General features: G+C 34.4%; 1 protein-coding gene, 2 long non-coding RNA genes and 1 pseudogene across 3 annotated transcripts in view; 3 read left to right on the top strand and 1 right to left on the bottom strand.

The window, feature by feature from the left end:
- The first annotated feature begins 7,061 nt into the window (after nucleotides 1-7,061).
- Nucleotides 7,062-9,431, top strand: LOC126891054 (uncharacterized). Its single transcript, XM_050660231.1, has 3 exons — nucleotides 7,062-7,648; nucleotides 8,611-9,072; nucleotides 9,198-9,431. Exons 1-3 carry the CDS (start codon nucleotides 7,199-7,201, stop codon nucleotides 9,429-9,431), a joined length of 1,146 nt encoding a protein of 381 aa, XP_050516188.1. The 5' UTR covers nucleotides 7,062-7,198.
- A 24,741-nt stretch (nucleotides 9,432-34,172) lies between these two features.
- On the bottom strand, nucleotides 34,173-38,381 carry LOC126891053 (putative nuclease HARBI1; annotated as a pseudogene).
- An 844-nt stretch (nucleotides 38,382-39,225) lies between these two features.
- On the top strand, nucleotides 39,226-41,211 carry LOC126892139 (uncharacterized). Its single transcript, XR_007700692.1, has 2 exons — nucleotides 39,226-39,528; nucleotides 40,186-41,211. It is a non-coding gene; the product is annotated as an uncharacterized LOC126892139 (long non-coding RNA).
- A 28,848-nt stretch (nucleotides 41,212-70,059) lies between these two features.
- Nucleotides 70,060-72,089, top strand: part of LOC126892137 (uncharacterized) — a 2,132-nt gene continuing 102 nt past the window's right edge. Inside the window, exons 1-2 of the long non-coding RNA XR_007700690.1 lie at nucleotides 70,060-70,508; nucleotides 71,166-72,089. The exon at nucleotides 71,166-72,089 is cut by the window's right edge and continues 102 nt beyond it. This is a non-coding gene — a long non-coding RNA (uncharacterized LOC126892137). The remainder of the gene's footprint in view (nucleotides 70,509-71,165) is intronic.

Below are 72,089 nucleotides of genomic sequence, written 5' to 3'. Positions count from 1 at the left end.
GGAGAGATTCTGCATTGAACTAAGGCAGGAGTTACTTGAGATTGAGGTATGGTCAGTTCTTGGTCCTAATATATTAAAACAATATCAACAGTGTAATTACAAGGTAGAGGACAATAATATTTTTATAAATATTATTGTTCTGAAGCTGTTTCTTTGTGGCATCTTATACAATTTACTATTTTATTGGGAAATACGAAACAATTTATTTTAAAAATGAAATTTATTGACGTTTCGACTTCCACCTTGGAAGTGGTTATGGAAATACAAAATATTAATAACATAAAAACAAATTTTGTTTATGTTGCTTAGTAAAAAAAATCTTCTAATAATTTAATTTAATCTGACTCATTCATATCCGCAATTCAGACATAATATATTACACATTTTAAAGTAAACTACTTAAACTCAATTTTATATGTATGTTATTTTAAAATATAAATAATATTAATAATACCTAAATATACAGGGTGTTTCATTGGGAAACGGAAATACTTTAATGGTGAATAGAGGTCACCAAGGCGGTTCTAGGTATACTAAATTTTTTGCCCTACCGACTTTTATATCCGAGTTACAGGGTGTTTTATCGATTTTGCTCATTTCTTTCCTAAGCCATAACTTTAGAACCACCCTGTATATTTTTTTGATATTTGGTACACAAGTGTCTCATCCAAAACCCAAACGACCGACATACTAATCACAAGAAAAATCTAGGTCCGTATTAACAAAACATTCTAAAATAATTGTGACCTTAAAGCAATACCCTGTATATTGAAATTTTAAAAATCTGTTTGCATATTTGAAAAGGGCACAAAAACTAAGTCTAATAGTTTGCCTCGATTTTTCGGCCAGACAATTTTTTGACTTTAATTTTGCAATTATATTGAATTTTTTTTAAGAACTCCACATTACAAAGCAGGTATTATTAACTTTTAATTAAAAATTATTAAATTTATTGAATAAATACTCATTTTAAAATGAAACCTTATTTATTTACCACATTGGAAAGACCCAAATATTAATCACAAGTAAAATCAAGGTCCGGATTAACAAAAAAACATAAAGTAATTGTGACCTTGAAACAACACCCTGTATATTGACATTTTCAAAAATTGTTTGCACATTTGAAAAGACCACAAAATCCGAGTTTATAGATTTACTTTGATTTTTTGTGAAAAAATTAATTAACTTTAATTTTGAAATTAAATATATTCAAATTATTAAGAACTCTGAAATTAATAAGCAGGTTTTTAAAGCGCTTTTATTAATAAATCATTCAAGTTAATGAATAAATACTAATTTTGAAAATAATCAGTTATTATTTACAGCATTAGAAGGACTTACTTACTAATCACAAGAAAAATTCAGGTCCGTATTAACAACAAAATACAAAGTAATTCTGACCTTGAAAAAACACCCGGTATATTGAAATTTTTAAAATACGTTTGCACACCTGAAGAGAATACGAAGAACTAAGTTTAATGTCCCTCTTTAATTTTTTGTGCAGATAATTTAATGACATTACTTTTGAAATTATATCGAACTTTTTATTATGAGTTCCCAGAGTTCTTAAAAATTTCGACATAATTTCACAATTAAATTCATTAAATTGTCTGGCCAACAAATTGAAGCTAACGATTAAACCTAGTTTTTTGTGCTCTTTTCATACCTTTGTGCAAACGGACTTTGAAAATTTCAATATACAGGGCGTTGTTTCAAGGTTACAATTACTTCATATTGTTTTGTTAATCCGGACCTGGATTTTTGTTGTGATTTGTAAGTGGGTCATTCGAATGTCGTAAATAAGTATTGATTATTTTTAAAATGGGTATTTATTTAATAACTTTAATAATTTATTGTTAAAAGTGCTTTAAAAATCTGCTTTTTAATTTCAGTGTTCTTAAAATTATTAATATATTTAATTTCAAAATTAAAGTCATTAGATTTCCTTCACGAAAAATTAAAGCAAACCGATAAACTCAGATTTTTGTGGTCTTTTCAAATGTGCAAACAAATTTTGAAAATTTCAATATACAGGGTGTTGTTTCAAGATCACAATTACTTTATTTTTTTTGTTAATCCGGCCCTGGATTTTTCTTGTGATTAATAATTGGGTCGTTCCAATGTGGTAAATAAGTATTGATTTATTTTAAAATAAGTATTTATTCAATAGCTTTAATAATTTATAAATAAAAGTTAATAATACCTTCTTTTTAATGTCAGAGTTCTTCAAAAATTCAATATAATTTTAAGATTAAAGTCATAAAATTGTCTGGCCGAAAAATTGAAGCGAACGACTAGACTTAGTTTTTTGTGATCTTTTCAAATATGCAAACAGATTTTCAGAATTTCAATATACAGGGTGTTGTTTTAAGGTCACAATTACTTTATAATTTTTTGTTAATCCGGACCTGGATTTTTAATGTGATTAGTATGTCAGTCGTTTGGGTTTTGGATGAGGTACATGTGTACCAAATATGAAAAAAATATACAGGGTGGTTCTAAAGTTATGGCTTAGGAAAGAAATTGGCAAAATCGATAAAACTCCCTGTAACTCGGTTATAAAAGTCGGTAGGGCAAAACATGTAGTATACCTAGAACCGCCTCGGTGACCTCTATTCACAATTAAAGTATTTCCGTTTCCCAGTGAAACACCCTGTCTAAAGATGTAATACTAAAATATAAATAATGATGTAACCTCGATATCTTATTGACTTACTAATCGTTGTATTTTCTTTCTATTCATTCTAGGAATGCGTGATGGAAATAGTCTGCTTATAGATGGAAATAGTTAATCAAATAATACAATGACAAAATAAACGTTTTTATTTTAAGATAAATTCCTGGTTATATTACAAAGTTCTTGTTGACATTGACACTTGTCACTTGTGTCACTCACAGGTGTTGCCAACACATAAAAGTCTACAATAGAGAATTGTAATACCAACACCCTTCTGCAATTCTATATTAATTATACAAAACTATAACTTTAAAACATAATTTTCTGTAGATTTCAAGTACCTCGAAACATTTTTAAAATTTTTCCAATGTTCTTCAGTATAATTATTCTGAAATTGGCTAAAATATGACATACAAAAACTTAAGTCTGGTCTAGAGCCTAACATTACATACATCAGACAACCAATCATCCTTATAAGGTAACTTAAGATTTCCTACCAAATCTTTATCTTTACAGATTGACACATTAAGTTTAGATTGCATTGGAATATCTGACATTTTACAATCTTCTTCTTCTTCAGTGCCTTATCCGGTCCGGATGTTGGCGATCATCAAGGCTATCATTGTTTTGTTGACTGCTCTGCGAAACAGCTCCGCGGAGGTTATCCCAAACCATTGTCGGAGGTTTTTCAACCACGAGATACGACGGCGTCCTGGTCCTCTCCTGCCAAATATTTTGCCCTGCATGACGAGTTGAAGAACTCGATATTTTTCTTCGTTCCGCATCACGTGGCCAAGGTACTCAAGCTTACGTTGTTTTACTAAATTAAGCACTTCTTTTTCTTTTGTCATGCGCTGTAGGACCTCAATGTTGGTGACATGGTCCACATAAGATATTTTTAATATCCTCCTGTAGATCCACATCTCAAAGGCTTCAATCCGCTTTTCAGTGGCTTGCGTCAGTGTCCAGGCTTCAACTCCATACAGTAGCACTGGAAGAACGTAGCACCTCACTATCCGCATCTTGCTTCCCAAACTGAGATCACCGCAGCACAGCAAGGATCTCAGCTTGATAAATGTAGACCGTGCCATTTCAATTCTGGATCTAATCTCTTGAGCGTGGTCCCATTGTGAGTTGAGGGTAGTTCCGAGGTAAGTGAATCTGTCGACTCTCTGGATCTCTTCGCTATCTGCCATTAGTGCCCTGGGATCTAAATTTACACGGCTGACAACCATGAATTTAGTTTTCTTAATATTAAGGTTCAGTCCGTATGTTACGCTTACAGTTCTCACACGGTCTAGTAAGGCCTGTAAGCTGGTTGCTAGTAATACAGTGTCATCGGCGTAGCGGATATTATTGATGTATTTACAATTACTCATATTAAATCTTTGCAAAATTTTCTTAATTAATTCTTTTTGTGAGATACAAATTTCATTTCCAATTTTACTTATATGTAAACCTAAAAATACTAATTTTTCATTATCAAACTCTTTTAATTTCAATTTTTTCTTTAATTCAGATTTTATAAAAATAATATTATCTTCAATTTTTGAAAATATTATCAAATCATCAACATATACATTGTGTCCGTAAAGTATGGAAAAAATTATTTTTCAGCTAAACAGAGCATTTTAAGAAATAATCCTAAAACACGTCGATTTTTGATTTTAATTTACCGTATTTTAAAATAATATTCTAATATACAGGGTGAATTACTTTCGAGTAATGACGTCACCGTCATTTTTTTTAATGGAACACCCCCATTTTGTCTCAATTTTCGGATTACTCTAGCTGAGCTGATTCCAAAAATGTATCACATGTTGATTCAAATTGGTACAGGGTGGACAAAAATACAATAGTTTTGTGTGTACTCATAATATTAAATTTTAATTAATTTTTGATATTAAATTAAAATATTACATTAAACAATATCAAAAATTAATTAAAATCAAAAATTAATTACAATATCAAAAATACAATAAGTATTTTTGATAATATTGTTAATTTAACTAACGCGTTACTTTATGAACACACACAAAGCTATTGTATTTTTGTCCGCCCTGTACCAATTTGAATCAACATGTGATACATTTTTTGGAATCAGCTCAGCTAGAGTAATCCGAAAATTGAGACAAAATGGGGGTGTTCCATTAAAAAAAATGACGGTGACCCGGTGAAAATTCACCCTGTGTATTAGAATATTATTTTAAAATACGGTAAATTAAAATCAAAAATCGACGTGTTTCAGGATTATTTCTTAAAATGCTCTGTTTAGCTAAAAAGAATTTGTTCCATGCTTTACGGACACAGTGTATAAGTAAAAATGTAAAATCCTTAAAATACAAACAAGGATCCTTCCTAGATCGTTGAAAACCAAGATCAGTTGGACATTCATGAACAAGTGTATTCCAACATTTAGGAGCTTCTTTTAAACCATACAATGATTTGCTTAACTTACAAATTAAATTTTTATCATATCCTTCAAGCCCTTTTGGTTGATACATATATACTGGTTCTTTCAATGTTCCATAAAGAAAAGCGGACTTAATATCTAGCTGTTTTACAAAAAGATCATATTCTACATACAATGACAATAATACGCTAATTGTAGCCATTCTTGCTACTGGCCCATACACATTTTCACTAATATTACTCTGTTGGAAGCCTCGAGCTACCAATCTAGCTTTCTTAACTACGTTTCCGTTCACTTTTTTTCACGAAAAACCCACTTTGAATCTATTACACTAGCATTTTGTGGTTGTTTCACTCAAGTCCACGTATTGTTTTCTTCCAATGACTGAAGTTCATTGCTGATTGCTTGTTTCCATTCCACGTCCTTGACTGCTTCAGAGAAGGTTTCAGGAACATTATCAAGAAATTGTCCTACTGACAAAGCTGCTATTTTTTTTTATAGTAGATTCATCTCTTTATTGTATTCACAATCATAATATTCAAGATATGTTGGTCTATTTTTGTTTCGTGTACTTCTTCTGTTTTCATTAATTCTTTCAACTACTTCTTCTTCTTCTTCCTGCATATTTTCTTTTTCAGTGATTCTTTCAGGAATATTTTCCACTCTCTTTTCGGTTCGAATTTGGGCAATTTGTTCATTCTCAGTAAATCTAATTTTATCATTTTCAATTGAATTTTCATCAAAAATTACATTCCGTGCATGGATTATTATTTTTCTTTCTTTTGGATTCCATAGTCTGTAACCGTTATCTGAATAGCCTACCATAACCAGCTTTTCACTACGAAGATCAAACTTTGATTTCCTATTTTCTTTAGGAATTAGATTATAAGCATTACAACCAAATAATTTTATCTTTTCCATATTTGGCTTTTCACCATACCAAATTTCAGCGGGTGTTTTGTTATCAGGTAAAGTTCGAGTTTCAGTTCTATTAATTAAGTATGCTGCTACTCTCACAGCTTCACCCCACATGCTTTTATCTAAATTTGAATCAAAAATTAAACATCTTGCTTTTTCCATAATGGTTCTGTTAAAACGTTCAGAAACACCATTTTGTTCTGGATTCCTAGGTACTGTATACTGAATTTTGATTCCATTATTTGAACATAATCTTTTAAAAGCTTTTGAGCAGTATTCACCTCCGTTATCGCATCTTATATGTTCAATTTTTACATTAAATTTAGCAGTAACCATATTAATATATTCTTTAAAGTTATCTATTACCTCTGATTTCCTCTCAATCAAATAACATATACAAAAATGTGAATAATGATCTATAAATGTTACAAAATAAGTTTTATTATCCTGAGTTATTGGATCTATAGGACCACACAAATCTGTTGATACAACTTCTAAAATTCTTTTTGCTTTTCTTTCAGCATCAATGCTATGAAACGGTAATAGTGATTGTTTGACTTTTAAACAGATTTCACATATACCAGATACAGGATACTTTGCAGAATGACCCATTTTCTTATGCATTAGCACATTACGTTTAACAGCTGTAATTTGTGCTTCTGGTGAAGGTCTACATCTTAATTTAACAATATATAAGTTATTTCTTAACTCATCTGTTATCACAGCATTATTTCCTTTCATTATGATGACCTTTTTATCTTTGAATACAATTTGAAGACCTGCTTGTTCCATTTTCTTCACCGACATTAAATTATATGAAAGTTCATTACATACCCATACATTTTTCATCTCAATTTGGTTACCATTTACTGCTTGTAGATTCAAATCACCTTGTTTTGTTGCCTCCAATGATTGACCCTTCTTTGCTACATTTATGTTATACATTACTTCCTGGATATTACCTAAAAACCTTTCAACATCCTTTGTAACTAGATGATTTGTAGCACCACTGTGTATTAAGGCGCGTATCCACTGAAAAGTTGGCAACTTTTGTGTTTGCAACTCTTCCGAAGTCACCAACTTTTGTTTTTTATCGTTGTCCACATCTAAACATAAAGTTGTCAACAATAATTTAGGAAACATGTTAGTTGGCAACTGGCAGTCTCCATCAAGACTATTGTGTTGACAAAATGGGGTCGATTGATGACGATATTATCTTAGCAGCTGCATCATTTATTATTTTGAGTAAAAAAAAGAAACGAAAACATAAATATTGGGTACGACCAAGCCTCATAGGAAGAAACACACATGGAGGAATTGAGTTAATAAATGCTTTGAGAAAAGATGATTTGTTAGCAGGACGTATTGAAGACGGACAAATAAGAAACTTTCTCCGTATGACTGATTCCGATTTTGAGTGGTTGCTCAATCTTGTTGGACCAAAAATTACAAAAAATGACACTAATTTTAGAAAAGCCATCACACCTACCGAACGCCTACTAATTACTTTAAGATTTTTGGCTACCGGAGATTCCTACACTTCATTAATGCATTTATTTAGGATTTCAAAGCAAGCGATTTCAAAAATTGTACCAGAAGTATGTATAGCAATATGTGAAGTTCTTGGCGATCAAATAAAAGTAAGTGTATTCTATTATTATAAATAATTTTGACGGTTTCTTTGGCAGAGCAAGTTTGGTAAAATATTCAATTTTTGTTCCCTGGGGTCAGGTTCGATTCGTTTCCAAAAATAACTAAAAACGCATTTAGAAAGTTTTTATTTAAGAAACTATTTTAATGCAAATCATATGAAACATCATGGGGTACACATTATTAGTCTAATATATTAGCAGTATTTATAGCTTCCAGCAGAATACTAGATGCAGCCAAACTTGTTTCCTGTTCTGTTTGTGAATATGTGAGTGGTATATCCTGTGTTTGTTGTGGGATGTATTGTGATGAAGATGGTAAGGCATATTGTGGCGAGCGTAGTTCAGGTACTGTTTGAGATTCTGTCACTTGTGGTATGTATTGTGGTGAAAGGGATGATACATATTGTGGTGATAGTAGTTGATTGTAGTGTGATGTGAGTGATGATGTGTCATCTGGTGATGAAAGAGGTGGATGTATGGGAAAATTGGAACTTGATGAATGTGTTGAAATTGGAGTCATTTGTCCAGAATGTCCAGTAGCAGGATAGTCATATTTTCCGATACTTGCTTGAAACAAAATATTTGATATTTCATGCTCCACCACATTTTGAGCATAACTTGAGTTTAAAGCTTCCATTTTCATTGCAACATGCTCTCCAAAGGCACTGTATTTATAGCGATTGTTCTTAGCTTGAAGTTCTTTAAATACGTTGTAAGCTTCCTCTTGCCTTTGGTCACCAGTTGAAACCTTCCTTTTTGAACATTTAGTTTTTTTCCCAATACAAGGCGCTGTCGACGGACCTGGTTGTGAATTCGGTGGTTCTGAATCTGATGATGGTGGGACTATTGTATTACTTGTATTTCCCTCATTTGGTAACAGATTTTGATTTTGGGAGATTTCTGCCTCAACTTCTTCCGACCCAGAATCCTAAAAATATATTTTTTTATAGATGCCTGGAACTGCTGAAGAGTGGAAAGTAGTGGCAACACAGTTTAATAATCTATGGAATTTTCCACAATGTACAGGAGTTATGGACGGAAAACATATTATGATTCAATCACCAGAACACAGTGGAAGCGATTACTTTAATTCTAAATCGTTTTTTAGCATTGTGCTTTTTATTGTTGCTAATGCAAATTACGAAGTGTTGTATATGAATGTTGGCTGCCAGGGACGCATATCGGATGGTGGTGTTTACGAAAATACCCAGTTCAAAAGAATGTTGTCCGAATGTAAACTTAATCTACTTAATAATGAAAAGCTTCCTGGTAGAGCCATGGCTGTTCCTTATGTTTTTCTGGGTGACGATGCTTTTCCATTGTCACCAAATTTGATGAAACCTTATCCAGGTACCCAAGAAAAAGGATCACAGGGAAGAATATTTAATTATAGACTATCAAGAGCGCGAAGGGTATCAGAGAATGTGTTCGGAATATTATCTGCACGATTTCGAGTTTTCAGAAAAATAATGTTACTTGAACCAACGAAAGCGGAGACAATTGTGACTGCTTGTATTTGTTTACATAATTATTTAAGAAAAAAAAATCAAGGACCACCTACACTCCACCTGGAACTTTCGATTCTGAAGACAAAGACAGTGGTAATATTATTTCTGGAGCTTGGAGGAACGAGATGCAAAACAATATGCCATTCCATAGTTTCGATAAGAGAGCTCGGAAATCAAGTAGTGCTGCGAAAGATGTGAGACAAGAATTTGCAGAGTTTTTTATGACCGAACAAGGGAACATTCCTTGGCAAAATGACTATTAACAAATTATATAAAGTAACGAAACAAACGGCAAGAAAATTAATTAATGCATTAATAATATTAATTTTATGAAGTTATTTTATTTTTTTTTAAGTTAGAAGTTAACTAACTTTCTACTAACTGCTAAATTACTAGAATATGATACGTTATGATCCTCTTTCAATCGTAGTTATTCATAGCTTATAAATCGTCAAATAAATACAATATTGTTGCATACTTACATGTTTTTCATTTAATCCCTTTTCAAGGCATAACTTAGGTTCATTTTTGTCTGATAAAAATAGAAGTCGTTGGTACGCAAACCACTTTGTGGTATCAGAAGTAGCTGAACCCGATTTATTTTCTTCTTTTAATTTCTTCTTCTCTCTGAAAAACTGTGCCGTCAAATTTTTTATTTTCCTTTGTATTTCAAGTTCGTGTAGCCCCATCACATCACTGATGGTTTTCCAGGCATCCTTTTTCTTATTTTTATTTTTATAATTTACGTCTTTTGGAGTCCATAGTACACTTTTTGTGTGATATAAATCAATTAAGGTATCAATAAGTTCATTTGTCCACGTTATTACTACAGACATGTTTCTGTTTACAACTTATGTTTCCAACTGAGCGACCGTCCCCACAAAGCCGTTAAAATGTCGACAACACGCGCATTCCTTTGATGTTACCGCCAAAAAGAGAAACAAGGTTCTCAACATTTGTTTGCAATTTTTGTTGGCAACATGAACATATTTCGGAAACTTTTGTCACCAACGCATGTTGACAACACGAAAGTTGCCAATTTTCCTTTGGTGAAGACCCGTCTTTATGAAACTTATTTCACCAGATTCTGAGTTGCAACTAAGGTGGTTTCATCTGCAGTCAAAAATGTTACCTTCTCATCGGTTTCTGCTGGGAATGCCCTATTTCCATTCTTATTTTTCCAACACTGATAGCGCTTGTGACCAATTTTTCCACACAAGTGACATTTGAATTGAAATGTTTGATTATTTCTTTCATTACCATTACTCGTTCCAGCTTTATTCTTCCATGGCTGTTTCTTTGCTACAAATGCAACATCAGGATTTGTTTTAGGATCAGTTTTATTGTGCCTTGCCTCTTCCATTAGTAGCTTGTTTTTAACAAAGTCTAATGTAACTTTAGTTTCATCTTGACAAAACATAATATCAATTGCTGTAGTAACTGCTTGATATGATTCAGGCATTGCTGATAGTAACTGTTATAACGCGCAAGACGGGTTAGCACGTAGATAAATACTAAAACAAACACCACAGCACTAATGCTACTCACCTTGCAGTTATATGTAGGCCGTTGTCGTTCTTCAACGGTACTGGCTCCGAACTAACTCACCGGTGGCGGGGTGGATTCAAATAGAACGAATAAATATACTTGGGCGCCAGCTTCCTTTTTTTTGCCAGCCAGTACAAACAGATAACTATAACTTATTCCCCAAATGAAGCAAAGGAATAATAATACGACACGAGTAACCCATATACAACTTTTATTGCCCTATGATGTAATACTAACATCGGTTACGAGGTTGTCTCTTACAAACAAACTAAACAAGTGATTAGGTGACATTAACTATCTGAAATATTCAAAGAGTTACTACAAGTATTTTTTTAGTGACACATTCATCTAAATAATGTAAAAAAAATAAAAGTGACAAAATTATCTTACCGCAATATAACTATTAAAATTTAAAATTCACTATTTTAAATATATATTTCCCCCGTACATTAAATTCAATTAAAAAAAAAATAACAACAAAGCTGGTAAAAAAGACTGGAAGATGTTCCTTCTTAACACGAACGAACTTCGGGTAACGCGGCGGTTAGCAATGGGCCCATAGCGTACGTAAGCGCAGAATGAAATCACACCGTAGGTAAATATTTAAAAAGTTTTAAACTATAAAGTTTCCAATAAAATCCCTGCCTTTGCCCCATTACAATTTTAACTGTGATGTAGGTATTTTAAAAACTTTGAATGTTGTTTACTTTAAATAAATAGTAGCAGTAAAAAAATAGAAAAATTAATAACTGGCTTTTACACCCTAAATTTATATCGCACCCCTAGATGAACACTGTGTATAAAAATGTAGGATGTAAAAGACGTAAGTAGCGATAAATACGTTTATTGATATAGACGAACACAAGGATATATTTCAATCCCGGGAGAACCGCCGAACACTGTAACTGATAAATGATACGCGATTAGCTGAAGACTGAATGAGAACTCTCTTTCTAGGCCCCAGAGCCTAGTTTTATAGAAGCTTAAATTGGGTCATAGGTGACGCTAGTCCCCCGTGATTTGTATATCTAATTAAGGTAAATAATTCTACTTTTGTCAGCAGTTTCGTGTGACATTTCCAAATTATATTGTTGATAATTGACCAATTTGTATCTAAACTAATTAATCTACGTGCGTGAATATAAAATAAATAAATTCGTGCGGTCTGCTGGGTGATAAAATAATTCTGTTCAATATCGAATATGAATTCTGAATATTTATTATTGGACATACTGCCCGCCGGAAGCTGTCCCAAGTATCAGTGTTCGAGGTTTACAAGTATAACATAAATATAAAATATAACAACCATATCTCCAATATGACAACATACATAATTTATTAATAAGTGGTTTAAGAATAATCAATATTTTCCAACTGTTAACTTAGCTTTCACCGTCCGACTCTATATTTAGATCAAAATTGGGACTACTAGATGAAAAAGTGTTGAGGGGAATGTCGGCTTTGAAAGTCGACGGGGAGGCGTCTTTCCGGTTACGAGCTAAAGAAGTTACCTCGTGGTCGGGTGTCTGCCTAAGTGCTTTGCCTGAGCGACATTTTCGTATACCAGGACAGTATCTCCACAATATGAGCAGACCAATCACCACAATCGAAGTAATGACCCCGGTGGCCGTTAAATAAGTCCAATGTGACTCATGTATCTTTCGCCAGGGCGTATGCGCTACTTCTTGCTCCAGACTTTCTTCGTCCAATAGTATAGTACGGAATTCATCGCCTTGTGTGTTAATGTGTGTGGGTTGAATCGTATTTAACAGATGTCTTGGCATCGTCAGCAACTGCGCTACAGGAGTGATCGGAGTCTTCAGGTAGCTGGTTATCGCTGTCTCCACCCCGCTGCTAGTGGGGAGTAATGTAATGTTTTTCGTTTGGGCGATGCATCGGGGCGAGAGTTTCAGAAATGAGACTCGCTCCAGAACTCTTTCGTTCCGATTTCCATCACAGATAATGGACAGGTGTATCGGAATCGGTGTGATTATTAACCAAAGGTTGGGTGTACCCATCTTACTCCACTGAGCTTGATGTATTGCCCGGGTAATCACTGGACATGTGCTATTCTTAGATCGCTCATAAATTTCTTCCAGTATACAGTTTGGTTTGGTATCCATGTTCATTACGGCCGTTGGAGAGCACGCTATCTGTGCCCGTGCCAGCTGTAAGCATCTTGCTTTATCTTCTGCGGTCAATTCGAAGTAGTGGAGAGTGTTATAATCTACAATCAGTAGATTTCTTGGGGCGACAAACGAATGCAACACTGACCCCTCGACCTTAAGTGGTATCGGGGTGATCTTGAGCATGCTGTAATTATTTCTCCCTGTCACTATGAAGTAGCCGATGACCTTTATATACTTGTCGTCATGGCTGACCTCTGTTTCTATAATGGGTTGTCGTCGTATTTCCACTCCTTGTGGTAGTATCTTCCCCGCTCTTTCTATTAACTTGGTTATTTGACCCGGCTTTATTATATCAACGAAATGGCCGTGGTTGTAGTGAAGGTTTAATATTCCCTCGTAAAATTGAATATATTCGTGTATGAACTCCTTAACTTGTAATGCTATGGTTTGTATTCGTAACGTGCTATATTCGGTTTCTAGTCTTAATGCTTTGTCTTCTACTTCATTGAGTCCTTTTGATATTTCTTGTAGGCCTGTGAATAGTGCTTTGTTAAACTTGTTCATCTGTTCATTTATCCTCATCTCCGTGTGGTTTATTGACGTTATTGTCTCTAACATTATCTTTGCCTGATGCTGTGACCCCTTTATTAATTCTCTCTGGTTTTTGTCTAGTGTCTCAATGTCACTGTAGGCTTCGTCGTTCACTCCAAATATGGAGGTTAATATTGTGCCTAATATTCCTCTTTTTTCTCTTCCTTTTATTTCTACTGTCAACGCTTCACTTATTGACTCCGCCTTCCTTTGTCCTTCCTCTAACTTCCCTATTATCTCCTTACAATTTACGATTTTTGTCTCTTGGCACAGATCCCGTATGCCTTGTATCATACTTCCTATCAGTTGATGCTCCTTTTGAACTCTTCCTTTTTCGATTAGCACTTTTATTCGGAATGTTCCTCGATCTATGTAAACCTCTCCAAGGTCTTCAGTAAATAACCCTGGTTCCGGATTATATATTTTATACAGTTCTGCATTCATGGGTTTCAATAGTGTTAAAAACATTATTGCGATTAATATTTTCTTCCATCTTGATCCTGATGAATTCTTTGGTTTTTCCTGTTTCTCTTCTTCTAATTTTATCAGCTTATGTATAGGTCTTTTTGTTATTTTCCCGTTTGCCTTTCTCACTGACACTACTCTGGTTAATCCCTCCGCTCCAGGGTGTGTTTCTATTACCCTTGCTAGTGGCCATCTACCTGGAGGTGTATCCTCTTCCTTAATTATGACTATTTCTTCTTTTTTTATGTTTGGGTGTGTTTTATGCCATTTATTCCTTTGTTGTAACTGTTGCAGGTACTCTTGCCTCCAAATCTTCCAGAAATCCCTTTTTATTTTTTCCAATATTCGCCACCTTGCTGGCATCTTCAAGTACGTCGTGAGCTCTTCTTCCCGATTCGGTGATACAATTTCTTTCCCTATAAGGAAGTGAGCTGGTGTGATTGCTATTTTTCCTTCTGGGTCTTCTGATGATTCACATAATGGTCTCGAATTCATACAGGCTTCTATTTGTGTTAGCACCGTACTCAGTTCTTCATATGTCAGTACTGTTTCCCCTATGATTCTTTTCAGATGATATTTCATTATTCGCACGGCGCTTTCCCACAATCCTCCGAAGTGTGGCGCATATGCAGGTATGACGTGCCACTGGGTGCCTAGTGCAATTAATCCTTGTTTTATCTCGCCCTCTAGGTTTTGATTTTCTTTTTTTTGTAAGTTTGCCGTTCCTACGAATGTGGTTCCGTTATCACTGTAAATGTTGACGCACTGTCCTCTGCGTGCCGTAAATCTTTTGAACGCCGCAATAAATGCATCTGTAGACATATCACTTACTACCTCAAGATGTACTGCCTTTGTTGACAGACACACAAATACTGCAATGTATCCTTTATAACTCCTTTGTCCTCTGCCTTTCGTAGTACTTATTTTTATCGGCCCGGCGTAATCTATCCCTGTATTCGTAAAAGGATGACTCGGGTTCACTCTGTCCTCCGGCAGGTCTCCCATTAACTGTTGTGCTACTTGTCCTTTATACCTCCTACACTTTATACATTTAGTTAACTGACTTTTCACGGTTCTTCTTCCGTTTATTATCCAATATTTCCTCTTTATGTATTGTAATGTCTGTTGTAGTCCGCTATGTAGATTTTTTGTATGACTGTCCGATATAATTAACTTTGTTAATGCGCTGTCCTTAGGTAAAATTATAGGATGTTTTTCCGCGTACTGTAGCTTCGTGTGCCTCAGCCTTCCGGTGACTCTTAGAATCCCTTGTTTATCCAGGAACGGTACCAATGATGCTAATTTGTTTTTCCTGTCTAGTTGCTGTTTCTTTTCCAGTTTATTTATTTCTAGCTTGAAGTTGTTAATTTGTGTGAGTTTTATCACTTTTAACAATGTTTCCTCTAATTCTCGGACTGTAAGTTGTCCTTGAGTTTTGTCCTTCTTTCTGCAGTTGTTTGCAAATCTCATACAATATGATACCACTCTTCTCATTTTTTCTAAATTCGAGAATCTCTCGCATATGTCTTCCTTTATCGTTACCATGTGCGTCGTTACTTTCGTTTTGACTTCCTCCTCATTTGTTTCAGGTATATCCTCTGCCGGTAACCTCAGTGCTTTTTTACTCGTTAGCCAAGTTGGTCCCTTCCACCATAACTCTGCTTCTAATAACTCTGAAGCGGTACTTCCACGTGAGAGGATGTCCGCTGGGTTTTCTTTCGTATCCACTTTATGCCAATTTTCTGGTGCTATAACTCCTTTTATCTCCTCTACTCTGTTGGCGACGAACATTTTCCATCTTTTTGATGATCCCTTTATCCAAGCCAGGGTTATTGTTGAGTCCGACCATGCATATATTGCCATGTTCTCCCTGTTCAATGCTTGTAGGGTTTTCTTCATTAAATTTGCTAATAGTACCGCGGCACACAATTCCAATCTTGGTAATGTCGTTTTCCCTTTCAATGGTGCGACTTTAGATTTTGCTATCAATAGATTTGTTTTAATTTCCGGGTCTAATACCCTTGAATAAATTACCGCTCCATATCCTTTCAGAGACGCATCTGCGAATCCATGTAGTTCTATTCTGTTTGTTTTATTTAAATTGTTCCACCTGGATAATGTTATTCTCTCAAGATTTATTAATTGTGCCTGATATGCTTTCCACCGGCTTTGTTGCGCGCTAGTTAATTATTTGTCCCAACTGGTCTTTTGCTCCCAAAGTTCTTGTATGAACATTTTCGCCTGAATTACTACTGGTGCTATCCATCCTAATGGGTCATATAGTTTTGCTACTTCTGACAGTATGTGTCTTTTCGTTATTTTCTTTGTCGTCGTTATTTCTATCTTGAATCTGATTGTATCTTCTTTGGGTGACCAATGTATTCCTAACGTCTTTCGTATTTCTTCTTGCTTGAATGCTTTTGAGTCTACATTCCTCATTTCTTCTGGTACGTTCTCCATTATTTTTTCTTCGTTGCTCAACCATTTTCTAAGTGTAAATCCACCTTTCTTAAAAATTTGTATTAGTTCCTTTTGGGCTGCTTCTGCCTCTTTTAACGTCTCCGCTCCTCCTAATATATCGTCTACATACATATTTTCTTTTATTATTTTCGCTGCTGTAGGGAAATTCCCTCCTTCATCCTCTTGTAACTGTTGTATTGTTCTTAATGCTAAAAATGGTGCTGCGGCCGTGCCGTATGTCACCGTCTTCAATTTATATTCTTGCACTGGATCCTTTGTGTTCTTTCTCCAGAGTATTTTTTGATACATTTGGTCTTCTTCTGCCATTCTGATCTGTCTAAACATTTTCTCCAGATCCGCTGAGTATGCTACCTTATGGGATCTCCATCTCAATAGTATATCTGTCAAATCCTGTTGTAATTTTGGCCCCGTGTGCATAATATCATTTAGGCTTACTGTTGATGAGCTTTTACTTGATGCATCAAACACGGCTCTTATTTTTGTTGTAGTGCTGTCCTCCTTTCTCACTGGATGATGAGGTAGGTAGTAACTTCCTCCCTGGACTTCCGCTATTGCCATATGACCTTGGTTTTCATAATCTTCCATGAATTGTCTGTAATTCGTTTCTAACTGTTTGTCTTTTGTGAACGTCCTTTCTAGTTGCATCAATCTGGCGAATGCCTGCTGCTTAGATTCTCCTAACTTTGTGACGTCTTCCTTAAACGGAATTCTCACTTCGTATCTACCTTCTTCATTTCTTTTTACTGTCTGACGATACATTTCTTCACATTCTTGCTCTCCTACTGATAAACTTGTTTCTTGATTCACTTCCTCTAATTCCCAGAATTTCTTTATTTGTATGTCCATTTCTTGTCTGGATATCATACAGCATACTTCTGCTTTTGTAGTCTCCCTTTCTTGCGCTATCCCCGAAATTATCCATCCTAGTTTGGTGTTTTGACTTAGTAGTCCATTACTTCTTCTGTGCATCCCTTCTGTCAATATGTAACTATATTCTTTTACTCCTAGCAATAAGTCTATTTTTCCTACCCTGTAGTATCTTGGGTCTGCCAGTAGCACATTCTTCTCGTTGTAATCCTGTAGGACTATGTCCTGTTCCGGTAAATCCCTTGTTATTTTCGGTAGTACCAGTGCCTCTATTTCCATCTCGAAGTCACTTTGGTAATGATTTCCGATCAATAGTTTCATACTTCAGTTGGCTGTCTTTTCCCCTGACGAGCCTATTCCGGATATGGTCGCCTGTATTGGCTGCCTTTTTGTTCCTAGCGCCGTCGCCGCTTGTTCCGTTATAAATGCACATTGTGACCCTTGGTCGATCAATGCTCTCATTATGTGAGGCTCTCCATTCGCATCCCTTACGCGTACCACTGCTGTGGCTAGTAATGCTTCACCTTCCTTATGGCTTGCACAGTTAACTGAGTTCTGTCCTCTTTGCTGTGTGTTGTTGTTTCTTTGCCCATTGTTCCCTTGCGTATTGTCTCTTCTTCCGTTATTTTGTTCTCTGGCGTTGTTGGAATAATTATTTCCTCCTCTGTACCTGTCCGATTGGTACCCGTTTCTTCTACTGTTTTATTCTCTTCCATTTCTTTCCTGTATTTGTTCTCCTCTTGTTTCATTTGTGTTTCTTCTGTTGCCTGTGTTTCCTGTTTCATAATGCAACGTTTGGTGGTGGTCTCCGCCACAGTGTTTGCACCTAACCTGTGAAAAGCATTGTTTCTCCTTCTTATGTGCTAGACAATTCGCACACCATTCTTTTTCTCGTATTATCCTGTTCCGGTCTTTTACCTTGAGTTCCAGAAAAAATTCTCTGCAGTATGGTACTCCGTGATCTCCGTTGCATATCACGCAACCCATTCTTGTTTTCTTACCCGCTCCTCCTTGTTTCTCTTGTCTCTTTTCTGACTCCAGCAGTTCCAGTGTTTGGAATCGTCGCTGTAGAAACGTTTGTGTTGACTTGAACGTTGGTATCTCTCTACTGTCTCCGCTGTGGTTTTCGTATAGTCTCCTTGTCTCATTGTCCCATTTTGTTATGCTAATTCTCGCTATCAATGGGCTCCACGCTTCCGTGTCTGTTCCCAACCCTCCTATGGCTTCCAGGCACTCATGGAAGGTGTCATGTAGTGATTTCAGTGCTCTAGCGGAAGAATCCTTTACTTCCTGTGCTAGTAACATCCTGTCTATTAGTTTAAACAGTATCATCCTCGGATTCTCATATCTTTCCTTTAACATGTTCCATGCCACTTCGTAGTTGGCTTCGGATATGTGCAAGTGTTGTATCATCCTGTGGGCTTCCCCTCTTACTTGTGTTTTGAGGTACTGCATCTTCTCTGCTCTCGACAACTGTTCGTTTTCATGTATTACCTTTGTAAACAGATCGTGGAAAGTTCTCCACGTTTCATATCTTCCTTCATACACAGGGATTTTTACCTGCGGTAATGTTACTCCCTCTCTTCTCTGTGTGCTGTCTGGTCGTTGCATTGCAGGCCGCATTTTCTTTATCGTTTCCCTGACCTTCCTCCTTAGCTGATCTATCCTCTCTACTTCGTCACTGTCTATAACGTCTAGCTCATCATTTACTGTTGCTTCTATGATGAGTGTGTTTATTTTCTCCATGTGTTCTTTCAATTCTGCTTGCAGTTCTTCATCGTACTGCAACTCCTGTTCATATTCTTGTAATAATTCCTCGATTTTTTGTTTTCTTATTTGTATCTCCTTTCCTTTTGTTGTCTTTCCTCTTTTCAATATTCTTCCATATTCTTCCAATAGGGTTTTTCCCTCAATATATGTCTTAAAAACCTGCTCGTAGTATTTTGTTTCGAAGTACTTGTCTTTCGTTACTCCGCTATCTAATAATTTCTCGTGGTTATGCCCAAACCTTGTCCAATACTCCTCTAATCTATCCTGACGCTCTTTAATGTATTGTTGATTCTTGCGAGATCCAGGGTCTCTCTTAAGAGACGACACCTGTTTAGAAATCTCTCCTCCAAGCTCAGCTTGCTTGTTCTGTAACGCTTCCATGTTTAAATCCACGTACTTTCTATTTTATCCAGTAATAAATGTTTTTACCGTATTTTTTCGTAACTATTTATATTTTCAATTTACTGTGATTCACCTTTTGCTGAATCGTAAATAGTAATTCTGTAGACCTTGCTGAGGTTTGCTTATTTATCTGTAGGTCAGTGTTATATGTGGGTTAATGTCAAGCAAAGTATTATGTTGCACAGTTATAAATAGAATAATAAGAATAGAACCTCTGTATTACGATGAGTATTTAAAATAATGCGATCTAAAATTATGTAAATGAAATACCAAGCACTATGAAATTATTAGGGTATAATGTTTTTTCTTTATCAACTTGTAACATAAAGAAATAGGTAAGTAGTAAATATTTGTAGGGCTGACCGTTTATTATTATTATATAGTCAAAGTATAGTTAATATATAAGGCAAATATAGTTAGAATCAATAAATAAATATAGGCAAATATAGTTAACAAAAATAAAAGAGTAAATAGTTAGTAAATATTTAAATTTATTTGAATGGCAACTATTGTATAGACTGCACTAAAATTTTTGTAAATATGTATAGGTCGAATAATTCGGTTTAAAATTGGAAAGAATATTGCGTTATACGATACGAAATAGTTGGAAAAATGTTAATTTGTTCAAAAACTTACGGTTTTTTTTTCTTTTTTATGTTTCTGGACTGGCTCTGCATGCGCACCTGGATATGCCCTCTGACCTGCAGTTTTCTTTCTGGATCTGCAGTAACTCTTCTGGGTACGGCTTCTGGCCTGTAGTTTTCTGGATACGGCTTCTGACCTGTATTTTTCTGGATACGGCTTCTGACCTGTATTTTTCTGGATACGGCTTCTGGCCTGTAGTTTTCTGGATACGGCTTCTGACCTGTATTTTTCTGGATACGGCTTCTGGCCTGTAGTTTTCTGGATACGGCTTCTGACCTGTATTTTTCTGGATACGGCTTCTGGCCTGTAGTTTTCTGGATACGGCTTCTGACCTGTATTTTTCTGGATACGGCTTCTGGCCTGTAGTTTTCTGGATACGGCTTCTGACCTGTATTTTTCTGGATACGGCTTCTGACCTGTAGTTTTCTGGATACGGCTTCTGACCTGTATTTTTCTGGTTACGGCTTCTCACCTGTATTTTTCTGGATACGGCTTCTGGCCTGTAGTTTTCTGGATACGGCTTCTGACCTGTATTTTTCTGGATACGGCTTCTGACCTGTAGTTTTCTGGATACGGCTTCTGACCTGTATTTTTCTGGTTACGGCTTCTGCTTCGCTCTGGTTCTGTTCTCCCGGGCCTAGTGTCGTCTATTTGCTACTGATTTCGATTGGTGTGGACTGTACTTGTAGGCCTCCTTTTTTTCTCGATAAGGACCATGTATAAAAATGTAGGATGTAAAAGACGTAAGTAGCGATAAATACGTTTATTGATATAGACGAACACAAGGATATATTTCAATCCCGGGAGAACCGCCGAACACTGTAACTGATAAATGATACGCGAATTAGCTGAAGACTGAATGAGAACTCTCTTTCTAGGCCCCAGAGCCTAGTTTTATAGAAGCTTAAATTGGGTCATAGGTGACGCTAGTCCCCCGTGATTTGTATATCTAATTAAGGTAAATAATTCTACTTTTGTCAGCAGTTTCGTGACATTTCCAAATTATATTGTTGATAATTGACCAATTTGTATCTAAACTAATTAATCTACGTGCGTGAATATAAAATAAATAAATTCGTGCGGTCTACTGGGTGATAAAATAATTCTGTTCAATATCGAATATGAATTCTGAATATTTATTATTTGACACACTGCCACTTTCGAGAAAAGCAAATTTTTCAGGAGAGCGATTTTAAAATTTAAAGTTGCGCCCACTTTTACCCTTAAAATAATCTGTACCGGAAAATTCATTTTTATAACAAATTATTGGTTCTCTTCAATAAAATAAGAAAAATTTATGAAAAAGATTATTATTTAGTAATTTTTTTCAAAATGTGGCAGTTTATCATTTATAAATGCAAATGTAACACTGCCATTTTTATTAATATGGCAGTATAACACTAGAACCTTATACAATTAAAAGCCTCAATCATATAAATGGCAGTGTTACACTAGAAACTTTTAAAATTAAATGCCACAATCAGATAAATGGCAGTATTACACTAGAAACTTTAAAAATTACAGGCCACATTAAGTTATATGGCAGTATTACGTTTTACTAGTATTAATTTTAACAGAGGTGTATTTATAGTTTTGTATTTTGATTTATTTAATCAAACGCCATACCGAAGAGGAAAGTACAGAAATAGTTATATTTCTGTGCTTCGTTTAAAAGGAAATTTTAACGGAATTTTAAAGGAAGAGGTCAAATTAAAAGAAACAATTTTATTTTGACTGATCACAACCATTTATTACTCACTGATATCAAGATAGGATTCTCACTGAAATCAATGCTGCCAGTTAACTAAATTACATCTAAATAAAATAAAAAAAAGCATTAACTGATGGACAAATTAATCTGCTCGAACTTTCAAAGATTTGTAAAATTGATGATATTGTTGTGGAATAATATTATCAGAACATAATTTAAGCAAATCTTGTTTCTTTGCGTAAGCCACTCCCAGTTTCGCAATATAATTTTTTTTAAGAACAACTGTTTTTTCTTTATTTTTTTGGATTCTTGAACGTTTCCTGGTGTTTTTGATGGGAGCCTCAACCCTAGTAATAATAGTTTTGTAATCTTCTTCAGAAAATAAATTTTTGTACTTTACAGTTGTAGGATCCTTAGCAGCTACATGTAAAATTCTGATGTCCAACAAAGATATTTTTTCACGTAAAGTATTTGTATTATATGTGTTCCCCATTTGATGGTGCAGGTCTTTCAAATCATAGAAAGAATCATAACCCATTTCGTGAACTATGAAGGGTTTGCCACTTTTTTTTGCACCCTGAATAAGTGTTACCCACTGGTGGGGGGAATAAATATTCCCTGCTCTAACTATTCTTTTGTGAGCTTTTTCAATAATGCTGTGAAGAGAGTCACCTTCATTCTGTGTATGCCCCACGATCATAAACTTGTGTGTGATGGATATTATGCCCAATTTTTCTATGGCGTACTGGTACAGGCTCAGCATGTATCTATTTTTTTGTTGGCCACTGCAATTATCAGAGTAAAAGATAACTTCTTTATCTCTGCAATAATTTTGCAAAAAGTGCAAAATGCAAGAACCTATTTCGTTGGCTCCTCTGTTTGCTTCATCTTCGTGCCAAATATAGCAATAACCAGTTCCTGAGCCGAGGTCGTAAATGGTAAAATTGTAAGTTGCGAATTTTCTAGAATAATAAAAATTTGAGGTTTGTCCTGATGGGCTGGTTAAAACTGCTTGCAAGTCATAAACAGCAACCATCAAATTTTTATTTTCTTTTGCTAGGGCTTTGTCGAAATCTTTTATTGTTCTACATTTTTCTTTTTCATCGTTATGCAATTTTAAGTCATTCTTAAGATTTGCTTTGTCAACATCACTGCTGTTTTCGTACTTAACACAGAAAGAGCACATGTCCTTCTTTGGTATAAAAAATCCTAGGTTAGATTGAGTATTGAAAATATTAGAATACGTAGAAAGTTTAGCCTCTGGCCATCCTTTCTCTCCTCTTTTCAGTAAGTACATTCTGTGCATTTCTGCAATGGTGAGCTCTCCAGAAATGTATTCTCTACTAGTTTGCTTTCTCAAAAAATGAGATTCAATCCTTGGAAACGAATTGATGTGGTCCTTAATTGCAGCTGAAATTTCAGAGTCAAGCCTGACATGATTGTTGTGTTTTCCTCGATGTTCCCCCTCCACGTTTTCATTTCTAATTTTCCTAAACGCAGTTCTAATGAATCGGTCACCAATATTTAGAGTGGACATAAAAAATCTTTTACACACAGGAATCTTAATATTTTCTTTCCGGAAGAAAAATGAGGCCTTAGGAAAACGTTGATTCATAACAATTTCCCCAGCATGCGTTGTATTCATTCGGACAAACGTTCTCTGCATCGTGACATCACCTAACTCCCAGAATTTGTTGAAAATTATTTGCCTGTCTGCATCAGTAAACTTGAATCTACAAAAGAGTTTACAAATGCATGTATTTTCACCTGATTGGACAGTTCTCGGTGGTACCACATTGCCAAGCTTGTTTACGTATTGTTCTCCTTTGTTTCTTTTAACTTTGGCCTCGTTTCTTTTCCACTGAGATTTATTTTGCCGTTTCTTTCTTGTCAGTGTTGGTTCTGTACTGTTGGCTTCGTTAAGCGGATCCTAAAAATTAAAGGGTGAAATTATAATCATATAATTATAAATATGAAGGTGGGGTTGCAGAGAAGATTATGATTTTGCTGTGTGATCTGATGACCAAGTCCAAATTGTTTTGAGTTAGTCAGAACAAGATACCTACAAGCCTGTAGGATAAGGCTTTGTGCTAACGATGTGGCAAGCTGAGCAACCTCTAAATCTAGTGAATAAGATAGCGACCTACCACTTCGATTCTTATTTGCTTATATTTGTTCAATTTTTAAAAATCAAACCAGCCTTCGGGCGGACTATCAAACAATGCATAACCTTCATAAGGAATACTATCAACCTCAACTATATCCATAGTTTCCTCGGATGGTTCGGGAACTACGTCAATAGTTTCCTCCACTGGTTCTGAAACTACATCTATAGTTTCCGTAGCTGATTCTGGTACCACGTCAACAGTTTTTTCTGCTGTATCTGGGTTTTGTAATTCCTCCTCCTCAAATTCTATTTGTGTTGGCAAATTGAGCTGAAATAAAAAATATTAACTTATTACCAAAATGAAGGCATTGAGTGGTTTTTTTAAAACGTGCTGATAGACTTTTAAGAGTCATGCAAAACAATCGCATGGCTTCGTAGCCCATTTCATTAAATAAACTATACTTTCTACATACCTCAGCTATAATCTCGTTATCGTTAGTAAATATATTATCATTATTCATAAGATTATAACAATTATTGTTGTCCTCTTGTAACAAAATACTACTTTGCAGTAGTATTTGTTGAACTAAAATGATAAGATGAAATGAATGAAGGAAGGGTGATGAACTGATAATGGAAGTATGGAGAGACAGAGGCAAACTGAATAGAGTTGGCTAGCTATAGATGCAAGTTTGCATGCCTGTCGAAGAACAGTAGCTCAACCTAAAGAGAGATGATGACTAGAAAAAGGGAAATCTTTTTATGATAAAAATATATGTTCAGAAAATAAATTAGATAAATATAATAATATAATAAAAATAGAAGAATATAGGAGATAAATAAAATAGACTGAATTATGGGCGCCAGAAGTTGGAATGGACCAAACTTCCAGGTATCTTACACTGCTGTTAAATATTAAATATATTAAATTCAAAAATGGGAAAAAATTAATTGATATACAAAAACAAATAAATATTTATTAAATATAACTACTTAGATTTTTGACAACCTCTGAGTTAGAAAAATACAAACTATGTAACTCTAAAATGACAATGGGAAATAATTACCTATAGTAATATCAATATAATCTATAGTTACATTAGTAATGGAGTAGCTCTTATATGGAGCGTACCCCCAACTTACATATACTAGGTTAAATAACAACCTTCACCAAATAATTGTACGATTGCAATACGTACAGCAACGTTAAACCCTATAGAACTAATGAACCAGAATATAATTAAGAACTAATGAACCAGAATATAATTAAGGGAGGATTATTAACAATGAATAATTTCCGTAACTCTCAAAGAGTTAAATAGGCACTAGCCTCATTAAGGTGAACCTACGGTCTACTTGATATATAAATATCAGTTGCTTCGACACGTAGTCACTAAAAAATATAACAAGTAAAATGGATAGCTATTCAAAGGGAATAGCGTCCAAAGATATAATTAAAAATTGATTAAATGAATTTAAGTAAAGTTAAGCAAATAAGTTAAATAATTATGATTGACTAAAGAAAGATAAAAGTTATATGAATAAGTTAATAAATTAAGCAAATTAAGAGGAAAAAGTATATAAATTTAAATTGATAAGTGGAGACAAGCGAGGTTAGTACTAAAAATATAAAGTTAATTAAGTAAATAAATGGTACAAGTAAATTTCAGGTAATATATAAAGGTAAAGAGAATCTCATATGGGGAAAAGAGGATCTGAGATCAAACCTCTTTGACCAGAGAGTTTACTGGTTTGGGGAACACTATCAACTATTATAGAGATATAAAAACAATATGCAACTTAAATATTGAAACAAAATATGTGCGATAAACTATAAAACTTAATCATCAAAATAAATGTCCCGAGTCTTATACAAAAAATGAATGTGGTGTAATAGTGGAAGTGACAATCACTAGCAGATACCAAGTGTCCCAAAACAAACCCTATATGGTCCCCAAAAGTGTCCTTGCTACAGATTCCAAAATCCCTGGTAGGCGAATTAGCACAGGGATGGTGCTAGCTTGTACCAATTAATATACCGATGCCCTTCTGGGGTGCAGAGGGCAGGATACAAAGTAGGTATGTGGGAGGTTCTCCAGGCTGGTCTCCAAATGACCTGGCTTGGCGTAGAACGGTTGCTCCCAGTTGTGAGGGGAGCTGACGGACTGGTTACAGTTTAAGATTTCCCCCAAGTGGCTAAAAACAAACATGTCCCGTTTTAGTTTCAATGTCAGAATCTAAGGAAAGGTCAAAGAGCCAAAGGAAAAGAAATGAGATATCTTTTTTTCAGAATGAACAACAAAAAGAAGATCATTAGCAAAAACAATGATGGATTTGACCTTGATTCACATTACACACATTAATTTGGGATTTAACTTTAAATTCAATATTTAATACAGAATATGATTTTTATCTGAAAAATATGTCTATAAAGGGTATTTTTTTTTATTATTAAAAATGGTATGGGATAATGTAATGTGTTGTAAATTTTAAGAAAAATACTGGCTTTTGGAACGAATTTAAGGTGGCTAGAATACACACAATCTAATAGAATAGAGAATAATGAATGTAATCTGTAAAATTTGAATTCAATATTATGAGGTTGACATAACCCCACAAATCAAATGATATAATTTACAGGATATGTGACAAGATAATCTTCATCTGAGTGTATATTTTCGAACTATGGATATAATTAAAGATACTAAATTCAAAGAACAACTTCGATTCATACATTTACAGAAATAAATTCAATAGGAATTTAATATGACATGATAGCGGCCATATTCGTTCCTTTTTCTCAAACTTTTTAAGAGTAAAAAAAATTTACCGGCTGACATGACTTCCAATTCCTCCGGGATCTCCCAAAACTTAGTCTCCTAGCTTCTCCAAAACACCACCAATAATTTGCCACTAAATATCACTTATAAAAGCTTGAAACTATTGTATTAAAATTTCCGTCCTTTTCAATCAGTCATCCGCCACTTTTCCGTTCTAGCGTACCAAGCGAAGTGTCCAATATTTCCCGTCGTTAGACGAGAAGCCCCACAGAACGAAACTTACATGACAGCGAATGGTGTCTAATACCAACTGAAGTACTTGTGCCAACTAATAGTTAAGTATGACGTCAGTCAAAGATTTATTTTAATTAGATCTTATTATTTTTAAGTATAATTTAATGACAAACCGTTATTAAAATTTAAATAAAATAACTATAAAGATAATTAAAGTTAACGGACTGTTATACTCTAAAATTATGCCATCAAGTAATTCCAATTCATACGAAGTCTCCTCAGGTAAATTAGGTGGAAGGTGGTTTTGCAAGAACTCAACCTTTAGCACTTTAATCTAAAAAAAATAAAAAGTTTAAACAACATCAGTAATCAATTGTATATCTGTTATTCTAACAAAAAATGAATGCCACAAAATTATTATAACAACGCATAATGCCTTGTATACTGTGACTAAATAATTCTGTAAAGCTATAATGGTTGCTAAACAAACCGGTTCTTGAAACAATTTCCTAACATTGTTATTAGGTAAACAAAATAATAAATCTAGTGCTGTTAAAGCACAATAAAGAGATCTTAAATTCACTTGATTATAATTTTGAGCTTACGTTGGCATTATTATCTGGTTCAGTTAACTCGTTAGTCTTATTTTTTCTTAGTAGTGGTTGAGTTTCAGACTCCACAAAAACATCATTATTTTCTACAAGAAATTTGTCGTCTTCCTAGAACAAAATTTACGAAAAATTTTAATGATAATTCATATATTGCTTATAATTAAAATTAAATCACAAAATCAATTAATATAAAAGATTGGTATTGATAGATTTATGCCTGGAAACTTTAAGAATAATAAGGTTACTTACGATTCGATGTTCAGATTGTTTACTTTGTAATGCTAAAAATACAAGCTCTTTTCCTCTTGACATAATTTGTTTTATTATTATCGCAAATTTATTACAATGTAAGTAAACAATAAACTAAAATTATGTGAATAAACATTCGCCGGGAACTGACAACAAAAACATAACCTGTTTACTAAAAAACCGAACTAAAACTGAAAATATTTCGACCACACGCCACACTAAGCATCTTAGCGATTGGAATGCAAGATCCCCCGCGTGAATACTGCCACCTGCTTCTTAACGGCGCAATTTTTTAAAATCGCTCAACAGGAATACTGCCACAATCTTGAATGTGGTTACAAATTTGGAGTATTCACAATGCAACAGTGCCACTTACTGACTGATGGCACTGTTACAATTTATACCATGCCATTTTATGCTAAATGTAACACCGATTTTTTTCATTTTACCTTAAAAAAAAATAATTTTTATGAATGTGGCGGTTTTACTAATCGAAAGATCGCATTTTTTCCTATAAGAATCAGTCATAAAAAAAATTTCGATTTTCCCCATTGTGGCAGTGTTCATCTAGGGGTGCGATATGTGTCTGTTCCTGAAAAATAAGTTACTAACATCGGCAAAAAAAATCAATAGATATTCCTAATGATCCTAGAAGATCTATCCTCTTAATAAAGTTTAAATTAAAAATGAACAAATAATAAAGTTCTTGAAACACGAAGACATTCTACCCTATCCAAAAATGAAATAACTTGGTCATAATGACCTTCACCAGAAAACGAAACTCCCCACTTATGTACCTGCACAGGCTTGGGATGTAACAAGGAATTAGTGGCTTGAACCGAAGAAACAGGAGTGGACGTGGCTATAGGATTTACTCGAGAATCGAGTTCACCTTCTAGACTGAGAATCCTAATGGACATATAGCGTTTGTAAAGTTGTTGCTCCTCATCTGAGCAACATAATAAGTGGACACGACCAGAGATATGAGCAAGACGTGAAATGTATCTAGAATACATGCTATCATGGACAGTCCCTCTAAAATTGGATATCTTTTGAGTAAGATCCTCGATAGTCTCATTTATTCCCTGTTGTTGTTCCAGGAAAGGGATAGCTGCAGCTGAAATTTGACGGAAACTCCTATTTCCTTGCTCTTGTTTAAGAGCACCACGCAATAGACTGCGTTTTTTATCACATTTAGCGGATTCTTCAACCTCTATTTCCCTTATCCTCAGCTCATAATCTACCTCCTTAACTAACAAATGCTCTGGCTGAAAGGTACACATGGTGGTAGGAAAAATTTAGTAACAATAAACCCAACCCAACAACGACAAACCGAACCCAACCCAACAAACTAACGACCCAATTAACCAACAAACTAACGACCCAATTAACCGACAATCTACTAAACGAGCCGCTCAACCGACGAGCTGCTAAACTAACGACCTTATAAACCGACAAACCAAATATAACCGAGATATATATTTGGGGTAGATATTTAAAATAATTTAAGTAAATGTTTAAGTGAAAATGTATATATAAAATAAATTGAAATCTTTAAATTATATATAGGTATAGAATGCAATAATTACGTAAAACTATAGTATATTGTGGCTGCACCTAAATCAAACCAGTAATGTACCTAGATATAAAAAATAAATCGTTCAAAATTTTCCAAAATAAATAACCAGGTATCACCAAACCGATCAGAATGAAATAATGTCAGACCAATATACCTATTCCAATATTATCCTACCCAAGATTTACAATTTTAATTTAAATTAAGTTGAAATAGTACCAACACAGCAATACAAGTGCACTAGTGTATTTTCCAAATAACGTACAAAAGGAATCAAAAATGTATCTCTATATAATTACAAAATATACAACACTGGACCAGAACAGAGCAACAAAATAAAAGGTACCGTCTTACTGAAACTGGGCTCCACGTTGGCAAGCGCCAATTGTAATGTATGGTTTTTCTGTTTGAATGGGGGAGTTTAATAAGTGACTTAAGTTTTATGGAAATAGGCTAGCTGGAATTTTAAGAGACTTTATCAGTATGGCTCAGGGGAGGATTAGGCCAACTTGCATGCCCTAGACGGTACCTAATGAAATACTTGAATGATAAAGTAAATAAATTAATATAAGGAGTAATGAAAAGAAAGAGAACTACTGACCAAGAAGGTATTACTGAGAACGTATAAGGGCGCCAGGGAAAAATTGAATAAATTCTTCGCCGAGTGACTTATATTGCTGCACCTAACTAATACTTTTATAGATACTAGAGATGGTAGGATAATAAAACATATAAGTATGTACAACCCAATTTAATTAAAAACCTATATACCCTATATACAATTTTACACTAGCTAATTCCTGATGTACTAGGTTAGTACGCTCCTGTCTACAACGCAGCTTTTACAGTAAGAAAAGAAATGTATTGAATTTATTACAAAGACAGTTAATTATTGATCTACTTATGTATATACAAAACTGACTATTAATGAGGATTAATATTGGTTGACAATCCCGAATCTGATCGGAGGTGACTACCTGACTACAATACCTGACAAATGGAATAAATGTTATTAAATAAGGGAATCTACGCTAGATATTGTGCACAACATCGTCATAGGTCATAATCCCCAACTATTTTAAATAAAGGATATGAACTGTGAAAAGATCAAATTTGTTGAACAATGTTGAATATTACTATGTTAACTATATTTTAAGGAAAAATGAAGGTATATTATTATTAGAGAGCTTATTTTTAAGTTACTGACACAAAAAATAGTAATTGAAAAATATTATTAGAACAAATGACATGCAAATTTTTATTATAAAAACCTGTCGCTACAACGTAGGCGTGTTGCTTCTTCAAATCCTGTGAAGCTGATGGTGGGAGCGCCAAATAAGGTATCCTCCGTTTTCCCTCAACCCTTGGGAGATACTCAACCAAAGGAAGGTATGACAAGAAGGTACTTTTCCAGTATCAAAAAAAACTCAACTGCTATTCCAAAGAACCAAAAAACAATCCAATTTACATCCAAAAGAATCCCCAAAATAATGTTTCATTCCATAAAGGTAAACTAAAGTATTGGTTGACTTAATTTCCTATCTTATCTTCTTTCTTCCGTGGCTAAAAGAATAGAAAAAACCTATCAGCTGGTTTTCCTTGAGTACACAAGAAACAGGGCCTCTATAAAAAGGTGGATCACCTTATCAGAACTTGACAGAGACAAAATCTAGGGAAAAAATGAAGTTTGATGTACATGCTTGAAGTTCATTGACCTTGATTATCCTTGACTGGAAAAAGCTTTTTAAACGAATATAAGAAAGTATTTGGACAAGTAAATGTGGATCTTGTAATCAAAGATTACTATATGGAGTTATATAAAGGAGAGAATGAAAATGATCATTGATTCCAAACTTATTTTGAACCGGAAATATAATGAAAGATTTTTTTTTCTGTAGAAACATAAGTGCGATGGTATTGAAGTATTGCAAATATGATGATTGAAGAATAATAATTCATATAAAGATAATATATGTAAGATATTGAAAATGAATAAAGGGCTATTTTTTTCACGGAAAAAACATAGCTACGAGACATTTCTGTAATACATACCCATTGTTCTTCAAAAAAGTATTGGAAACCAAAAACTCTTCTCCTTTACTCCACAAATCCAAAACAAAATAATAATTCCTTCCAACGTAAACTGCTCTTCTATAAACGAATGTTTTAACCAAAAATACTCTCCTTTAAACAATGACCACGGAAGAATTTATGGGTTGATCCAACGAGATTGGAAATTCAAGTGACAATCCGCTCCGCTGGGCGATATGATATGCCCCTCCGTCGGAAGCCGTACAGCCACACGCTAAGACCAGAATTCCCCAACATATTACCAACCTTATATTGTATTTAAGCACGAACGCATAGCTGGTTTCATACTTGTTAGGTGGCTTATGGGAATAAATATAATATTATCGTAACGATGGCACTCATCGTTACAAGTTTAACGAGGTAAGTTTTATTATAATATATTATGATTTTTGGTATGTAATAAGTGTGTTTACTTAAGAAATGTTGATAACAAACAACTTAGTAGATAGTAATTCTAATTTACTCTAAAATCATTTTGATATTATACCTAGCGGAATTGTATTGTAATGTATTTTTAGATGAATCATGTTCACCGAGATGAATCTTCCTTAAGAAAGCAGTGGTCTAATATTAAGCAGGACCTAAGAAAAAAGGCTGCAGAATCACGACGGCAACTATATAAGACGGGAGGAGGACCTCCAGAGACAAAATTTAAGGACGAGGCAATGATATTAGAAGTGGTAAATACCAAGACAATATGTGGTCTCGACAATATGAACGATTGCGATGCTTTGTCCCAACGTATGTACAGTTTATATGATAGAATAATATAATAAAAAATAATGCAATCTTCTTCTTAAAGTGCCGTCTACTCAAGTGCCGTGGAGGTTGGCTACTACAATTTCAAACTCTTCTCTGTCTTCAGTTGTTCTTATTAGATGTTCAAAATTTAGCCCTGTATATTGTCGGGTGTTTCTGAGCCACGATAGTCTTTTCCTTCCTAGTTCTTTCCTTCCCTCGATCTTTCCTTTCACTATAAGTTGAGCATATTGGTACATACTTAGTATGTCGCCTAGGTATGATGTTTTTCTAACTTTCACTGTGTTGAAAAGTTCTCTTGGCCTGCCTATTCTATGCAGCATTTCTTCGTTTGAGGTATGCGATGTCCATGAAATTTTGAGGATTCTCCGATAGATTCACATTTCAAAGACCACCAACTTATTTACGGTTGATGTTTTAAGGGTCCATGTCTCAACTGCATAGAGAAGAGTCGACCAGACGTAGCATTTGGACAAACGTAGTCGAATTTCGAGTTTTATTCGAGAATCACAAAGCAGTTTTTTGATTTTTTTCGTAAGATTTTCTAGCCTGTTCTATTCTCGATCTTATTTCTAGATCAGGATTTAGGCTGCTATCGATCCAACATCCCAAGTACTTAAATCTATTGACTTGTTCTAAAATGTGCCCATTTATTGTGCAAGGTTGAGGTACGTTTTGGTTTTTTCGGATTGAAATCACTTTGGTTTTTTTAATGCTTATTTTCATACCATATTGCTCACAGATCGAGTTTTTTCTTGTCGATGAGTCGTTGTAAACCCAAGTCGGAATCCGCAATCAACACAATATCATCGGCGTATCTGATGCTGTTGATATTTACGCCATTCACCTTGACTCCACCCTTGGAGTCTTCCAGTGCCTCTTTAAATAGAAACTCGGAGTAAAGATTAAACAGCAGAGGCGACAGAACTTATTCTTATTAAACTACCCTCCTAATTTCTACTTCTGCGGATGTGGAACCTTCGATCATAACTCTGGCGTTTGGGTTCTAAGTACAAGTTTTTTAGTAAATTGATGTCTTTTCCATCTAAACCGACTTCTTGCAAACGTTCTAATAGTAGGTCATGTCTTACTGCATGACTCATAAGACTTATCAGACGGAACTCATTATAGTGTTGTCGGTTTGCCTTTTTTTTTGATGTAATGTAATAGAATAATATAATATTTAGAAGTAATTATGAAATCATGTTAAAAATACATAGTATAATAAAGTAATGTAAAAAAATTTCAGCTTCTACCAACACATATGAAGATGTGGCAGATAACAATGCAGAAGACCGTAATATTCAAGACAGATTGGCAAAACGGCAGTGGGCACAAAAGAGGAGGCCAGTAAAAAGGAATTCTGCTGTAGAAGACGCTAAACTAGAAGTGTTACAAATACAGGCTGAAATGCTGAGCCAAGAAATGTCAATAAAAATAAAATATTTCAACTAGAATATGAACATAAAGAAAAAATGTTCAGGTTAGAAAGACAACTCATCAAAAAAGAATTAGGATCAGGAGAGTCTTAAGATTTTTTTATGTTCATTTTCTAATTTAAATTAGTATATTTCTTGAATGCCGTGTCATATGTTAACAAAAAAAACTGTTTCTTGTACCTTTTTCTGGAAAAGATCACTGACTACCTCAATCAACCAATCTACATTAAATTATGGGTTTGCTATACTTATTATAAATATGGTGATTATGGTGGTTGGTAACCTTTTCTTGCAAAACATTGCAACAAAAATTATTTGATTTATTTGAATGTATTTAATGAGTTTTCTTGTCATCAAATGATATCATCGTTTTTGTTTTTGAATTTGAATATTGTTGAATTATATTCTTAAGTAGTAACTCTCCTTGTTTGATTTAGCTAAATTTGTAGACTGTGTAGAGAAGAAACAGATCAAGTATTCTAGAGGGTAGCAGAGACAGGTGAAAATAAAAAATGTAGTAGTAACAATAAATTTAAGTCTTATCTATTTTTAGATTCTAGTAAAATAATTGTCTGCAAGTTCCCTGCGAAAATCCCTAACTACATTATTAGGGGCTGGTGCTGCAGGTATATTCCCATTTTGCACTAACTCTTCAAACTCTTCTGCATTAACATTATCAAGAGGCGGTTCACGTTCCCCATTTAATTGTACAATATTATGCAATACTGCAGTTGCAACAATAATATTTGATGTTGTTTCAAGTTGTAAACGACAACCATATGCCAAAATAGGAAACCTCCTCTTCCAAATACCAAATGTGTTTTCCACCTTTACTCTGCTTTGAACTAGGCTGATGTTGTACTGCCTTTCGTCTTCGGTACTTGGATTTAGGAAAGGAGTCAATAGATAATTGTGCACCATATATCCACTATCTCCTAAAATAGAAAGCAACATAGTCAATTTATCAACTTGTGCACTATATTATTTACAAGAACACATTAACCCGTAAACGCCCAAGGGTGGGTAAAAAAATGCCCACCTAATGCATATTCCATTGTAACATATTTATTACGTGTTTAAAAATTTTTCAAAAATTATTTATTGTTAAAAAGGCAGCCCTTTATCGAATGTTAATTTGGTTATACCGATATTTTTGAAAATAAAAGTAATATCTTGAGCTAAATATTATAGGTGGGCACAAAAAGTACACCCTTAGTAAAACTTGTTAATAATGGTTTCTATATAATTTCTCGTTGGTAGCAACTTAATTAATATAAATATCGACGTATAATTACATTTTTTTTTGCCATTAAGTCATCGGTATGTAAACAAGTAAATTTTGGATCCCACGTGTTGGGATATACATTACATTAGGGCACTATCCCAGTTGCCATGTAACCATCACAAGGCAATGTTTCAAAGTATGCACTTATAACGCATCAATGTGATATTTAAAGGGTGTTTACCCTAATATTTTCCTTTTGTGGCTCAGCTAGCATCAAGTTTATCTTAACACTGATGATGATTTTATAAAAAAAATCGAAAACGTTTTGTTGTGATGTAGCCCTTTAAAGGGATTTTTAATAAAAAAATTTATAACTTTTACAAAGGATTTTTTCAAATTTTGTGATTGATGGTGTACAGCCAACTACAGGAAAAACATTTCTTTTTCTTTGTGGATTTTTTAATTACATAATCGACATAATTATCCGCCAATAAGGAGGCTGAAAAGAAGAATGTGGAGAAAATCGACAAATCTGAATTACATTGTCATTTTGTTATAAGGTTTGTAAATTTTTTATATTAATATTTTAGAAGATGCTGTGTTTATTAAGCATAAGATTCTTAATTTTAATCCATTTCCAACCACCCTCAATAAATATATTAGCTATTTTCTAGGTGGACATTTTTTACCCACCCTTTGCTTACATGGAACCAAAAAAGGTTGGGCGTTAATAAAAAAGGGTTAATAAAAATTTTCACTTAGCTATAAAATTACGATAGAACGAGTTCAGGCTAGAATATAAAAGGCTAGAAGTGCATTCAATATTATGAAACAAACTTTATGTAGTAGAGACCTCAGCCTAAATCTTAGGAAACCAGTACTTAAATGTTATGTATTTTCTGTTCTTTCTGTTCTTTTGTATGGTGTGGAGACATGGACTCTTTTTAAAGAATGTCTCAATAGATTGGAAGCATTTGAAATGTAGACATATTGAAGAATGCTGAGAATCTCCTGGGAAGACAGAGTAACCAATGAAGAAGTACTAAGAAGAATAGAGAACAGCAGGGAGATACTGGATTTCATCAAAATAAGGAAACTGCAATACTTGGGTCATATAACAGCAGATGGTGACAGATATAAACTCCTAAAATTGATAATGCAGGGACAGATTCAAGGAAAGTGCAGCACAGGTAGAAGAAAAATATACTGGCTGAGAAATCTCAGAGAATGGTTTGGATGCAGCTCAATTGAACTCTTTCAAAAGTAGTATCAAAAGTTAGAATAGCAATGATGATTGCCAATCTTCGTCGCAGAGACGGCACGTAACGAAGAAAAATATAAGCCATATTTATTTTTTTTAGAAACAGTTCCTATGCTACTTTACATAAAAGTGGGATTTGTTAGATAGACCTCAGTAAAAAGCCTGATGGTAAGATGCTGTGAACATATTTTGGCCCATAATATTTTTTGTGTGTTTATGTTTGTACGATTTTGTACGATTTACAATGTATCAAAATAAATTAGATTAAAAGTATGCACCTAACAAGATGCCGTTGCCAAATTCTCCTTCTTCAAATCTCTGTTTCACTCTGCTATTATTGAAAATCGTAGAATCATGGGCAGAACCTGGCCATCTCGCTACTATATCTTGAAATAAAAAAATTTGCACTGACTACTGCTTGAACATTTATAGAAAAATATGATTTCCTATTTCTATAGATTTCGCCATCTTCTCCACCTACAAAAACATCTCATTTTATAATGGTTATTTTTTGAATTTATGTATGTAGATGAATTTATGAATATTTACCTGGATGATTTATTTTCACAGGACAACCATCAATCGCCCCAATGACTCTAGGAGATCGTGCAATTTCATAAAATTCCTGTTGTCTTTGATTTATGGTTGGTTCGGTTGGTGGCATTTTAATATAATTAGGCCGTAAAGATGCCAAACATCCTGTAACTTTCTTCACAATCATAGACATAGTCGATTTGTCAGCTTCGATAAAATCGCCTATTGCGACCAAATGTGATCCTGTGGCATACATCATCAAAGTTACCAAGAGTTGATTGATTGGACTTACGGAATTATTCCTGTAATTAGTAAATATAAGTACAATAACAATGTTCTAAAAATAGTGGTGAAAGTTTATAAATCAAAGCAAACTCACTTTTGAACTTTTACTTGATATCATTGTTTGTTTTTATTTTATTAATTTTTATTATTTATTTATAATAAGTAAAGCTCTTCTACTTACAAATTATGCATATATTCTAATTGGTGTTCCACTATTTTCAAAATATGCAGGACACATTCTTTTGTTAGTCGAAATCGTACAAAAAATTCGGCATCCCCGTATTTATCAAAGGGATTTTTACGAACAAATACCTTGCGAGGGATAAGCGCAAATAGTGGCACGTACTGTTCTTCGTCTACAATGTCGATATGTTCTATCAAATCCATAAAATTAATATCCATTTTTAACATAAATCTGTATCTGTATTTCACAACACAACATTCAACCATACACACAATTGTCAATTTTTTGAGGCTAGATTGCATGTAAATACTATGTGCAGTAATACTGCACAATACTGTGCAGACGTACTAGAGAGAGAAAAACAGAATTTGAGAACAAAAGACGAAGAGCAGATAAACTATGCAGGCAGAAGAAGAGAAAGTACGAAAACCAACGGATACTAAACATAGAGAGGGAGTTTAAGGAAAACGAAACAAGTAGTGCATACCAACTTATTAAACATTTAAGACAGGGATACAAACCGAAGACTAGCCTCTGCAGAAATAAGAAGGGTGAAATCATTAGCGATATGGACGAAATTAAGATAACCTGGATGAAATATTTTAAGGAAGTATTAACCCTCTACTGCATGAATTATTGCAAACATGAAATAAAAACTATTTTTATGTACTATGATTTTTATTAAGGCATAGAAAAGGCATTAGTACATTAAAAATAACTTTTTAGTCCTATATATAAAAGTTTTTTTGAAAACCCATATATGGATTCATATGCAATAACAACAAACTGGAAGATTTTTTGAAAATCCATATATGGTTTCGCATGCAATATACGAACATATTTTAATAAAATGTTAACATACAAAAATACGTATTAGTTATGAAATTGTAATAGACAATTCCTTTTTTCATTATAACACAAAAATACTTTACACTTTATACATTTGGTGTAAGTTTTTTTTGTACATATTTGACACTGTTGGCGAAGTTTTTGCCATTCTGGCATGTGTCCAATGTTTTCTGTACGCACAGAATTTAATGGTATCTCCTGATGTCTTGCGGGAGTTTTTCTTGCTCTTTTCGTTGGTGTTGGGGTCCTTCCATTGGTTAACACAGGTGGAGTTCCTTGACGACTAGACGTTGGAGTTCCTGGACCACTAGACATTGGAGTCCCATTTTGTACTACTGGACGACCTCTCTTTCTTGGTAGTGACTTTCCAGATTTACATAAATGTTCAGAAACGGCTTGTTTGAAGTCAAATAATGGCATATAGCAATTTTCTTCATTTTTTCTACGCCAAAGTATCCAAGCGTTTACCACACATAGATCCAACATATGAAAAAAAATTCGTTTATACCATTTTCTTGATCTTAGTTGGATTCTGTAAAGCCCCAGCATCGAGTCTAATAAGTCCACTCCGAGGTCCACTCCTCCCATAAGCTGATTATAAACTTCAACAGCTTGAGGACATGGAATTTTTTTGTATGTTTTTTCTTTTCGGAAGAATCTACGTTTTGTGGTTCTAGGTTCACTACCAACGTAAGTTGATAACATATTTACTGGCTTGTTATCGAACCAATTTGTTAGACTTGTGTTTACGTCTTCAACAAGGGCAACTTTTTCTACAATGAAACCACGTTCTTTTTTCTTTAGTTCTTTTTCGGATGGGATTCCTGAATTTGGAACACGGTTTAATCGAACCGTACCTAAAGGCAACAATCCATTTTTTGTAAGATAAATTCGCAATTTTGGACTGTTAAACCAGTTATCGAAAAATATTTTATGATTAACGTTCTTCGGCACTGTCTCTGTCAGTCTAGTGACAACATTTCCACTGACTCCTAAATCAGGCGCTCCATTTGGATAAGTATTGCTTTGTTCACCAGCAAAAATGTCAAAGTCATAACTAAAACCTGATACACCACTAAGTACTTGATTTTTGTATCCCCACTTGTGAGGTTTTGCCGGATTATATTGTTTGAGATGTTATAACATTCCGTTAACTTCTAATCATTTTTATTGTTATGCGATTTAAATTTTAATAATGTTCTGTTATTAAATTCTACTTGAAACAATTACTAATAAATATTTCGTCTTTCACTGACGACATCACAAACCTATAGATTAGCAGACCTGTACGTTTTGTACCTTGTGTACTCCTGGCGGTAAACCCATGAACCGTATTGTGACATGGTCGGCGTAGAACGGAAAATAAGATATCACTTTGGTCGGAGCCTTCAGCCGAATAAGTACCTAGTGGCAGATAAGCTATCCACGTAAAAGTGGCGAATATTTCATTCTTGTTTCAAGTCATAGTATTATTTTGAAAAGAAATTATCCAAGTTTATTACGTATGTGTTTAGTGGGCTGAAGAAACGAGGTTGGAGGTTCGCAGCAGTGATTTGTGGTTTATCTGGTAAATAATTTTTTTAACACGCTACTATAACGCCATATTTGTTTTTTGTCTTATTTGACGTCTTCAAAAAAATTTTACTATTAAATCTTGCAGTGAGCTTATTAATTCAGGCTGGTATCTTTTAACTATTTCATTGTATGTAATATCCACTCAGAGGGAAAGTATTTTGTCATAAATCTTATAAAATTATCTCTCTTAATTTGTGGGGTTATGTTACATCACATATTACCCAATTATAATTTTATATATTATAATCATGAAGTTCTGAAACATAGTAAATTCCGTACATCATATCCACCGATTCTGTTCCGATATTTGGTATTTTCATAAATTGTTACACTACTTTGGCATTATTCCATATCATTTATTAACTATACTATCTTTTATGAAGAGCTATTTCCAGAATAAATATATTTAGCATTTAAATTTTAGACTTACTTGTCTACATATTATCGAGTCAAGGCCATTTTATATGCCAATCTTATGACAAGGTCACCAAACAGTCTAGTGGAAGATTGTTTTTTTTTCCTTTCTAATGAGATAGCTTTTTCTGATTCTTCTTTATTCTAAATAAAAACTTCCTGATTTTTGTTTTTCTTTCTCTGACTTTTCCCTACATTATTACAAGGAAGTAAAACCAGGATTCTATTTTTTTAGCCACTGGGGAAAATCTTTTAACTACTCCTACCACCTGAGAAGGACCGCTTTTCGACCAAGTCACCTAGGGGACAAGTACTAGAGGAACATGTAATTTTTGTTCTTCATTATCCTGCATTTTGGAGAATTGCCGTGTTACGGTTGACTGCGTAGCACCATTCTGTGCTTAAGACTTTACTGAGAAGTAGTAAGGAAAACTTGTGGGGACAATATCAGGTCAATCGGGTTTGTTTCGGGAACTTTTTATATTTAACAGTGCAATAGTTATCTACCTATACCAGTACACTTATACACTTATTTTTTTTATAATATCCAGAACATTTAAGTAATTAACATACACATAATTCAATAGCGCTCCCACACCTGTATGTCTCTTTGTAAAAGAGGATAATTTGGGCCCAAATAACCTTTTCCCATACAGTAGTTCCTTACATTTATTTTTTATTAATATTATTAGACTTGTTTCCCATATTTTTCATATAACTATATATATATTTTAATATTATTAGCTTGTTTCTTGTAATTTAAATTCCCAATTTGTTTGCTTAACTTAAATTCATTTGTTATTAAATTAAATTCAATCCCTAATCCCTATCCCTTCAGGATAGCTATTAGTTTCACTTGGTCATTATTAAAAACCACGAGTCAGAAAAAGGATCTTTATCATCTAGGACTGCGTTGGTTCAGTTAGGTGTTGCCTATTCAACTCATTGAGTTATATATATTTGTATGGTTCATCCTAGGTAGGTATTTTAGTATTGATTTCTTGTAGTATTTAACGTTGCTGTACGTATTACAATCGTACGATTATTTGGTGAAGGTTGTTGTTTAACCTTAGTGTAAGTTGGGGGTACGCTCCATATAAGAGCTACCCCAGTACTAATGTAATTATAGTTGTATACTCATATTCAGATAAGTAGTTAAGTCAAATTGTCATTTTAGAGTTACATAGGTTGTATTTTTTCTAACTCAGAGGTTGTCAATAATCTAGGTAGTTATATTTTAATAAATATTTATTTGTTTGTATATCAATTATTTTTTTTCCCATTTTTGAATTTAATAATTTAATATATTGAATATTTTACAGCAGTGTAAGATACCTGGGAGTTCGGTCCATCCCTACTTCTGGCGCCCGCAATTTAGTCTATTTTATTTATCTCTTATATTTTTCTATTTTTATTATATTAATATTTATTCTATCTATTTTATAAGCCTTTCTTTTTATATTCATATTTCTGGTTCTAGTCATCATCCCTCTTTAGTTTAAGCTACTGTTCTTAGACAGGCATGCAAACGAGCCGTACCCATCCTTGAGTGTCAAGTCGTTCTCTTGCATTTCTTGCTAGCCAATTCTATTTAGTTTGCCTCTGTCTCCCCATACTTCTATTATCAGTTCCTCACCCACTCACTCATTTCACCTTAGCATTCTAGTTCTACAAATACTACTGCAAAGTAGTTTTTTGTTACATCGGCAGCCCAACTTGTTGCCAACCTTTTATAGGTTCTAAGACAGTAGTTCTTTTAGTTCATTTTTTTCTTTTATTTATATTATTCCCTTCTGATATCTTTTTATACATTCTGTTCTGATTTATTTTGTCTTTAACTATTTACTAATACTAAACAGGTACACTGTCACTGCTGTATCTATTAATTAGTTGAGATTTTGAAACCTCGTTTATAGTTTTGTTATACAGCTTACATTCTGGGTTGAATTTGAAACGAAGTATAAGTAACTAACATATATTAGATTATATTATTTTACTCTTTCAGCCAGTGTTGTATTTGTACGTACAGTAATCGTTAATACTTACATATTTTTTTTTCTAGTACAAGTATAATAACTAATTTTTTTTCCAATATTTGGGTACTATATTTACTTGATTATACCTTATTTACTTTATTTATTTGATACATATATTTTGCTGGCCATTTTTGATTTTGTTGGTGTGTTGCTAATATTTTCTCCGAACTTATATATTTTGCGTACAAACTTAAGTATATTTCGTATTTCTGACCTTTGGATTGCTTGTCAATAATTTTTGTTTCATCATGGGTGCTTTTAAAGTTGAACATCTTCTGGTGGACGAATTGGACTATGAGTTAAAAATTAGGGACATAGTACCAGAGGAGTCGGCAACAGTCGATAGAAAACGCAATCTTTTGCGGGGTGCTTTGAAGCAAGAAGCAGGCAATAGGAGTTTCACTCAACTTTCAGTTGTACATATCCCTTTTGAGGACCAACGGAAAGGAATATCCGAAACGTTGGATAGCTTGTCTAAGAAAATAGAGAAGTTTAGGGGAACTGTACAAGACACTGAATATGCTCGATTAATATCTCGTCTAACTCATATTTCTGGCCGTGTACACTTGTTACAGTGTACTACGGAAGAGCAGGAACCTTTTAAAAAGTCTGTTTCTCTTAAAATCCTTACATTGGAGGGTGAGCTTGATTCTAAGGTTAACCCCATAGCCACATCTACTCCTAATGCTCCAGTAAGTGTCGTTCCTAGTTTCACATATTCCAAACCCGTTCAAGTACACAAATGGGGTGTTTCATTTTCAGGTGAAAAACAGCACACGGATGTGATTTCATTTTTAGAAAAGGTTGAGTGTCTTCGTGTATCTAGAGGGGTCTCCGAGGGAAATTTGTTTGCGGCTTCAGCCGAATTGTTTACCGGTCCTGCTTTCACCTGGTTCATGAATAATAGGGGTAATTTGTCTTGCTGGTCTGATCTCGTTCGCAAGTTGAGGTCAGATTTTCTTCCTTACTCATACCAGGATGATCTCTTGGATGAAATCAAAAACCGTAAGCAGAAACCAGGAGAGCCTGTCACTATGTTCATTAATACTATATTAGGCATGTGTAGCCGTTTAGATACTCCTTTATCTGATTTGTCCAAAATAAAAATCATCTTAAAATGTTTATTGCCTTTTTACCATCAACAGTTAGCTCTTATGGACATCCAGAGTATTGATGATCTCACTGTAAAGTGCAAACGTTTGGAGGAAACGTTATCCTGGTCTTCTCAGCCTTCATCTTCATCTCGACCCTCTTCTAATTCCTCTTCTCAGCCAACTTCCTATAGACAACGTTCTTGGCAAAATAAGGGCCATGAACATAATGTTTCCGTTTTTAGTACTGTTGTTTGCTGGAATTGTCACCAGTCTAATCATAAGTTCAATGATTGTGGTATCCCACAAACTCGTATTTTCTGCCACGGTTGCGGTAGGGAAAATACTCTCAAAAGAAATTGTTTTAAGTGTTCGGGAAACGAAATGTCGGAGGTCCGTCCCCTGAGCGTTTCTCCGTCCAACACCCAATCAGGGAATCAAACCCCATCAGAAAACGAGACCGCTGGCCCAAGCACACCCAGCAACTCAAACCCATCTTCCAGTCGGAAAGGGAAGAGAGTATCATTCAAGAAACAAGCACACACCACAAATCAAAATCAGTCCAGAAATTAACTTTGAGTCAGGATACGTTGAATTCGCGGGATTCACATGATTACAAACCCACAAATTCTTCTTTAATTAGTAGTGTTAAGTATAATAATAATTTTGATAGTGAAGTAGTTCCATATAACGGCTGTAGCCAACCAAATATTTTAGATTTAGATATTAATTCTTTATTGGTTAGGAAACAAAATGATAATAGGCCATATTTACCTATCCAAATTTTAGGACAATCGTGTTTAGCGTTATTAGATAGTGGCTCTAATATTTCGTTGATAGGAGCACATTCGTTAAATTTATTGAAGAATGCTAATATTCCCATTATGCCCATTTCATCCTTGCAAGTATCTACAGCAGATGGTACAGTTCAGTCTATTACAGGCAAACTCCAAATTGAAATCACGGTGGCAAATTTATGTAGGCAAATTACATTTTATGTTATTCCTTCTGTACAGAATTCTATAATTTTAGGTATGGACTTCTTCAATGCTTTTAATAGCACCTTAAGTTGTTCTGATTTTTCTTTTTCCATATCTGAATTTAATCTGTCTACCCTTAGTGCTATTCATGATTTTTCCAGTTTATCTAGTTCTGAACAAAGGCAATTGGAGAATATGATCTCTCAGTTTACTACTATTTCTTCAAATGACAAACTAGGTCGTACTTCATTAATATCTGACACTATTGAGGTGGGAAATCCTACTCCTTTCAGATTATATCAGTATCCCATACCTCAAGCCTGGCAGGCAGATTTAGAAAAAGAAGTAGATTCGATGCTTGCTTTAAATATCATAGAACATTCAACGTCGTCCTATTGTTCCCCACTCTGGTTAACAAAGAAGAAGGATGGATCCTTCAGGATCTGCTTTGATGGTCGAAAACTAAACAGTATCACCACTAACAGGGATGCTTATCCAATTCCCCGAATCGACGTGATTTTGAGCAAACTTCAAAAATACATCTCTTCGATTGATTTGTCCAAGGCCTTTTTACAGATCCCACTGAGTGAAGAGAGCAAGAAATATACTGCTTTTGCTGTCAGTGGTAAAGGATTATTCCAGTTTGTCACCATGCCTTTCGGTCTTGTTTCTGCTCCTCAGAGAATGTGTCGTCTGATGGATTTATTCATTGGTCCACAGTTAGAGCCCTATGTTTTCTATTATTTGGACGATATTTTAGTAGTCACTCCTGATTTTTCCCTCCATATGGAAATTTTAGATAAATTGTTTTTACGTCTTAAGGAAGCTAATCTAACAATTAATCTGGATAAGTGTCAGTTTTGTCGCCCTAGTCTTAAGTTTTTGGGTTATGTTGTTGATAATCAGGGTCTAAGGACTGATCCTGAGAAAATAGTTGCTATTAAGAATTTTCCTATACCTAAAACCACCACCCAAGTCCGTAGGATATTGGGAATGTGTGGATATTACCGCCGGTTTGTACCTTCGTACTCTACCTTGTTATCACCTCTTACGGATCTTTTGAAGAACAGGAAAAAGGGGCAGACCATTACCTGGACTCCTGAGGCCGATGAAGCTTTTAGGCGCGTTAAAGAGGCTTTAACTAGCGCACCAGTCATGATGTCACCTAATTTTAATGAGCATTTTTATTTGATGACTGATTGCTCTAATACTGCTTCTGGTGGCGTATTGTTCCAGTTGAAAGATGGCTCGGAACATCCCATAGCTTACACGAGTAAGAAATTGAATAAGGCCCAGAAAAACTATTCCACCACTGAGAAAGAACTCTTAGCTATCATACATGGGTTGGAAGCATTTCGTTATTATTTAGAGGGCCGTAATTTCACCATAATTACGGACCACAGTTCCTTGGTATGGCTTCATAGTATGAAAAACCCATCTCAGAGACTTTCCCGATGGATATGCAAACTGGCTGCCTATTCCTATAAGATTGTTCATCGAAAGGCCAACGGTGTAGTGGTTGCTGATGCTCTTTCCCGTGTCCATGATCTTAATGTCTTAGATTTGTCCACCTTAACTCCTGACGAGTGGTATCAGAATATGATTGATAGGGTTACTCAAGACACACAAAATTATCCTGATTTTAAGGTAGAGAACAATGTACTCTACAAACATATCTTAAGTCCTATGGAGGCCTTATCCAATATGTCAGATTGGAAAATAGTTGTACCTACGCCAAATAGGGATAACATTTTACGTATGTTTCATGATGAAGTTACTGCTGGACATTTTGGTTTTTATAAAACTTTTAATCGAATTGCCGAATTATATTATTGGCCTGGCATGCGCAAGTCTATCAAAAGGTATATCTCTAAGTGTATAGTTTGTGCAACTTGTAAACCCAGTAATTTACCACAAGCTGGACTCATGGGTTCCTTTAGGAATATTAATTTTCCTTGGCAGATGATCTCGTTGGATCTCATTGGACCTTATCCTCGTAGTTATAAGAGTAATACTTATTGCTTGGTAGTTGTGGATTATTTCACCAAATTTCCTTTAGTTTGCCCTCTTCGTCAGGCCACAACTCCAGCAATTTTGAAACATTTAGAGGAACAAGTCTTTTTGTTGTTTGGTGTTCCCCAAATTGTGTCATGTGACAATGGTCCTCAGTTTGTTTCGAAGGCTTTTAAAGACCTTCTAACTAAATATAAGGTTCAGAAGACCTTCTATAATGCTGCCTACCATCCTCAAGCCAATCATACGGAGAGAGTGAATCGCAGTATTGTCACAGCCCTAAGGTCCTATACATTCCCAGATCACAGAGCTTGGGATCAATATATCCATTCCATAGCTCAAGCCATAAGGACCTCTGTCCATGAGGTTACCCAATGTTCTCCTGCATATCTCAATTTTGGTAGAAATGTTGCTTTATCTGGTGACTATTTTGGTGCAATTTCAGACACTTCCACAAATCTACCTCAGATATCCGATAACCTTAATCGCTTAGATCAGCGGTTCTCAATCTGTGGTACATGTACCACTGGTGGTACAATTCATTACTTGCGGTGGTACACAAAACACAAAAAAATTTAAAATAGTAGTACTTATTAAGTCTTGATAACGCAATCTAAAAGTATGGGTGGTACCAAAAATAATAAAAAAAACTGTAGGTGGTACATGACTCAAAGAGTTTGAGAACCGCTGGCTTAGATGATCTCCAGACTCTACCTCAAATTTTTTCTGACATTCGCAAGAAGTTAAAAACTTCCTATCTAAGGAACCAGCAGCAGTATAACTTGAGGAAAAGAGATCTGCGATTCTTCGTTGGAGATAGAGTGTTGAAGCGAAACTTTGTGAAGTCCAATAAGGGTGATGCTATTTCGGCAAAATTTTGCCAGAAATATATTCCTTGTACGGTCGTGAAGGTAATATCTCCGTTAGTTTATGAATTGAAGGACAATGCGACTAACAAACGAATTGGACAATTTCACGTAAAGGATTTACTGCCTGATAACACCAGGGATGAAGTTGATTCGTCATCTTCGGAAGAAGATTAACTCTATAGGGTTTTTAGAGCTAACCTCTTCCTCTATTTGTCTTTAGCTCAATCCTTATTATGATTTGATATTTTAGTTTAATATTTTATTCACCAGATAGAGCAGGTACAATTTTTATCTTTTGGCATTGTTGTTAGATGACTTCCAATTTATGAATCATTAGGTTAATTATTTATGTAGTACTCTTATGCATGAGCTTATCAATTTTTTTTCATTATTAATGTTGCACTTTAATTATTATGAATCAATATTTTTAATTACTAACCCTGTCAGTTGGATCATCTAGTTAATAAGAACCTACTTGTATTTTTTAGTATGTGCACATCACCCCTTAGCATAGGAGGGATGTTGATTATTGTATATTTAAGTATATATTTGAATATGTAGGCTCATACAAGTACGTTGGTTTAATATTGATATTTATTATGGAACTATGGAACTAACAATATTATACACTACTTATCTTAGGTTGTATGTTGTATTTTTGATATTTGATTACATCCTATTTTTTTATATATCTTTTTTATATTGGATATTGGAAAGATGTTGTGGTTTTTAATTTGATATTGGTTTACTTTATCCACATTTGTCACGGATATCTTTGTAATCATTTATATCGTTATGCCCTACACTGTATGATTCTGTAATTAGGTTGGAATTTTGATGTATGTATGGATTTCTTCTTATGAACTAGTCTGCCAATGCTTTGTCAATGCTAGCTAATGAATCCGTGGGTTCGAAGTTCAGCAACTGGCCATTGCTATACGACTTCGTAATCTGTGTTTTCATGGCAGAGTACGCAGAAGTCTATTCGTCATCACATAGTGTATTTAGTCCAATTATTCCATTTACCTTTTTATAGGTTGATAGGGAAGTTTACTTAGTTTATATTTTATCTCCTATTTCATAGTATGTTAAACCTTGACCGTTGATGGTAAATATTCTAGTGTACACGTATTTATCAATCAATGCTTTGTTTTTCCCTATACATCGTAGGTTTATTTAATTCAGTATTGAGGGTGTTTCGACAAATTAATTGTTTCTTTTTATTTCATTCCCTCTTCTTTCCTGAGGCATTAGTTTTGTCATTTAGATTCAGGGATATTTCCTGGATAATTCTATGTATGCGAGAGCGCATGAATCTACAGTTTTATTCAAAATTGGTTGCTCGTTCTCGTTATATTTTTTTTTCTATCATGTATCATGGTGTCATAGACCTTGTCAGTTCACCATTTAGATTTTATTATTACAATTGGTACGTTATCTGTATCTCTTATTCCCATGCATCTATTGTAGCTACATGCTATAGCTAGTGAACAACAACACGTACCAATTTTTGTTAGTCAACGACTTACTTTAGTCGATAGACCTAATTTAATTTATTTAGTATTAGTGAGAATTGGTACACAAATCTTCCTAATCGTTCTTCTTTGGATATGCTCTTATAAATCTGGTGTCCATTGATAGTCCGATTTTGGATAAAGCGTCCGAGTCCTCACTTATTTTGTTTATTTAGTTGTATAGGCTCGTATACCAGTTGTGGTTGTACATAGGCCTAATTAATTTATGTGATTTAGTATTGGTTGATTTAGTATTGATGCGAATTGGTCCATAAATCTTCCTGGTCGTCCTTCTATGGATATGCTTTATGAATCTGGTGTCCATTGATAGTCCGACTTTGGATTAAGTGTCCGATTCCACATTTATTTTGATTAATGAGTTTTGGATAACTTTGATATGCTTACTATTTGTATTATTTGGCACTGGTGAGAATTGTTCCATAAATATTCCTGATTGTTCTTCTCTGGATATGCTATTATGAATCTGGTGTCCATTGGTAGTTCAATTTTGGATTAAGTGTTCGATTCTTCACTGATTTTAGTTTTGATTTCTTTTGTCATACTTTAGTATATTTACTTGTGTTATGGTGCGAATTGGCTCATACCTTGGCCTGGTTGTTCGTCCTTGGATATACCCTCTATAAATTTGATGTCCATGGATAGTTCAATTTTGGATTTAGTGCCAGTTCGACATTTATTTGTCATTATGAACTTTAGTATATTATTTAGCTTATGTTTAGGCTTTCAGACAAAATGTCGATGACATTTTAATATGACTTTAAGTCATCTTTTGCGATTCATAGTTTTGGTGTAGTGATCATCCTTCTTTCCCTTGATCCTTAATTTGTGGTTACTCATAGTCTTGCGGATCACCGTAGAATGATAGATTATTACCACTTAGTTATGATAATTTGAATGTTAAAAAAAAAAAAATTTTTGCTTAAAATTTTTTTTTCTCCCAGTAGGAGGGGATTATAACATTCCGTTAACTTCTAATCATTTTTATTGTTATGCGATTTAAATTTTAATAATGTTCTGTTATTAAATTCTACTTGAAACAATTACTAATAAATATTTCGTCTTTCACTGACGACATCACAAACCTATAGATTAGCAGACCTGTACGTTTTGTACCTTGTGTACTCCTGGCGGTAAACCCATGAACCGTATTGTGACATGGTCGGCGTAGAACGGAAAATAAGATATCACTTTGGTCGGAGCCTTCAGCCGAATAAGTACCTAGTGGCAGATAAGCTATCCACGTAAAAGTGGCGAATATTTCATTCTTGTTTCAAGTCATAGTATTATTTTGAAAAGAAATTATCCAAGTTTATTACGTATGTGTTTAGTGGGCTGAAGAAACGAGGTTGGAGGTTCGCAGCAGTGATTTGTGGTTTATCTGGTAAATAATTTTTTTAACACGCTACTATAACGCCATATTTGTTTTTTGTCTTATTTGACGTCTTCAAAAAAATTTTACTATTAAATCTTGCAGTGAGCTTATTAATTCAGGCTGGTATCTTTTAACTATTTCATTGTATGTAATATCCACTCAGAGGGAAAGTATTTTGTCATAAATCTTATAAAATTATCTCTCTTAATTTGTGGGGTTATGTTACATCACATATTACCCAATTATAATTTTATATATTATAATCATGAAGTTCTGAAACATAGTAAATTCCGTACATCATATCCACCGATTCTGTTCCGATATTTGGTATTTTCATAAATTGTTACACTACTTTGGCATTATTCCATATCATTTATTAACTATACTATCTTTTATGAAGAGCTATTTCCAGAATAAATATATTTAGCATTTAAATTTTAGACTTACTTGTCTACATATTATCGAGTCAAGGCCATTTTATATGCCAATCTTATGACAAGGTCACCAAACAGTCTAGTGGAAGATTGTTTTTTTTTCCTTTCTAATGAGATAGCTTTTTCTGATTCTTCTTTATTCTAAATAAAAACTTCCTGATTTTTGTTTTTCTTTCTCTGACTTTTCCCTACATTATTACAAGGAAGTAAAACCAGGATTCTATTTTTTTAGCCACTGGGGAAAATCTTTTAACTACTCCTACCACCTGAGAAGGACCGCTTTTCGACCAAGTCACCTAGGGGACAAGTACTAGAGGAACATGTAATTTTTGTTCTTCATTATCCTGCATTTTGGAGAATTGCCGTGTTACGGTTGACTGCGTAGCACCATTCTGTGCTTAAGACTTTACTGAGAAGTAGTAAGGAAAACTTGTGGGGACAATATCAGGTCAATCGGGTTTGTTTCGGGAACTTTTTATATTTAACAGTGCAATAGTTATCTACCTATACCAGTACACTTATACACTTATTTTTTTTATAATATCCAGAACATTTAAGTAATTAACATACACATAATTCAATAGCGCTCCCACACCTGTATGTCTCTTTGTAAAAGAGGATAATTTGGGCCCAAATAACCTTTTCCCATACAGTAGTTCCTTACATTTATTTTTTATTAATATTATTAGACTTGTTTCCCATATTTTTCATATAACTATATATATATTTTAATATTATTAGCTTGTTTCTTGTAATTTAAATTCCCAATTTGTTTGCTTAACTTAAATTCATTTGTTATTAAATTAAATTCAATCCCTAATCCCTATCCCTTCAGGATAGCTATTAGTTTCACTTGGTCATTATTAAAAACCACGAGTCAGAAAAAGGATCTTTATCATCTAGGACTGCGTTGGTTCAGTTAGGTGTTGCCTATTCAGCTCATTGAGTTATATATATTTGTATGGTTCATCCTAGGTAGGTATTTTAGTATTGATTTCTTGTAGTATTTAACGTTGCTGTACGTATTACAATCGTACGATTATTTGGTGAAGGTTGTTGTTTAACCTTAGTGTAAGTTGGGGGTACGCTCCATATAAGAGCTACCCCAGTACTAATGTAATTATAGTTGTATACTCATATTCAGATAAGTAGTTAAGTCAAATTGTCATTTTAGAGTTACATAGGTTGTATTTTTTCTAACTCAGAGGTTGTCAATAATCTAGGTAGTTATATTTTAATAAATATTTATTTGTTTGTATATCAATTATTTTTTTTCCCATTTTTGAATTTAATAATTTAATATATTGAATAATTTACAGCAGTGTAAGATACCTGGGAGTTCGGTCCATCCCTACTTCTGGCGCCCGCAATTTAGTCTATTTTATTTATCTCTTATATTTTTCTATTTTTATTATATTAATATTTATTCTATCTATTTTATAAGCCTTTCTTTTTATATTCATATTTCTGGTTCTAGTCATCATCCCTCTTTAGTTTAAGCTACTGTTCTTAGACAGGCATGCAAACGAGCCGTACCCATCCTTGAGTGTCAAGTCGTTCTCTTGCATTTCTTGCTAGCCAATTCTATTTAGTTTGCCTCTGTCTCCCCATACTTCTATTATCAGTTCCTCACCCACTCACTCATTTCACCTTAGCATTCTAGTTCTACAAATACTACTGCAAAGTAGTTTTTTGTTACATCGGCAGCCCAACTTGTTGCCAACCTTTTATAGGTTCTAAGACAGTAGTTCTTTTAGTTCATTTTTTTCTTTTATTTATATTATTCCCTTCTGATATCTTTTTATACATTCTGTTCTGATTTATTTTGTCTTTAACTATTTACTAATACTAAACAGGTACACTGTCACTGCTGTATCTATTAATTAGTTGAGATTTTGAAACCTCGTTTATAGTTTTGTTATACAGCTTACATTCTGGGTTGAATTTGAAACGAAGTATAAGTAACTAACATATATTAGATTATATTATTTTACTCTTTCAGCCAGTGTTGTATTTGTACGTACAGTAATCGTTAATACTTACATATTTTTTTTTCTAGTACAAGTATAATAACTAATTTTTTTTCCAATATTTGGGTACTATATTTACTTGATTATACCTTATTTACTTTATTTATTTGATACATATATTTTGCTGGCCATTTTTGATTTTGTTGGTGTGTTGCTAATATTTTCTCCGAACTTATATATTTTGCGTACAAACTTAAGTATATTTCGTATTTCTGACCTTTGGATTGCTTGTCAATAATTTTTGTTTCATCATGGGTGCTTTTAAAGTTGAACATCTTCTGGTGGACGAATTGGACTATGAGTTAAAAATTAGGGACATAGTACCAGAGGAGTCGGCAACAGTCGATAGAAAACGCAATCTTTTGCGGGGTGCTTTGAAGCAAGAAGCAGGCAATAGGAGTTTCACTCAACTTTCAGTTGTACATATCCCTTTTGAGGACCAACGGAAAGGAATATCCGAAACGTTGGATAGCTTGTCTAAGAAAATAGAGAAGTTTAGGGGAACTGTACAAGACACTGAATATGCTCGATTAATATCTCGTCTAACTCATATTTCTGGCCGTGTACACTTGTTACAGTGTACTACGGAAGAGCAGGAACCTTTTAAAAAGTCTGTTTCTCTTAAAATCCTTACATTGGAGGGTGAGCTTGATTCTAAGGTTAACCCCATAGCCACATCTACTCCTAATGCTCCAGTAAGTGTCGTTCCTAGTTTCACATATTCCAAACCCGTTCAAGTACACAAATGGGGTGTTTCATTTTCAGGTGAAAAACAGCACACGGATGTGATTTCATTTTTAGAAAAGGTTGAGTGTCTTCGTGTATCTAGAGGGGTCTCCGAGGGAAATTTGTTTGCGGCTTCAGCCGAATTGTTTACCGGTCCTGCTTTCACCTGGTTCATGAATAATAGGGGTAATTTGTCTTGCTGGTCTGATCTCGTTCGCAAGTTGAGGTCAGATTTTCTTCCTTACTCATACCAGGATGATCTCTTGGATGAAATCAAAAACCGTAAGCAGAAACCAGGAGAGCCTGTCACTATGTTCATTAATACTATATTAGGCATGTGTAGCCGTTTAGATACTCCTTTATCTGATTTGTCCAAAATAAAAATCATCTTAAAATGTTTATTGCCTTTTTACCATCAACAGTTAGCTCTTATGGACATCCAGAGTATTGATGATCTCACTGTAAAGTGCAAACGTTTGGAGGAAACGTTATCCTGGTCTTCTCAGCCTTCATCTTCATCTCGACCCTCTTCTAATTCCTCTTCTCAGCCAACTTCCTATAGACAACGTTCTTGGCAAAATAAGGGCCATGAACATAATGTTTCCGTTTTTAGTACTGTTGTTTGCTGGAATTGTCACCAGTCTAATCATAAGTTCAATGATTGTGGTATCCCACAAACTCGTATTTTCTGCCACGGTTGCGGTAGGGAAAATACTCTCAAAAGAAATTGTTTTAAGTGTTCGGGAAACGAAATGTCGGAGGTCCGTCCCCTGAGCGTTTCTCCGTCCAACACCCAATCAGGGAATCAAACCCCATCAGAAAACGAGACCGCTGGCCCAAGCACACCCAGCAACTCAAACCCATCTTCCAGTCGGAAAGGGAAGAGAGTATCATTCAAGAAACAAGCACACACCACAAATCAAAATCAGTCCAGAAATTAACTTTGAGTCAGGATACGTTGAATTCGCGGGATTCACATGATTACAAACCCACAAATTCTTCTTTAATTAGTAGTGTTAAGTATAATAATAATTTTGATAGTGAAGTAGTTCCATATAACGGCTGTAGCCAACCAAATATTTTAGATTTAGATATTAATTCTTTATTGGTTAGGAAACAAAATGATAATAGGCCATATTTACCTATCCAAATTTTAGGACAATCGTGTTTAGCGTTATTAGATAGTGGCTCTAATATTTCGTTGATAGGAGCACATTCGTTAAATTTATTGAAGAATGCTAATATTCCCATTATGCCCATTTCATCCTTGCAAGTATCTACAGCAGATGGTACAGTTCAGTCTATTACAGGCAAACTCCAAATTGAAATCACGGTGGCAAATTTATGTAGGCAAATTACATTTTATGTTATTCCTTCTGTACAGAATTCTATAATTTTAGGTATGGACTTCTTCAATGCTTTTAATAGCACCTTAAGTTGTTCTGATTTTTCTTTTTCCATATCTGAATTTAATCTGTCTACCCTTAGTGCTATTCATGATTTTTCCAGTTTATCTAGTTCTGAACAAAGGCAATTGGAGAATATGATCTCTCAGTTTACTACTATTTCTTCAAATGACAAACTAGGTCGTACTTCATTAATATCTGACACTATTGAGGTGGGAAATCCTACTCCTTTCAGATTATATCAGTATCCCATACCTCAAGCCTGGCAGGCAGATTTAGAAAAAGAAGTAGATTCGATGCTTGCTTTAAATATCATAGAACATTCAACGTCGTCCTATTGTTCCCCACTCTGGTTAACAAAGAAGAAGGATGGATCCTTCAGGATCTGCTTTGATGGTCGAAAACTAAACAGTATCACCACTAACAGGGATGCTTATCCAATTCCCCGAATCGACGTGATTTTGAGCAAACTTCAAAAATACATCTCTTCGATTGATTTGTCCAAGGCCTTTTTACAGATCCCACTGAGTGAAGAGAGCAAGAAATATACTGCTTTTGCTGTCAGTGGTAAAGGATTATTCCAGTTTGTCACCATGCCTTTCGGTCTTGTTTCTGCTCCTCAGAGAATGTGTCGTCTGATGGATTTAGTCATTGGTCCACAGTTAGAGCCCTATGTTTTCTATTATTTGGACGATATTTTAGTAGTCACTCCTGATTTTTCCCTCCATATGGAAATTTTAGATAAATTGTTTTTACGTCTTAAGGAAGCTAATCTAACAATTAATCTGGATAAGTGTCAGTTTTGTCGCCCTAGTCTTAAGTTTTTGGGTTATGTTGTTGATAATCAGGGTCTAAGGACTGATCCTGAGAAAATAGTTGCTATTAAGAATTTTCCTATACCTAAAACCACCACCCAAGTCCGTAGGATATTGGGAATGTGTGGATATTACCGCCGGTTTGTACCTTCGTACTCTACCTTGTTATCACCTCTTACGGATCTTTTGAAGAACAGGAAAAAGGGGCAGACCATTACCTGGACTCCTGAGGCCGATGAAGCTTTTAGGCGCGTTAAAGAGGCTTTAACTAGCGCACCAGTCATGATGTCACCTAATTTTAATGAGCATTTTTATTTGATGACTGATTGCTCTAATACTGCTTCTGGTGGCGTATTGTTCCAGTTGAAAGATGGCTCGGAACATCCCATAGCTTACACGAGTAAGAAATTGAATAAGGCCCAGAAAAACTATTCCACCACTGAGAAAGAACTCTTAGCTATCATACATGGGTTGGAAGCATTTCGTTATTATTTAGAGGGCCGTAATTTCACCATAATTACGGACCACAGTTCCTTGGTATGGCTTCATAGTATGAAAAACCCATCTCAGAGACTTTCCCGATGGATATGCAAACTGGCTGCCTATTCCTATAAGATTGTTCATCGAAAGGCCAACGGTGTAGTGGTTGCTGATGCTCTTTCCCGTGTCCATGATCTTAATGTCTTAGATTTGTCCACCTTAACTCCTGACGAGTGGTATCAGAATATGATTGATAGGGTTACTCAAGACACACAAAATTATCCTGATTTTAAGGTAGAGAACAATGTACTCTACAAACATATCTTAAGTCCTATGGAGGCCTTATCCAATATGTCAGATTGGAAAATAGTTGTACCTACGCCAAATAGGGATAACATTTTACGTATGTTTCATGATGAAGTTACTGCTGGACATTTTGGTTTTTATAAAACTTTTAATCGAATTGCCGAATTATATTATTGGCCTGGCATGCGCAAGTCTATCAAAAGGTATATCTCTAAGTGTATAGTTTGTGCAACTTATAAACCCAGTAATTTACCACAAGCTGGACTCATGGGTTCCTTTAGGAATATTAATTTTCCTTGGCAGATGATCTCGTTGGATCTCATTGGACCTTATCCTCGTAGTTATAAGAGTAATACTTATTGCTTGGTAGTTGTGGATTATTTCACCAAATTTCCTTTAGTTTGCCCTCTTCGTCAGGCCACAACTCCAGCAATTTTGAAACATTTAGAGGAACAAGTCTTTTTGTTGTTTGGTGTTCCCCAAATTGTGTCATGTGACAATGGTCCTCAGTTTGTTTCGAAGGCTTTTAAAGACCTTCTAACTAAATATAAGGTTCAGAAGACCTTCTATAATGCTGCCTACCATCCTCAAGCCAATCATACGGAGAGAGTGAATCGCAGTATTGTCACAGCCCTAAGGTCCTATACATTCCCAGATCACAGAGCTTGGGATCAATATATCCATTCCATAGCTCAAGCCATAAGGACCTCTGTCCATGAGGTTACCCAATGTTCTCCTGCATATCTCAATTTTGGTAGAAATGTTGCTTTATCTGGTGACTATTTTGGTGCAATTTCAGACACTTCCACAAATCTACCTCAGATATCCGATAACCTTAATCGCTTAGATCAGCGGTTCTCAATCTGTGGTACATGTACCACTGGTGGTACAATTCATTACTTGCGGTGGTACACAAAACACAAAAAAATTTAAAATAGTAGTACTTATTAAGTCTTGATAACGCAATCTAAAAGTATGGGTGGTACCAAAAATAATAAAAAAAACTGTAGGTGGTACATGACTCAAAGAGTTTGAGAACCGCTGGCTTAGATGATCTCCAGACTCTACCTCAAATTTTTTCTGACATTCGCAAGAAGTTAAAAACTTCCTATCTAAGGAACCAGCAGCAGTATAACTTGAGGAAAAGAGATCTGCGATTCTTCGTTGGAGATAGAGTGTTGAAGCGAAACTTTGTGAAGTCCAATAAGGGTGATGCTATTTCGGCAAAATTTTGCCAGAAATATATTCCTTGTACGGTCGTGAAGGTAATATCTCCGTTAGTTTATGAATTGAAGGACAATGCGACTAACAAACGAATTGGACAATTTCACGTAAAGGATTTACTGCCTGATAACACCAGGGATGAAGTTGATTCGTCATCTTCGGAAGAAGATTAACTCTATAGGGTTTTTAGAGCTAACCTCTTCCTCTATTTGTCTTTAGCTCAATCCTTATTATGATTTGATATTTTAGTTTAATATTTTATTCACCAGATAGAGCAGGTACAATTTTTATCTTTTGGCATTGTTGTTAGATGACTTCCAATTTATGAATCATTAGGTTAATTATTTATGTAGTACTCTTATGCATGAGCTTATCAATTTTTTTTCATTATTAATGTTGCACTTTAATTATTATGAATCAATATTTTTAATTACTAACCCTGTCAGTTGGATCATCTAGTTAATAAGAACCTACTTGTATTTTTTAGTATGTGCACATCACCCCTTAGCATAGGAGGGATGTTGATTATTGTATATTTAAGTATATATTTGAATATGTAGGCTCATACAAGTACGTTGGTTTAATATTGATATTTATTATGGAACTATGGAACTAACAATATTATACACTACTTATCTTAGGTTGTATGTTGTATTTTTGATATTTGATTACATCCTATTTTTTTATATATCTTTTTTATATTGGATATTGGAAAGATGTTGTGGTTTTTAATTTGATATTGGTTTACTTTATCCACATTTGTCACGGATATCTTTGTAATCATTTATATCGTTATGCCCTACACTGTATGATTCTGTAATTAGGTTGGAATTTTGATGTATGTATGGATTTCTTCTTATGAACTAGTCTGCCAATGCTTTGTCAATGCTAGCTAATGAATCCGTGGGTTCGAAGTTCAGCAACTGGCCATTGCTATACGACTTCGTAATCTGTGTTTTCATGGCAGAGTACGCAGAAGTCTATTCGTCATCACATAGTGTATTTAGTCCAATTATTCCATTTACCTTTTTATAGGTTGATAGGGAAGTTTACTTAGTTTATATTTTATCTCCTATTTCATAGTATGTTAAACCTTGACCGTTGATGGTAAATATTCTAGTGTACACGTATTTATCAATCAATGCTTTGTTTTTCCCTATACATCGTAGGTTTATTTAATTCAGTATTGAGGGTGTTTCGACAAATTAATTGTTTCTTTTTATTTCATTCCCTCTTCTTTCCTGAGGCATTAGTTTTGTCATTTAGATTCAGGGATATTTCCTGGATAATTCTATGTATGCGAGAGCGCATGAATCTACAGTTTTATTCAAAATTGGTTGCTCGTTCTCGTTATATTTTTTTTTCTATCATGTATCATGGTGTCATAGACCTTGTCAGTTCACCATTTAGATTTTATTATTACAATTGGTACGTTATCTGTATCTCTTATTCCCATGCATCTATTGTAGCTACATGCTATAGCTAGTGAACAACAACACGTACCAATTTTTGTTAGTCAACGACTTACTTTAGTCGATAGACCTAATTTAATTTATTTAGTATTAGTGAGAATTGGTACACAAATCTTCCTAATCGTTCTTCTTTGGATATGCTCTTATAAATCTGGTGTCCATTGATAGTCCGATTTTGGATAAAGCGTCCGAGTCCTCACTTATTTTGTTTATTTAGTTGTATAGGCTCGTATACCAGTTGTGGTTGTACATAGGCCTAATTAATTTATGTGATTTAGTATTGGTTGATTTAGTATTGATGCGAATTGGTCCATAAATCTTCCTGGTCGTCCTTCTATGGATATGCTTTATGAATCTGGTGTCCATTGATAGTCCGACTTTGGATTAAGTGTCCGATTCCACATTTATTTTGATTAATGAGTTTTGGATAACTTTGATATGCTTACTATTTGTATTATTTGGCACTGGTGAGAATTGTTCCATAAATATTCCTGATTGTTCTTCTCTGGATATGCTATTATGAATCTGGTGTCCATTGGTAGTTCAATTTTGGATTAAGTGTTCGATTCTTCACTGATTTTAGTTTTGATTTCTTTTGTCATACTTTAGTATATTTACTTGTGTTATGGTGCGAATTGGCTCATACCTTGGCCTGGTTGTTCGTCCTTGGATATACCCTCTATAAATTTGATGTCCATGGATAGTTCAATTTTGGATTTAGTGCCAGTTCGACATTTATTTGTCATTATGAACTTTAGTATATTATTTAGCTTATGTTTAGGCTTTCAGACAAAATGTCGATGACATTTTAATATGACTTTAAGTCATCTTTTGCGATTCATAGTTTTGGTGTAGTGATCATCCTTCTTTCCCTTGATCCTTAATTTGTGGTTACTCATAGTCTTGCGGATCACCGTAGAATGATAGATTATTACCACTTAGTTATGATAATTTGAATGTTAAAAAAAAAAAAATTTTTGCTTAAAATTTTTTTTTCTCCCAGTAGGAGGGGATTATAACATTCCGTTAACTTCTAATCATTTTTATTGTTATGCGATTTAAATTTTAATAATGTTCTGTTATTAAATTCTACTTGAAACAATTACTAATAAATATTTCGTCTTTCACTGACGACATCACAAACCTATAGATTAGCAGACCTGTACGTTTTGTACCTTGTGTACTCCTGGCGGTAAACCCATGAACCGTATTGTGACATGGTCGGCGTAGAACGGAAAATAAGATATCACTTTGGTCGGAGCCTTCAGCCGAATAAGTACCTAGTGGCAGATAAGCTATCCACGTAAAAGTGGCGAATATTTCATTCTTGTTTCAAGTCATAGTATTATTTTGAAAAGAAATTATCCAAGTTTATTACGTATGTGTTTAGTGGGCTGAAGAAACGAGGTTGGAGGTTCAGCAGTGATTTGTGGTTTATCTGGTAAATAATTTTTTTAAACACGCTACTATAACGCCATATTTGTTTTTTGTCTTATTTGACGTCTTCAAAAAAATTTTACTATTAAATCTTGCAGTGAGCTTATTAATTCAGGCTGGTATCTTTTAACTATTTCATTGTATGTAATATCCACTCAGAGGGAAAGTATTTTGTCATAAATCTTATAAAATTATCTCTCTTAATTTGTGGGGTTATGTTACATCACATATTACCCAATTATAATTTTATATATTATAATCATGAAGTTCTGAAACATAGTAAATTCCGTACATCATATCCACCGATTCTGTTCCGATATTTGGTATTTTCATAAATTGTTACACTACTTTGGCATTATTCCATATCATTTATTAACTATACTATCTTTTATGAAGAGCTATTTCCAGAATAAATATATTTAGCATTTAAATTTTAGACTTACTTGTCTACATATTATCGAGGTCAAGGCCATTTTATATGCCAATCTTATGACAAGGTCACCAAACAGTCTAGTGGAAGATTGTTTTTTTTTCCTTTCTAATGAGATAGCTTTTTCTGATTCTTCTTTATTCTAAATAAAAACTTCCTGATTTTGTTTTTCTTTCTCTGACTTTTCCCTACATTATTACAAGGAAGTAAAACCAGGATTCTATTTTTTTAGCCACTGGGGAAAATCTTTTAACTACTCTACCACCTGAGAAGGACCGCTTTTCGACCAAGTCACCTAGGGGACAAGTACTAGAGGAACATGTATTTTTTGTTCTTCATTATCCTGCATTTTGGAGAATTGCCGTGTTACGGTTGACTGCGTAGCACCATTCTGTGCTTAAGACTTTACTGAGAAGTAGTAAGGAAAACTTGTGGGGACAATATCAGGTCAATCGGGTTTGTTTCGGGAACTTTTTATATTTAACAGTGCAATAGTTATCTACCTATACCAGTACACTTATACACTTATTTTTTTTATAATATCCAGAACATTTAAGTAATTAACATACACATAATTCAATAGCGCTCCCACACCTGTATGTCTCTTTGTAAAAGAGGATAATTTGGGCCCAAATAACCTTTTCCCATACAGTAGTTCCTTACATTTATTTTTTATTAATATTATTAGACTTGTTTCCCATATTTTTCATATAACTATATATATATTTTAATATTATTAGCTTGTTTCTTGTAATTTAAATTCCCAATTTGTTTGCTTAACTTAAATTCATTTGTTATTAAATTAAATTCAATCCCTAATCCCTATCCCTTCAGGATAGCTATTAGTTTCACTTGGTCATTATTAAAAACCACGAGTCAGAAAAAGGATCTTTATCATCTAGGACCTGCGTTGGTTCAGTTAGGTGTTGCCTATTCAACTCATTGAGTTATATATATTTGTATGGTTCATCCTAGGTAGGTATTTTAGTATTGATTTCTTGTAGTATTTAACGTTGCTGTACGTATTACAATCGTACGATTAATTGGTGAAGGTTGTTGTTTAACCTTAGTGTAAGTTGGGGGTACGCTCCATATAAGAGCTACCCCAGTACTAATGTAATTATAGGTTGTATACTCATATTCAGATAAGTAGTTAAGTCAAATTGTCATTTTAGAGTTACATAGGTTGTATTTTTTCTAACTCAGAGGTTGTCAATAATCTAGGTAGTTATATTTTAATAAATATTTATTTGTTTGTATATCAATTATTTTTTTCCCATTTTTGAATTTAATAATTTAATATATTGAATAATTTACAGCAGTGTAAGATACCTGGGAGTTCGGTCATCCCTACTTCTGGCGCCCGCAATTTAGTCTATTTTATTTATCTCTTATATTTTTCTATTTTTATTATATTAATATTTATTCTATCTATTTTATAAGCCTTTCTTTTTATATTCCATATTTCTGGTTCTAGTCATCATCCCTCTTTAGTTTAAGCTACTGTTCTTAGACAGGCATGCAAACGAGCCGTACCCATCCTTGAGTGTCAAGTCGTTCTCTTGCATTTCTTGCTAGCCAATTCTATTTAGTTTGCCTCTGTCTCCCCATACTTCTATTATCAGTTCCTCACCCACTCACTCATTTCACCTTAGCATTCTAGTTCTACAAATACTACTGCAAAGTAGTTTTTTGTTACATCGGCAGCCCAACTTGTTGCCAACCTTTTATAGGTTCTAAGACAGTAGTTCTTTTAGTTCATTTTTTTCTTTTATTTATATTATTCCCTTCTGATATCTTTTTATACATTCTGTTCTGATTATTTTGTCTTTAACTATTTACTAATACTAAACAGGTACACTGTCCACTGCTGTATCTATTAATTAGTTGAGATTTTGAAACCTCGTTTATAGTTTTGTTATACAGCCTTACATTCTGGGTTGAATTTGAAACGATGTATAATAAAGTAACATATATTAGATTATATTATTTTACTCTTTCAGCCAGTGTTGTATTTGTACTTACAGTAATCGTTAATACTTACATATTTTTTTTTCTAGTACCAAGTATATAACTAATTTTTTTTCCAATATTTGGGTACTATATTTACTTGATTATACCTTATTTACTTTATTTATTTGATACATATATTTGCTGGCCATCTTTGATTTTGTTGGTGTGTTGCTAATATTTTCTCCGAACTTATATATTTTGCGTACAAACTTAAGTATATTTCGTATTTCTGACCTTTGGATTGCTTGTCAATAATTTTTGTTTCATCATGGGTGCTTTTAAAGTTGAACATCTTCTGGTGGACGAATTGGACTATGAGTTAAAAATTAGGGACATAGTACCAGAGGAGTCGGCAACAGTCGATAGAAAACGCAATCTTTTGCGGGGTGCTTTGAAGCAAGAAGCAGGCAATAGGAGTTTCACTCAACTTTCAGTTGTACATATCCCTTTTGAGGACCAACGGAAAGGAATATCCGAAACGTTGGATAGCTTGTCTAAGAAAATAGAGAAGTTTAGGGGAACTGTACAAGACACTGAATATGCTCGATTAATATCTCGTCTAACTCATATTTCTGGCCGTGTACACTTGTTACAGTGTACTACGGAAGAGCAGGAACCTTTTAAAAAGTCTGTTTCTCTTAAAATCCTTACATTGGAGGGTGAGCTTGATTCTAAGGTTAACCCCATAGCCACATCTACTCCTAATGCTCCAGTAAGTGTCGTTCCTAGTTTCACATATTCCAAACCCGTTCAAGTACACAAATGGGGTGTTTCATTTTCAGGTGAAAAACAGCACACGGATGTGATTTCATTTTTAGAAAAGGTTGAGTGTCTTCGTGTATCTAGAGGGGTCTCCGAGGGAAATTTGTTTGCGGCTTCAGCCGAATTGTTTACCGGTCCTGCTTTCACCTGGTTCATGAATAATAGGGGTAATTTGTCTTGCTGGTCTGATCTCGTTCGCAAGTTGAGGTCAGATTTTCTTCCTTACTCATACCAGGATGATCTCTTGGATGAAATCAAAAACCGTAAGCAGAAACCAGGAGAGCCTGTCACTATGTTCATTAATACTATATTAGGCATGTGTAGCCGTTTAGATACTCCTTTATCTGATTTGTCCAAAATAAAAATCATCTTAAAATGTTTATTGCCTTTTTACCATCAACAGTTAGCTCTTATGGACATCCAGAGTATTGATGATCTCACTGTAAAGTGCAAACGTTTGGAGGAAACGTTATCCTGGTCTTCTCAGCCTTCATCTTCATCTCGACCCTCTTCTAATTCCTCTTCTCAGCCAACTTCCTATAGACAACGTTCTTGGCAAAATAAGGGCCATGAACATAATGTTTCCGTTTTTAGTACTGTTGTTTGCTGGAATTGTCACCAGTCTAATCATAAGTTCAATGATTGTGGTATCCCACAAACTCGTATTTTCTGCCACGGTTGCGGTAGGGAAAATACTCTCAAAAGAAATTGTTTTAAGTGTTCGGGAAACGAAATGTCGGAGGTCCGTCCCCTGAGCGTTTCTCCGTCCAACACCCAATCAGGGAATCAAACCCCATCAGAAAACGAGACCGCTGGCCCAAGCACACCCAGCAACTCAAACCCATCTTCCAGTCGGAAAGGGAAGAGAGTATCATTCAAGAAACAAGCACACACCACAAATCAAAATCAGTCCAGAAATTAACTTTGAGTCAGGATACGTTGAATTCGCGGGATTCACATGATTACAAACCCACAAATTCTTCTTTAATTAGTAGTGTTAAGTATAATAATAATTTTGATAGTGAAGTAGTTCCATATAACGGCTGTAGCCAACCAAATATTTTAGATTTAGATATTAATTCTTTATTGGTTAGGAAACAAAATGATAATAGGCCATATTTACCTATCCAAATTTTAGGACAATCGTGTTTAGCGTTATTAGATAGTGGCTCTAATATTTCGTTGATAGGAGCACATTCGTTAAATTTATTGAAGAATGCTAATATTCCCATTATGCCCATTTCATCCTTGCAAGTATCTACAGCAGATGGTACAGTTCAGTCTATTACAGGCAAACTCCAAATTGAAATCACGGTGGCAAATTTATGTAGGCAAATTACATTTTATGTTATTCCTTCTGTACAGAATTCTATAATTTTAGGTATGGACTTCTTCAATGCTTTTAATAGCACCTTAAGTTGTTCTGATTTTTCTTTTTCCATATCTGAATTTAATCTGTCTACCCTTAGTGCTATTCATGATTTTTCCAGTTTATCTAGTTCTGAACAAAGGCAATTGGAGAATATGATCTCTCAGTTTACTACTATTTCTTCAAATGACAAACTAGGTCGTACTTCATTAATATCTGACACTATTGAGGTGGGAAATCCTACTCCTTTCAGATTATATCAGTATCCCATACCTCAAGCCTGGCAGGCAGATTTAGAAAAAGAAGTAGATTCGATGCTTGCTTTAAATATCATAGAACATTCAACGTCGTCCTATTGTTCCCCACTCTGGTTAACAAAGAAGAAGGATGGATCCTTCAGGATCTGCTTTGATGGTCGAAAACTAAACAGTATCACCACTAACAGGGATGCTTATCCAATTCCCCGAATCGACGTGATTTTGAGCAAACTTCAAAAATACATCTCTTCGATTGATTTGTCCAAGGCCTTTTTACAGATCCCACTGAGTGAAGAGAGCAAGAAATATACTGCTTTTGCTGTCAGTGGTAAAGGATTATTCCAGTTTGTCACCATGCCTTTCGGTCTTGTTTCTGCTCCTCAGAGAATGTGTCGTCTGATGGATTTAGTCATTGGTCCACAGTTAGAGCCCTATGTTTTCTATTATTTGGACGATATTTTAGTAGTCACTCCTGATTTTTCCCTCCATATGGAAATTTTAGATAAATTGTTTTTACGTCTTAAGGAAGCTAATCTAACAATTAATCTGGATAAGTGTCAGTTTTGTCGCCCTAGTCTTAAGTTTTTGGGTTATGTTGTTGATAATCAGGGTCTAAGGACTGATCCTGAGAAAATAGTTGCTATTAAGAATTTTCCTATACCTAAAACCACCACCCAAGTCCGTAGGATATTGGGAATGTGTGGATATTACCGCCGGTTTGTACCTTCGTACTCTACCTTGTTATCACCTCTTACGGATCTTTTGAAGAACAGGAAAAAGGGGCAGACCATTACCTGGACTCCTGAGGCCGATGAAGCTTTTAGGCGCGTTAAAGAGGCTTTAACTAGCGCACCAGTCATGATGTCACCTAATTTTAATGAGCATTTTTATTTGATGACTGATTGCTCTAATACTGCTTCTGGTGGCGTATTGTTCCAGTTGAAAGATGGCTCGGAACATCCCATAGCTTACACGAGTAAGAAATTGAATAAGGCCCAGAAAAACTATTCCACCACTGAGAAAGAACTCTTAGCTATCATACATGGGTTGGAAGCATTTCGTTATTATTTAGAGGGCCGTAATTTCACCATAATTACGGACCACAGTTCCTTGGTATGGCTTCATAGTATGAAAAACCCATCTCAGAGACTTTCCCGATGGATATGCAAACTGGCTGCCTATTCCTATAAGATTGTTCATCGAAAGGCCAACGGTGTAGTGGTTGCTGATGCTCTTTCCCGTGTCCATGATCTTAATGTCTTAGATTTGTCCACCTTAACTCCTGACGAGTGGTATCAGAATATGATTGATAGGGTTACTCAAGACACACAAAATTATCCTGATTTTAAGGTAGAGAACAATGTACTCTACAAACATATCTTAAGTCCTATGGAGGCCTTATCCAATATGTCAGATTGGAAAATAGTTGTACCTACGCCAAATAGGGATAACATTTTACGTATGTTTCATGATGAAGTTACTGCTGGACATTTTGGTTTTTATAAAACTTTTAATCGAATTGCCGAATTATATTATTGGCCTGGCATGCGCAAGTCTATCAAAAGGTATATCTCTAAGTGTATAGTTTGTGCAACTTGTAAACCCAGTAATTTACCACAAGCTGGACTCATGGGTTCCTTTAGGAATATTAATTTTCCTTGGCAGATGATCTCGTTGGATCTCATTGGACCTTATCCTCGTAGTTATAAGAGTAATACTTATTGCTTGGTAGTTGTGGATTATTTCACCAAATTTCCTTTAGTTTGCCCTCTTCGTCAGGCCACAACTCCAGCAATTTTGAAACATTTAGAGGAACAAGTCTTTTTGTTGTTTGGTGTTCCCCAAATTGTGTCATGTGACAATGGTCCTCAGTTTGTTTCGAAGGCTTTTAAAGACCTTCTAACTAAATATAAGGTTCAGAAGACCTTCTATAATGCTGCCTACCATCCTCAAGCCAATCATACGGAGAGAGTGAATCGCAGTATTGTCACAGCCCTAAGGTCCTATACATTCCCAGATCACAGAGCTTGGGATCAATATATCCATTCCATAGCTCAAGCCATAAGGACCTCTGTCCATGAGGTTACCCAATGTTCTCCTGCATATCTCAATTTTGGTAGAAATGTTGCTTTATCTGGTGACTATTTTGGTGCAATTTCAGACACTTCCACAAATCTACCTCAGATATCCGATAACCTTAATCGCTTAGATCAGCGGTTCTCAATCTGTGGTACATGTACCACTGGTGGTACAATTCATTACTTGCGGTGGTACACAAAACACAAAAAAATTTAAAATAGTAGTACTTATTAAGTCTTGATAACGCAATCTAAAAGTATGGGTGGTACCAAAAATAATAAAAAAAACTGTAGGTGGTACATGACTCAAAGAGTTTGAGAACCGCTGGCTTAGATGATCTCCAGACTCTACCTCAAATTTTTTCTGACATTCGCAAGAAGTTAAAAACTTCCTATCTAAGGAACCAGCAGCAGTATAACTTGAGGAAAAGAGATCTGCGATTCTTCGTTGGAGATAGAGTGTTGAAGCGAAACTTTGTGAAGTCCAATAAGGGTGATGCTATTTCGGCAAAATTTTGCCAGAAATATATTCCTTGTACGGTCGTGAAGGTAATATCTCCGTTAGTTTATGAATTGAAGGACAATGCGACTAACAAACGAATTGGACAATTTCACGTAAAGGATTTACTGCCTGATAACACCAGGGATGAAGTTGATTCGTCATCTTCGGAAGAAGATTAACTCTATAGGGTTTTTAGAGCTAACCTCTTCCTCTATTTGTCTTTAGCTCAATCCTTATTATGATTTGATATTTTAGTTTAATATTTTATTCACCAGATAGAGCAGGTACAATTTTTATCTTTTGGCATTGTTGTTAGATGACTTCCAATTTATGAATCATTAGGTTAATTATTTATGTAGTACTCTTATGCATGAGCTTATCAATTTTTTTTCATTATTAATGTTGCACTTTAATTATTATGAATCAATATTTTTAATTACTAACCCTGTCAGTTGGATCATCTAGTTAATAAGAACCTACTTGTATTTTTTAGTATGTGCACATCACCCCTTAGCATAGGAGGGATGTTGATTATTGTATATTTAAGTATATATTTGAATATGTAGGCTCATACAAGTACGTTGGTTTAATATTGATATTTATTATGGAACTATGGAACTAACAATATTATACACTACTTATCTTAGGTTGTATGTTGTATTTTTGATATTTGATTACATCCTATTTTTTTATATATCTTTTTTATATTGGATATTGGAAAGATGTTGTGGTTTTTAATTTGATATTGGTTTACTTTATCCACATTTGTCACGGATATCTTTGTAATCATTTATATCGTTATGCCCTACACTGTATGATTCTGTAATTAGGTTGGAATTTTGATGTATGTATGGATTTCTTCTTATGAACTAGTCTGCCAATGCTTTGTCAATGCTAGCTAATGAATCCGTGGGTTCGAAGTTCAGCAACTGGCCATTGCTATACGACTTCGTAATCTGTGTTTTCATGGCAGAGTACGCAGAAGTCTATTCGTCATCACATAGTGTATTTAGTCCAATTATTCCATTTACCTTTTTATAGGTTGATAGGGAAGTTTACTTAGTTTATATTTTATCTCCTATTTCATAGTATGTTAAACCTTGACCGTTGATGGTAAATATTCTAGTGTACACGTATTTATCAATCAATGCTTTGTTTTTCCCTATACATCGTAGGTTTATTTAATTCAGTATTGAGGGTGTTTCGACAAATTAATTGTTTCTTTTTATTTCATTCCCTCTTCTTTCCTGAGGCATTAGTTTTGTCATTTAGATTCAGGGATATTTCCTGGATAATTCTATGTATGCGAGAGCGCATGAATCTACAGTTTTATTCAAAATTGGTTGCTCGTTCTCGTTATATTTTTTTTTCTATCATGTATCATGGTGTCATAGACCTTGTCAGTTCACCATTTAGATTTTATTATTACAATTGGTACGTTATCTGTATCTCTTATTCCCATGCATCTATTGTAGCTACATGCTATAGCTAGTGAACAACAACACGTACCAATTTTTGTTAGTCAACGACTTACTTTAGTCGATAGACCTAATTTAATTTATTTAGTATTAGTGAGAATTGGTACACAAATCTTCCTAATCGTTCTTCTTTGGATATGCTCTTATAAATCTGGTGTCCATTGATAGTCCGATTTTGGATAAAGCGTCCGAGTCCTCACTTATTTTGTTTATTTAGTTGTATAGGCTCGTATACCAGTTGTGGTTGTACATAGGCCTAATTAATTTATGTGATTTAGTATTGGTTGATTTAGTATTGATGCGAATTGGTCCATAAATCTTCCTGGTCGTCCTTCTATGGATATGCTTTATGAATCTGGTGTCCATTGATAGTCCGACTTTGGATTAAGTGTCCGATTCCACATTTATTTTGATTAATGAGTTTTGGATAACTTTGATATGCTTACTATTTGTATTATTTGGCACTGGTGAGAATTGTTCCATAAATATTCCTGATTGTTCTTCTCTGGATATGCTATTATGAATCTGGTGTCCATTGGTAGTTCAATTTTGGATTAAGTGTTCGATTCTTCACTGATTTTAGTTTTGATTTCTTTTGTCATACTTTAGTATATTTACTTGTGTTATGGTGCGAATTGGCTCATACCTTGGCCTGGTTGTTCGTCCTTGGATATACCCTCTATAAATTTGATGTCCATGGATAGTTCAATTTTGGATTTAGTGCCAGTTCGACATTTATTTGTCATTATGAACTTTAGTATATTATTTAGCTTATGTTTAGGCTTTCAGACAAAATGTCGATGACATTTTAATATGACTTTAAGTCATCTTTTGCGATTCATAGTTTTGGTGTAGTGATCATCCTTCTTTCCCTTGATCCTTAATTTGTGGTTACTCATAGTCTTGCGGATCACCGTAGAATGATAGATTATTACCACTTAGTTATGATAATTTGAATGTTAAAAAAAAAAAAATTTTTGCTTAAAATTTTTTTTTCTCCCAGTAGGAGGGGATTATAACATTCCGTTAACTTCTAATCATTTTTATTGTTATGCGATTTAAATTTTAATAATGTTCTGTTATTAAATTCTACTTGAAACAATTACTAATAAATATTTCGTCTTTCACTGACGACATCACAAACCTATAGATTAGCAGACCTGTACGTTTTGTACCTTGTGTACTCCTGGCGGTAAACCCATGAACCGTATTGTGACATGGTCGGCGTAGAACGGAAAATAAGATATCACTTTGGTCGGAGCCTTCAGCCGAATAAGTACCTAGTGGCAGATAAGCTATCCACGTAAAAGTGGCGAATATTTCATTCTTGTTTCAAGTCATAGTATTATTTTGAAAAGAAATTATCCAAGTTTATTACGTATGTGTTTAGTGGGCTGAAGAAACGAGGTTGGAGGTTCGCAGCAGTGATTTGTGGTTTATCTGGTAAATAATTTTTTTAACACGCTACTATAACGCCATATTTGTTTTTTGTCTTATTTGACGTCTTCAAAAAAATTTTACTATTAAATCTTGCAGTGAGCTTATTAATTCAGGCTGGTATCTTTTAACTATTTCATTGTATGTAATATCCACTCAGAGGGAAAGTATTTTGTCATAAATCTTATAAAATTATCTCTCTTAATTTGTGGGGTTATGTTACATCACATATTACCCAATTATAATTTTATATATTATAATCATGAAGTTCTGAAACATAGTAAATTCCGTACATCATATCCACCGATTCTGTTCCGATATTTGGTATTTTCATAAATTGTTACACTACTTTGGCATTATTCCATATCATTTATTAACTATACTATCTTTTATGAAGAGCTATTTCCAGAATAAATATATTTAGCATTTAAATTTTAGACTTACTTGTCTACATATTATCGAGTCAAGGCCATTTTATATGCCAATCTTATGACAAGGTCACCAAACAGTCTAGTGGAAGATTGTTTTTTTTTCCTTTCTAATGAGATAGCTTTTTCTGATTCTTCTTTATTCTAAATAAAAACTTCCTGATTTTTGTTTTTCTTTCTCTGACTTTTCCCTACATTATTACAAGGAAGTAAAACCAGGATTCTATTTTTTTAGCCACTGGGGAAAATCTTTTAACTACTCCTACCACCTGAGAAGGACCGCTTTTCGACCAAGTCACCTAGGGGACAAGTACTAGAGGAACATGTAATTTTTGTTCTTCATTATCCTGCATTTTGGAGAATTGCCGTGTTACGGTTGACTGCGTAGCACCATTCTGTGCTTAAGACTTTACTGAGAAGTAGTAAGGAAAACTTGTGGGGACAATATCAGGTCAATCGGGTTTGTTTCGGGAACTTTTTATATTTAACAGTGCAATAGTTATCTACCTATACCAGTACACTTATACACTTATTTTTTTTATAATATCCAGAACATTTAAGTAATTAACATACACATAATTCAATAGCGCTCCCACACCTGTATGTCTCTTTGTAAAAGAGGATAATTTGGGCCCAAATAACCTTTTCCCATACAGTAGTTCCTTACATTTATTTTTTATTAATATTATTAGACTTGTTTCCCATATTTTTCATATAACTATATATATATTTTAATATTATTAGCTTGTTTCTTGTAATTTAAATTCCCAATTTGTTTGCTTAACTTAAATTCATTTGTTATTAAATTAAATTCAATCCCTAATCCCTATCCCTTCAGGATAGCTATTAGTTTCACTTGGTCATTATTAAAAACCACGAGTCAGAAAAAGGATCTTTATCATCTAGGACTGCGTTGGTTCAGTTAGGTGTTGCCTATTCAACTCATTGAGTTATATATATTTGTATGGTTCATCCTAGGTAGGTATTTTAGTATTGATTTCTTGTAGTATTTAACGTTGCTGTACGTATTACAATCGTACGATTATTTGGTGAAGGTTGTTGTTTAACCTTAGTGTAAGTTGGGGGTACGCTCCATATAAGAGCTACCCCAGTACTAATGTAATTATAGTTGTATACTCATATTCAGATAAGTAGTTAA

Source organism: Diabrotica virgifera, chromosome 9 (genome assembly GCF_917563875.1).
Source record: "Diabrotica virgifera virgifera chromosome 9, PGI_DIABVI_V3a".
Classification (NCBI taxonomy): Eukaryota; Metazoa; Arthropoda; class Insecta; order Coleoptera; family Chrysomelidae; genus Diabrotica; species Diabrotica virgifera.
This window is presented reverse-complemented; position numbering and strand designations above follow the sequence as displayed.

Coding starts and splice junctions, on each gene's coding strand:
- LOC126891054 (XM_050660231.1), top strand. CDS start 7,199: ATGGGGTCGATTGATGACGATATTATCTTAGCAGCTGCATCATTTATT. Junction 7,649..8,610: donor TTCTTGGCGATCAAATAAAA/GTAAGTGTATTC, acceptor ATTTTTTTATAG/ATGCCTGGAACTGCTGAAGA. Junction 9,073..9,197: donor GACTATCAAGAGCGCGAAGG/GTATCAGAGAAT, acceptor TAATTATTTAAG/AAAAAAAAATCAAGGACCAC.